Source organism: Oratosquilla oratoria, chromosome 11 (assembly GCF_046742065.1).
Source record: "Oratosquilla oratoria isolate Oo_2021 chromosome 11, ASM4674206v1, whole genome shotgun sequence".
Taxonomy (NCBI): Eukaryota; Metazoa; Arthropoda; class Malacostraca; order Stomatopoda; family Squillidae; genus Oratosquilla; species Oratosquilla oratoria.
Genome location: NC_134787.1, coordinates 50757334 through 50829422, shown reverse-complemented (window position 1 = coordinate 50829422; position 72089 = coordinate 50757334). Strand labels below are relative to the sequence as shown.

General features: G+C 40.5%; 3 protein-coding genes across 6 annotated transcripts in view; 2 read left to right on the top strand and 1 right to left on the bottom strand.

Annotated features, from left to right (window-relative positions):
• LOC143030054 (uncharacterized) overlaps positions 1-5595 on the top strand; it is a 79657-nt gene extending 74062 nt beyond the window's left edge. Inside the window, exons 23-27 of the mRNA XM_076193259.1 lie at positions 895-1070; positions 2446-2606; positions 3640-3704; positions 4262-4381; positions 4874-5595. Coding sequence (XP_076049374.1) covers positions 895-1070; positions 2446-2606; positions 3640-3704; positions 4262-4381; positions 4874-5179 — 828 coding nt within the window. The 3' untranslated portion in view covers positions 5180-5595. The remainder of the gene's footprint in view (positions 1-894; positions 1071-2445; positions 2607-3639; positions 3705-4261; positions 4382-4873) is intronic.
• Positions 5596-21838: 16243 nt separating this feature from the next.
• Positions 21839-45232, bottom strand: LOC143029819 (uncharacterized). Of its 3 annotated transcripts, none has more exons than XM_076192868.1 (9): positions 45030-45169; positions 37121-37321; positions 36307-36441; positions 36106-36197; positions 34219-34399; positions 33160-33307; positions 27068-27189; positions 25530-25982; positions 21839-22623 (listed from the first exon to the last, which is right to left on the bottom strand). In XM_076192868.1, exons 3-9 carry the CDS (start codon positions 36418-36420, stop codon positions 22534-22536), a joined length of 1200 nt encoding a protein of 399 aa, XP_076048983.1. In that variant the 5' UTR covers positions 36421-36441; positions 37121-37321; positions 45030-45169; the 3' UTR covers positions 21839-22533. The 3 variants fall into 3 exon arrangements, with proteins under 3 accessions (XP_076048983.1, XP_076048984.1, XP_076048982.1); XM_076192869.1 differs by having other exon boundaries at positions 37121-37230; positions 45030-45167; XM_076192867.1 differs by lacking the exon at positions 37121-37321 and having other exon boundaries at positions 45030-45232.
• On the top strand, positions 45133-56879 carry RpL37a (ribosomal protein L37a). 2 transcript variants are annotated; one of them, XM_076192870.1, is made up of 5 exons: positions 45133-45292; positions 45448-45497; positions 53680-53815; positions 56328-56412; positions 56801-56879. In XM_076192870.1, exons 1-5 carry the CDS (start codon positions 45148-45150, stop codon positions 56853-56855), a joined length of 471 nt encoding a protein of 156 aa, XP_076048985.1. In that variant the 5' UTR covers positions 45133-45147; the 3' UTR covers positions 56856-56879. The 2 variants fall into 2 exon arrangements, with proteins under 2 accessions (XP_076048985.1, XP_076048986.1); XM_076192871.1 differs by lacking the exons at positions 45133-45292; positions 45448-45497 and adding an exon at positions 45604-45625.
• Positions 56880-72089: the final 15210 nt, after the last annotated feature.

The following is a 72089-nucleotide window of genomic DNA, read 5'->3' as shown; positions in this document are numbered from 1 at the left end:
ACGTGTTACTACTTTTCGCTCTAATGAAGACAAATGCATATTCTACTTCATCAACTTGAGGGCGTGTCAACTGACACATATTCACACTCGCTTCGGATGCACGTGGACTAGCAGCGAAACCTGTGCTGAAGTCTACGGTTGATATGTGTACTGTCTTCCTTTGCAAGTTTCTTATTTTCAGTGACGAATTTTTTTAAGATTAGGTTCAGTTATATCATAAACATGAAAAATAGAATATTTAGATCGGCCCCTGGTAAAGATATTTGAGAACTGGTTGCTTCTTTGTACTAAGTCTGATAATATTTGTGATTTCTCAACCTGACACGTGCACACACAAACACACAGATACACACACACACTTTTATGCACAGCATATACATATATATATATATATATATATATATATATATATGTATACATATATATATATATATATGTGTGTGTGTGTGTGTGTGTGTGTGTGTGTGTGTGTGTGTGTGTGTGTGTGTGTGTGTGTGTGTGTGTAAAATTTCCAGCTGTTATCTATAGTACGAAGTGGATAGACATTCAATGTGTTTGTCGGATCCACGTTGACTCTCAGCGGGATTCGAACCACCATTCTCCCATCTAGCTTTCCGGTGCTCTATTTAGTATTGTTGGTAGGATGTTCCTAGTCTCGGGGACAAACTTGCTGATGTCGGGTTGCTTATGTTATCATTCAGTCGAATATTGAATAGTAATCTATCCGTCCAGGGATTTTTCTAAGCTAATTAAAGTAGGTTGGCGTTAGCCAGAATAAAGTAATGAAAAAGTGGAGAGAGAGAGAGAGAGAGAGAGAGAGAGAGAGATTTCGTAAGCTAACGTATCTTTACTCATGTAAAAAAAAATCATGGTCACCCTCCACTCTTCCCACAGGACGCCGAAGAAGCAAGGCGACGTGACCGGACAGCGGCGCAGGACCTGAAGGAGGTGGCCGAGCAGTTCCTCCTGACCCCGGCCATGAGGACCATCACACTCCTGATGCCCTGCGTCTGGTTCCTCCAGAACATGAGTTACCTCGGGATCTTGCTCAACGCTAATAACTTTAGCACGTAAGACCCCATTTGCCTCTTATGATCGCCTGAGTTAGTACAACTCCGTCAAGAAGATGCGTCTCTAGGTCATGTTCGTTTATTTTCAGTTAGCAACTAGTAAAAAGTGGAATATGTGGGAATGGAATGGGTGGGAGTTTTTTTATGTCTTTGTTATATATATATATATATATATATATATATATATATATATATATATATATATATATATATATATATATTTATATATATATTGTTACCTTGGATTTTTTTTCTTAAAGATTGAAATGCACCGGCCTGTTTGCGTTTTCCGAGTGTTTCTAGTTTGTTTTGATGCAAATCATCGGAATATTGGAACGTCTATAATAATTATCATTATCGATGAAATATGGATAATGTTTGTCATTTTTAACTTAAATAGCTATTTTGTAGGGAGGTCGTGGTGACCTTTCGTTAACCAAAACTGTGAAAGCACTTCTGGTGAACAAATGCTGACAAACATTTGTTAATGTCGTCCAGCACACCGAACTCAACGTATTTTTCAGTCTCTAGAAAAGCTTATGTTTCGCAGAAATTATTGGGGATGAGTTTACAAAAAATAGATTAATTAAATAGATAGATAAGTAAATATGTAAATAAAGTAAATTATAAATATATAAATAAATAAAAGAATAAACCAATCAATCAATAAAGAAATAAATTGGTAAATGAATATAAAAAAGTTAAGAAATAAAATATCAAAATCTGCATAAAGGTCGTATAAGTTAATCATCTTAGACAAGACTAGCAAAGACTCCCATATCTTGTTTTTGTATGTTTTTGAATGGATACTATAAGATATCACAGTGACATTCCAATATAAAAAACACCACACAAACATATACATGCAAAGAGAGAGAGAGAGAGAGAGAGAGAGATTTCTTGAGAATTCCTGCAGTTCGGAAATTTCCAAAGTTTCTGCATTTCTTTTTCGAATACTAGAAATTTCATGTTACACGATATTCCATGTAGGGAAACTGGTGTTAGTCAGCAAACGGTATTTCCTCCTGAGGTGATTGCATTTCGCCAAATTAATGTTTTGTGAAGCCCCTCTAGGTCTCGCCAAAATTCCATAAAGAAGGTCACATGACGTGAGATTATGTTAGGTTAGGCTAAATCAGGTTAGACTGGTCATATAAGAATTTGTCAAAACGCATATTGCCAAAACCATTTGGAGAAATGTAATTTAGCGGAATACAATTTCAAGAAACATGTTTTTGCGAAATGCAATTTGGCGAAATACAATTTGGCTAATTTTTTTTTGGCGAAACACAATTTGGCGAACACAATTTGGCAAAACACAATTTAGCTAAATGCAATTTGGCGAACCTTAAATTTCTTCTGCTTCCCGCTGCAGAGACAACCCGTTCCTGTACGTGGCCCTCAACTCGATAGCGGAGATCGCGGCCGTTCTCCTCTCGACCTCCCTGACGACCCATCTCGGTAGGAGACTTGTCATCTCCGTCGGGTTCTTCACTTCCGGACTGTGCTCCCTCTCGCTGCCCTACGTCTCGAACGGTGAGTCGATTGAAGGACGACCTCGGAGAGGCTCCCTCTCACCCAGGTGGAGGTTTTCCTCGTGGAAGTTCCTTTCAGATTCATTACCATTGTGGAGCCCCAGAGATGAATAAAATCGCCTGACGGCAGACAGAATAAAAAGGGAAAATTTCAGACACCCGGTATGCAAAGGGTTGATAGATTGGTATTTTATTTTCGTCAAAGATAACTCACAACTCCTTTGTCACAAAGGAGGTGACATGAGGGCTAATAAAATCGTCTGGCGACTTCCAGAGTGAAAGGAAAGGTATCACCAAGTACGGAAGTATTTACTTCTTTCACCTCATGAAAGGGATATCACACTGGGCTTCCACGGGTTTCACCGACGCCGACAGTTGAAAGTTCGGTTGAGTAAAAACAACTTCGGTTACGATATTTTATTCTTCAAATCTTCAAATATAAAATTATTTTTCCGTCATCATATAGCAAAATGAAATGATGGACTAAGATTAAACCTAGAAAATTCTAGATTTCTGTAAGCGAATTCATGTTCTAGTTATATGAAGGTTAAAGGTAGAATGTTGGATGAAAAATAGCTCAGTGTGATAACCTTTGGCACACTTTACATGTTCCATTGTGACCGACGCCAGACAATTTTATTCGTCTTAAGTGACGGACTCTGGGTTGAACGGAATCTTGAATGATCGTGACCCAGTCTTATTTATCTATTTTCATTTCATTTTAATTTAAATATTTCATTTGTTTGTGATCTCAAATACTTTTATTTTTTAGAATTGTATTTATTTTTTTCTACACATTTTGTTTTATCTTCAGATCGTCTTATTTATCGTTTCCATTTCTTTTGTTCATATATTTTTGTTGATTTAGTTATTTTTTCCTTAAAGATGTATTTTTTTTTTATTGTACACATTTTGCTTTATCTTCTGATAATTTTATTTATCGCTTCGATTTCTTTTGTTTATATATTCCTGTTGATTTAGTTATTTTTTCTTTTAGTTATGTTTGTTTATTTGTTTGATGTTTTTCGGTGTAGATATTTGGTGGTTGCAGTGGGTGTTGGTGATCGTGTCCTTCCTCTCAGTTGCTGGAGCCTATCAGGTGAGTCAAAGTCCTCTGTACACGCAAGTCTCTCTCTTTAATCGGAACCTCTCTCTAATCGGAATTTCCCACTATTTGGAATTTTCCAACTTTCATAAATACGCCTGAGCATGATAAAGCGCTTCCTAATAGGAGTTAACTGCATTTAGCGTTTACATAAATAAATAAATAATAAATAAATAAATAAAATAGAAAATAGATAAATAGATAAAGAATAGATAAATAAATAAATCGAGAGCATACTAGGATATTGGAAATTCAGTATTTTTTAATATTCATCCCTACATGTGGAAATTCCTGAAATGTAGACATTTATTCTGAAGAGAGAATAATTTTTTAATGCTATTTATTCCGAATATTTGATTTTTTTTTAGCCACATTCCAAATATTGGGAATTCCTTTATTTCAGGCTCTTCATTCAAAATACTGTTATTCCGAATATTTGAAATCCCTTAATCTAAGTTTCACGAGAGAGAAAATAATTTGGTACACGTTTTGAACGTTTGGGACATCCGGGCTCTGCGGGTGACATGACCTCGCTTGCTTTCGCCCCTTAGGTCAACTTCATCTACACTCCCGAGCTCTTCCCGACGACAGTACGTGCTCGTGGGAGTTCGCTCTGCTCCTTGGCAGGAGACATCGGCTACGTGGTGGCTCCCTTCATCACCAATCTCCTGGTAAGTCCTCCTCCTTGCTTTTGTGGTCGAAATGCGATTAGATCTTTTTACGGAGCAAATGTGTGTGTGTGTGTGTGTGTGTGTGTGTGTGTGTGTGTGTGTGTGTGTGTGTGTGTGTGTGTGTGTGTGTGTGTGTGTGTGTGTGTGTGTGTGTGTGTGTGTGTCTGTGTGTGCCTGTGTGTGTGATTCACCATGGTCTTGGATAACGTGTTGGACACGGGATCGACAGCTATTTCCCTCCCGGAGGAGAGCTCAGAGCTCATATACAACCGATCTATGGGTAATGCTGTGACCTTACACGCACATACACTCCGAACTCCCCGCCCACTAGAGTAGTGTGTATATAAAAATGTGTGTGTGTGTGTGTGTGTGTGTGTGTGTGTGTGTGTGTGTGTGTGTGTGTGTGTGTGTGTGTGTGTGTGTGTGTGTGTGTAAGTGTGTGTGTGTGTGTACGCCATTGGACGTGTAACCCTCCCGTCTTGCCTTCCCCAGACCGCCTCGTCCAGCATTCCCTCGTCGTCGATCTTCGGCGTTGGCGGGTTAATCGCCAGCCTGATGGTGCCCTTCCTGCCGGAGACGAACAACGAGACGCTCTGCGAAGTGGTCCAGGACGTCGAAGCCCGCAGCAGGAACCAGAGATCCTGCTGGGGTTCCCTCTTCACCTCGTCCTCGAGGCCTCGACCGTCGTCGTCCTCCAACCTCAAGCATAACGTCAGCCTTGTGTCCGAGAGTGAACAAGGAGGAGGGAAGGTCCCCGCTGTGAGACTCAAGAACCCGAAGGAGGACCTTCAAGTGTGAGACTTGGGAGGTTTCACGCAGGGATCAAGTGTGAGTGTGTGTTCACTCTTTAAGTCCACTGCAAGACCGCTTGTCTATCCCCCGGTGGACAATGCAGACTTTGGTCCTCGTCATGGTATCTTGATCCATTGTGGTTGTGATTGGAATTTGAAATCAATGCGTAGCAACCCGATCGTAGGGATTTGGTGCCAGCAATAGTTTGGTGCACTTCTGATGTCCGCTGTTGCAGAGAGAGAAGTTATGTATTATCCTGAACACAAGACGTATGTCGTTTCACGTCATGTCTAGACAATCAACGCAAAGGTGGTATGGTGATACGCGAGAAATAATAGTTGTACAATACTCTAAATTAAGAGGCCGTAAAAATGTTAGAAGTTTTGCGCAGAGCCTGGAAGCCCTGTATACAGTATTTTTCTGGAATCTATTATATATATATATATATATATATATATATATATATATATGTATATATGCATGTATATATATATGTATATATATATATATATACATATATATATATATGTATGTATATGTATATATATATATATGTACATACATATACATATATATATGTACACACACACACACACACACACACACACACACACACACACACACACACACACACACACACTTTCAACGAACGGACGGCTTGAAGAACGTTCTGAAGAAAAGTGCAGATTGTGGATCCCAACGCAAAGAGAAGTGCCTTTTTGTATTTACAGGGTGGGGGAAATTGCTCGTGGGGTAGTGGGAAAGTAAGGAAAGAGGAGAAGGGGAGGGATTGCTGGGGAAATGGAAGGTAATGAGGAAGTAGAGGACTTGGCCCTAACAGACCGCCGAAAAGTAAACAAGCGACCGCAAGACGAGCTGGAAGATGACGACATGTCTAATAAGAATGTAAAGATTAGAAGTATAGATAGGAGCAATACAGTAGAAAGTGATGAGAATATTTTCAAGGGATTTAAAGAGGGTGGGGGGGACACAAACCCCCCCCCCGACTGACAAGACTAGAAGAGAAGGTCGATAAGATGATCGAGGACTTGGAGCGTAGGTTCGGTAATGTTGACAGTATGATACGAAGAATTGAAAAATTGGAAGAACTAGAGAGGGCGAACAAAAACTTAACTAAGGAAATTGAAGAATTAAAACAACAGTTAAAAGAAGTAAAAGATGAGAATAAAGTCTTAAAGGAGAATAATATGAAGAACAAGGAGGGTTGGAAAAAAATTCATGAAAATAGCAAGGTTGCATTCACTGACATAATCAGACAGCAAATGAATGAACAAACTGAAAACTCAGTTATTAAAGTGATGAGACAGAAGGAGAATATAGTAAGAGACTTAGCAGACAAAAAGAAATGTATAATTATATTAGGAATGGAAGAGAAACATAACCCAGATAGAACCACAAGAATCAAAGAAGAAAATGAAAAAGTAAAAAATTTACTAGAATTAGTTCAGGAAGATGAACCAGAAATAATGAAACAAATCGAAGAGAAATTCAGGTTAGGGAAATATAGTACAGACAAGACCAGACCAATCAAGATTAAGTTCAGGTCACAAACTACGGCTGAGAATATCTTATCCAAAACAGGGAAACTAGCAACAAGTGAACAATATAAAAAGGTATGGATAAAAAGGGAAATGAATAAAGAGGAAAGAGAGGAAGAAAAACAGAAAAGACTTGAAGCAAAGGAAAAAAAACGAGATAAGAACGGAGTCAGAAAAAGAGAGATTCTATTGGAGAGTAGTGAATATGAAACTAAAGAAAGTCGACATACAAGAGAAAAACAAAAGGGAAACAGAGAACACAATGGAAGTGGCAGAAAACTAAGAGTGTCTTACACAAATATAGATGGATTAATAACAGGATTGAATGAACTGAATGATTACTTGAAAGAAAAAGAACCAGACATAATGGGAATTGTAGAAACAAAATTAAAAGGTCCACTACCACCCAACAGTGTAGGACATGATGCATATAATTATTGGATTAGAAACAGAGTGAAAAAGGAAGGGGGTGGAGTTATGTTCCTAACTAAGAAGGATATAAACGTGAAGGGTGTCACATATGGAAAGAATACAGTAGAAATGATAATGATGGAAGTAGAAGACAGAGATAAGAAGAACAGAAAGTTTGTGATAAATTATGTGCCCCCAAAAACAGCCTCATGGGAAGAGAGTGAACATAAAAGTATGTTAGAGGACACAAAGATAACATTAAACAAGATAATGGAAGAGGGAGGAAAAATAGTTATGATGGGCGACTTTAATTGCAAAGAAATCTGCTGGGAAGAAATGACAGTAAAGGGTGGAGACGGCTCATGGGGTAACGCTCTACTCGAGACGGTTACTGACCATACAATGACACAATGGATACAGGAGAACACTAGGTATAGAAATGAAGAAGAGCCATCGAAACTAGACCTAGTAATTACATCCGAACCTAGAATAGTGGACAAAATTGAATATAAAACACCAATAAGTAAAAGTGACCACATACTGATTGAACTGGAACTTAATGAAGAAAAATATATCAAAAGAAATGAACAATACAGAAAAGGAAGAATGATGTATGAAAAAACAAACTTTGATAAAATAAGAGAATTCTTTCAAAAGGAAAACTGGGAAGAAATATACAAAGAAGAAACAACAGTAGAAGAGAAATGGAATATTTTGACAAAAATTTACAAAAAAGGAGTGGAAAAGTATGTCCCAAGACAAAAACAAGAAAAAGAATATGTAAAATGCTGGTACAACAAAAGCTGTAGGGAGTTAAAAGACAATAGAGACAAAGCCTGGACCAGATGGAAAAAAGACAGAAGACCTGAAAAATGGAAAATATATACCTGCTATAGAAATGAATATGTACAAATGTGCAGAGAAGAAAAGAGAAAATATGAAAAAGATATCATAGAAAAGTGTAAAGATCAACCGAAACTATTCTACAGATTTGTAAACAATAAACTGAAAAACAAACAAGACTTGGAGAAATTAAGACAGGAGGGAGTTGAATACACTGAGGAAATGGAAATGGCAGAAATTATGAACAAACATTTTAAATCAGTGTTTACAAGGGAGAACGTACAACCTAAAGAGAAAGAATGGAAAGAGAAAGTCCCCCCTATGGAAGAAATAGAAATAACAAAGAATGAAATATTAACACACTTGAGTAATCTTGATGTCAGAAAATCGCATGGACCAGATGAAATAGCAAACTGGATACTAAAAGAATGCAGGAATGAACTGGCAGACAAAATACATAGCATACTAAATAGTTCCTTGAAAGAAGGAAAAGTTCCAGAAGATTGGAAAAAAGCAAACATAGTACCTATATACAAAGGAGGAAATAAAGAAGACCCTACCAACTATAGACCAGTCTCTCTAACAAGTACAATAGCAAAAATTTGTGAAAGAATTATCAAAAGCAGATGGGTAAAATATTTAGAAAAAAACAAAGTGTTAAATCCAAGGCAATTTGGATTCAGACAAGGACGATCATGCGTCACCAATTTAATATGTTTCTATTCAAGACTAATAGATATAATACAGGAAAGAGATGGATGGGCGGACTGTGCATTTTTAGATCTAAAGCAAGCTTTTGACAAAGTACCACATAAGAAGTTGCTTAAGAAATTAGAATATGAAGGAGGAATACAGGGCAAACTACTAAATTGGATGGAGGACTTTTTGCAAGAAAGAAAAATGAGAGTAGTGATAAGAAACCAGCACTCAAAATGGGATGAAGTAATAAGCGGTGTTCCGCAGGGAACAGTTCTGGCCCCAATAATGTTTGCTATATATATTAATGATATGGATGAAGGAATAGAAAGCTATATGAGCTTCTTTGCAGATGATGCAAAACTACTGAAAAGAGTGAAAACTGAAGAAGATTGTGAATCACTACAGAGAGATCTAGATAAAGTACAAGAATGGAGTAGGAAATGGGAGATGGAGTTCAATACAAAAAAGTGTAGTATAATGGAATTTGGAAAAAGCAAAAACAGAATAACAGGAGCATATAAATTGGGAGAAGAAGGAATAAAAAAAGTAGAAAACGAGAAGGACCTGGGAGTCATTGTTATGAATAATATGTCACCTGAGAAACATATAAATAAGATTTTTGGAGAGACTTATAATCTAATAAGAACAATCAAAGTTGCATTTACATACCTGGATGAAGAAATGGTGAAGAAAATCCTAATCACCCTGATAAGACCAAGATTGGAATATGCAGCAACGATATGGTCACCAAGTACAAAAAAATGTATAAAAAAACTTGAAAGAATACAAAGAGCAATTACAAAACTGGCACCAACACTCTCAAAACTATCATATGAAGAGAGACTAGAAAAACTTGAACTACAGACACTAGAACAAAGAAGAGAGAGAGGAGATTTGATAGCTATTTACAGAATCATGAAAGGCATAGAAATTACTGATAGAGAGAATCTGATAAAATGGGATGACAGAAATACTAGAGGACACGGAAAGAAAATAAAAAAAGACAGCTATAGAAGAGATTTGAAAAAGAACAGCTTTCCTCACAGAGTAATAGACAGTTGGAACAAGTTAGATGAGAAAGTGGTGTGTGCAAAAACAATACATGAATTTAAAAATAGTTTAGATAAAATGAGATATGAAGACGGGACCCCACGAGCATAGCTCCCCTTCCCGTAAAATACAACTAGGTAAATACAACTAGGTAAATACACACACACACACACACAAGAGAAAGAGGAGACCTGTTAACATCTACAGAATTATGAAAGGGATGAAAGTCCTTGATAGAGATGACTTACTAAAGTGGGATTAAAAAAAAAAAAAAAAAAGAGGACACGAAAAGAAACTTAAAAAGGATAGTTACAGAACAGATCTGAAAAAGAATAGCTTCCCACACAGAGTGATAGATATCTGGAACAAACTGAGGAAACAGTGAGTGCAAAAACTATGCAAGAATTTAATATCAAACTGGATGCTGAAAGATACAAAAGCGAGTCACTACGAGCATAGCTCTCTTCCCGTAAAATACAACTAGGTAAACACACACACACACACACACACACACACACACACACACACACACACACACACACACACAGACACCCACAGATATATATATATATATATATATATATATATATCTATATATATATATATATATATATATATATATATATATATATATATATATATATATATATACTGATAACCACAAAGAAAACCGGAAAAGAAACTAAAATCTCCAAGCGCTTTCGTGATATTTGACATTTTCAGGGGAATAACACGAAATATCACGAAAGCGCTTGGGAATTTTTGTTTCTTTTCCGGTTTCCTTTGTGGTTATTCAGCAATTTATTGGATCACGTGGTTTTGTGATCTTTTTGCATATATTAATATATATACATATATATGTATATATATATATATATATATATATATATATATATATGTGTGTGTGTGTGTGTGTGTCTGTGTGTGTGTGTGTGTGTGTGTGTGTGTAGATTGAACTGAAAAATGGTTCTCAATTACGAAATTTACCTCATATTTAAAAAGTGAAGGACATGCAATTGGAAGGTCTCTTATTTTCTTTTCCACATAAGGAAAGATCAAGAGCGACTTCACGATTCTCTGATATCTACAAGAGCCTCTCAATTGAACACTGACCAGAATAAGCATACGAGTTGAAATAAAATACTAAAGAGGTGTTCGGCAGATTGCGTCTGAATTTGATGTGCGACGCTGCCACGTTTCTATATGAATGATCTGTATATCCAGACTCAATACATCTCATACGAAACTTTGTGCAGTACCCTATGTTAGTATTTCATGACAAAGGGTAAATTACCCCTACGATACTCAATCGGCAATGTCAGTAAAAGCAGAGTATTTTTTCTCGTTTATTTGAATAACTGCTCCAATACTACAGCACTACTGTTCCCATCTATATACTTATCGTCCTTTCTTATAAATTAAACTAGTATTTATTTGCTTTTCTAGCAATTTCCTGTATTCATATTGGCTACATTTATCATTTTTAAGAGTAAGGCCAGATAAAAAAAAAATACTTTCGTTCTTTCCTAAACCCCGTTTGTTTTCATTTTTCAGGGTGAATATATATACAATAATGATAATGATAATAATAAACTTATCATAATGACCTATGTGTATTTATTTATGTACATATATGTTTCCCTTTCACGTTTCATCTAATGCTCTGGAGAGTTTAGGTCGAACTGACGACAACGTTGCTTTATCGGATAGAAATTGTGAAGTCTTTTAATTAAAAAGATAGAAATTAAAAGATCAAAACAAAGTCTTGGTACAAGGACTCTAATGCCAGCTCTGGAAAAATAAAATGTAACAATGTCTTGAGTATCATATCTGCTTTCTATAAATTTGTTGTCAATATCCTTTGCTAAGTTAAACTAATGTTACGGATCGAATGACATTTAACTCCGTTTTCCATTGCACATGGGCGTTATCATTTTTGTCACGAGTGATGAACAGAATCTCACGCCTACAATTGTCCGGGTCAGGGAAAGGCAGGAGTGTCACTTTCTTCACTTTATTCTAACTAACGAATATGAGGATTTTACATGTGTGATAAACACCGGTTCTAGGCTTACTCTGCTGCTATGCGAGGTATCGCGGGCGACGCCGGGACCCCCCTCCCCCCTTGGCGTCCCCCCACGCATACCCTCGCTACATACCCCCTTGCTTTCTCTCCGAATCACGCATCACTCACAGTTACAAATCACGTCACGTCCATACTTACCATCCAGGCACACTATGCAACATTCATTCATGCTCTTTCGCCACACTAATGTTATTAACCCGAAATTGCGTGCTTTCAAAACGTAGATGCGGTCCTCTTTAGTTCAATTTCAATTCATCAAAATTTCTCATGCATGGTGAAATAATCTTGATGTGTTTCGCATTATATGAAGCATACTAACAATGGCAATAAAACAAAATAAATACGATTAGATAAGATAGAGATAGAAAAATCAAATCTAAAATAGGCGAAGATTTAGTTTGAAAATGTTCTGTTCTTTAATACATTTTAGTAAAGTGTTTTAAAGAACAACATTTTCAAACTAAATCTTCACCTATTCTAATTTTGATTTCTTATTTCTTTACGTATCTTCCTATGATGACATTTGAATATTAATATACACCATGGAAGTGTTCATTCGAAGCACATATCCTTTTATAATGCTATAAAAAAAATCTAACCTACGCTGACAATTCAAAATGGCCAGGCACTGAACAAATATTTTCTAAGTGCAGAAAAATACGGAGAAAAAACATCCAGCAGTTGCCCGCGAAGCCACTTGTATTCGTGTACCCCTGTCGCAGGAGGGGTGGCAAGGTTAGAATTCTTTTCCAACGGATCCCTTCACAGACTGTTAAACATTGCAGTGGGAGTAGATCAACTGGCGAAAGAATTCTGTTCTTGTTTCAGAGGAGTCAGTCAGTCAGTCAGTCTGTCTGTCTGTCTGTCTGTCTTGAGGACGTTTCACAACGTCACACAGGGTTGGTAGACTTTGTTTCTTTTGCTTCTCCCAAACAGTACAAATATATTTCATGACATTTCATGGATATAATAACGGTATTTGATATATTTGTATTGTATCTAGTGCCAACATAATTACAGTATTTGGTAATTTGAGTTTTGTAGTAGGCTGCAATAGCGAAACATATCGACTGACCTTGCGATCCATCACAAGGTCGGATGCAATTGATAAATAAATAAAACGTACAATTAAATATATTAAAAACAAATGGATAAGTAAACTGATAAGTAAAATAAATAGAAAAAAATGTTAGCAATAACAACAGCATTTCTACTTTGGGAAAATATCACACTGAAGATAACCACACAAACAAAACAACCCCTTGACAGGAATTACATTATGATTATACAGTTCTCGTGATCCAGTTCAAACTTAAAACTGTAGGCTATATTTTGCCAGATTATAAACTCGTTGGAAGTAAGTGATTATGAAAAATAGAAATAAACTATAATTTGACAAAGAATAACATACATTTTGAAGTGTTCATAATTTTCATTCGTACCTGAACACAACATCTAAACGAAACATTTTTTCTGAACATTGAATTATGTGTGCTTTTGATGTGAATTTGTATTTTGAGTAGATCCTAGAGTTCTCACTGAATGATTAATCTGTTACAGAAATCAATACACCTCACATAAAAAACAGACACACAGATAACCACATATACAGAGGCAGACAGAAATAAAAGACAAAGGCAGAGTGAGGCAGAAAGGTCTTGTGTAAAGCGTAGAGGGACAGTTTATGCAACCAATGAATGCAGAGCAGATGAAGACAGAGACGATATTACTAGGCGAGAGAGAAAGAGAATGGACGACACGGCGAAAATGGAATCTGCAAACAAAATAATTGCGGACAACTGAATCATTTGTCTCGTGTCGGGTGATCTTATATAGTAGAGAGCAACCGTACAGCTTAGGAGAATTGACTATTGGCTGGGGTGTCGCAGAAATGAATAGAGTTCTTTGGTACCATCAAAGAAAAAAAAAGTTGTCAAAACTCATAGGTATAGGGCTTCTTTAAGCTTATTCGATATTCTGTATTCTACAGTCTTAGGGTGAATGGAATAACCTGGTTTTAACTAGAACAAAATCACTAAAGGTGCTTGGGCGATGCTGTTACGAATGGCCTGAAGGGGAGAAAGAGAAGGAAGGAGAGGATGAAAAGGAGGAAAGGCAGGGAAAAGAAAAGAGGAAGGAAGAGAAGGAAGGAGAAACAAGAACGACGAGAAACGGGCGGTAAAAGAGGAGGAGGAGTGCGACATTAATCATTTTCCCGCCTAGTGACGTCACTCTTGTCCCGGCGATTTCGCCTGGCGCCGAAGCTATTATGTCAGTCGGGCCCCAAGAGCCCAGACCCCTTGGGGAAAGGAAAGGGGTTACATAAGGGAGGGATGGTTGCCGGAGCCATCAGAACTTTGCTCCCAATTAACTCTCCCACCCTTCCAAGTCTCTAATGTTATAACCTGCCACTAAATTGTAGCATGTTTTGCAGTCTATTCTCCAACACCTCTATTCCTAGGGACAATATTCCTCAGTGAGAAGAAATCCTAGGTCAAAAATAGAAAACATGTTGCAGTTCCTGAAGTGTTCCTGATGTTTCTCTCCTAAAGAGGATATCGATCGTAACGAGGGAAGGTAGTAAGTTTAGGGTAAATATGGTTGTGTGGGATCTTTCACTTGCGGAATTGTTGAGGCGCTCAATGGTCTGTACGGAACGAGTTGTTGCTTGAAGGTTCATCTCTTTAGGGAAAATGTGGTTGGTAACAAAATAGAGGAGCCTATGCTAGGAGCTTTACTGTGGCCAAAGTTATCAGTTTTGTCCTGTAAGGTTGGACTGCTGAAGTTGTTAGAATAGGATGGGGAAGACTGGATCATAAGAAAAATCGTCACTCCAAACTTCTACAGGGTGACGATTCTTCATGTGGGCTACCATAGGGTGACAATTCTTCACGTCCATCTTGGGTTTACGAATCTTCGGTTGTATAATTTTATGATAATAAGCATAACCCTCATTCAATCTGACCTTATCTTTATTCCACTGTTGATATTCGGCGTACTGGGGTGAATTCTTCAGGTGGGACTCTCATGGGGTGACGATTCTTCATGTGGGCGTTCTGGGGTGACAGTTCCTCATGTGACCCGACTGAAGTGTTGTTGCGAGGGGTAGCACGTGGGAAGGCGGGGGGGGGGGTGTTGTATAAAAAAAAAAAAAGGAATGTCAGGAATGTCCTGTTAAACTTGTCAGTGCTGTCTCAATTTAGTTAGAAAAGACACAGTTTGACTGATATTCCACTCCCAGCATTTTTGTTGTCAGTTTTGTAGTGCAAACAAGAGAATGACATAATGCCACGTCCACACGGTCGATCACTGTCTGCCGGGCACGAGGGTTTTGCTCGACAACGGACAATTTCATCGGGCAAAGAATCAAACTGTCCGTTCCCGGCGCCATTTGCGGGCAGTGGATGGAGGGCTGACATCGCTGCCAAACGCACGAGGTGAGGTGCGAGCAAAATTAGCAAACCCGCTCAGTAGTGCTGGGCAAATACCGCTAATTTCAATACCGGAATTACCGGTAAACAATGCCGTTACCGGAATTACCGGTAATTTACCGGTAAAAGACTCGTGAGGTAGTGGTGACGTCCCAAGTTCGAGTCGCCTTTATGACTTAAATCTAAACAAATTTCATCCTACTATGGTGTGTAGTCACAAATTTTGTAACGTCGTCACTATAAAAATCCTGCGCTCCGAGTCGTTACTCCAACTCTCGTGGGCGGGGAGTAAGGTCACAGCATTCGGTCCTCTCCCTCAGTGCATATTAGGCCTACGCACCAATGCCCCCCTCCCCTCTCACACCCCACTTCCGTCTATGTAAGTGCAATTTCATACAAAGAATATATTTTTCACATAGAAACACAATTTCATAAAAGAAAAATAATTACATGCATCATTTTTACACATTACACATAAAAATTCATTTCCAAAATCACCCATTTTTCATTTAGTCAGGACAAAGTTTTTTTGTACAATTGAGGTTTTAAAGGTTTTGTGCGAGATGAATTGACATACGTAGGTCATTTTCATAATGTTTTTTTTACCAAGTTCCTCTTATATTAGGCTCAGGAACACAATCTCAACCCTTTGAATTTCTGTCAAAGTTTTTTTCAATTGTTCATAGTTGCCATTTTTTATATTGGAATAACGTTAATTTTGTATTAGCAGGACTCTATATTTATATTATAGTACCTTTAAATGGACAAAAAACACACGCATATGTTTTTTTATTTTAATTTTTTATTCTGTGCATCCATTTGGATACATGCCCACCGGAACATAGGCTGACTATTCGAATACGTACATTTTGCACTGAACCTCTGCGGGCCGAGATGCGAACAAAACGATCTAGCACGACTGTTAATTTTCATATTCGAATACGTACATTTCGTACTGTGCATCTGTGGGCCGAGAAGGGAGCAGGACGATCTAGCACGTTGAATACGTTCCTGTTAATTTTCATCCTACGTAGGGCCGTCAGTACTGTCACTCAGTACCACCAAGACGAAACGTGCTTACCGCTCTCTGAGTATTATGGGATAGCTTATCGGTTAACGGAGCCTAAACGGTAGCAGATTTTTTGCTGGTAAGCTACCGTCAAGGTTGTTACCGATAAAACCCGTAACTACCGGTAGCTGCCCACCACTACCGTCACTCAGTACCACCAAGCCGAGACGTGCTTACCGCTCCACGAGTGTTTGGTATAGCTTATCGGTTAACGGAACCTTAACGGTAGCAGAATTATTGCCGGTAAGCTACCGTCAAGGCTGTTACCGATAAAACCGGTAACTTTACCGGTAGCTGCCCACCACTACCGCTCAGTACAGTTCGAAGTTACCTTACCACCATGTCCGCACCTAGTACTAGTGTGTACTGGCCTCGACAAGACGTGGTATTGGTGCTTTGCTTTTCCTCATATTTGTCTCTTTCCTTTGTGTATATGGCTCCACTTTCGAAAGGAGAACAGAAAAGCTGCTTATGTTCATTCTCATGTAACTGCAAAACAATTGTTCATTTTCATCCTGCAATTCACGTAATGCCGCGTCTACACGGTCGAGCTGTGCCTGGCAGACTTTGCCCTTACCGGGCAAAGTCCGCAGACTCTGCCCACAAAGTGTCCACACGGCTGACGATGGTGGTTGGAGGTTAGTTGGCCGCAAGCAGAGGTTGGGAGGGAGTGATTCAGTGCGGTACGATAACCATGGTTCCCGCCATACTTGGAGAGAAGGTAGCACTTTACAGCATTATAATTGTTGCCTGCATTAAAAAGAAAAACAAGAAATCACGGAGACATGCCTGATGCCGGGAGTGGTTACAAAGACGTGATTTAATGGGAAGCCCAGTGACAATCCTACGTGAATTGGAGGATGAAAATGAACAATTGTTTTGCAGTTACATGAGAATGAACATAAGCAGCTTTTCTTTTCTCCTTTCGAAAGTGGAGCCATATATACAAAGGCAAGAGACAAATATGAGAAAAAGCATAGCACCAATAGCACGTCTTGTCGAGACCAGTACACACTAGTACTAGGTGCGGACATGGTAGTAAGGTAACTTCGGTCTGTACTGAGCGGGTTTGCTAACTTTGCTCGCACCTCACCTCATGTGTTTGGCAGCGATGTCACCCCTCCATCCACTGCCCGCAAATGGCGACGGGAACGGACAGTTTGATGGTTTGCCCGATGAAATTGCCCGCTCTCCGAGTATAGCTTATCGAGTTATCGGTTACGGAACCTTAACGGTACCAGAATTTTTACCGTTAAGGTTGTTACCGGTATCTGCCCACCACTATTATCGAGTTATAGGTTAACGGTACCAGATTTTTTACCGGTAAAGTACCGTTAAGGTTGTTACCGGTATCTGCCCAGCACTAACGTCCAGTGAGTAGGAAACATCAGAAGGAACGGGTACAGACTACAGAGGCCGAGAATCGCAGCGCTGTACCTCTTTTGTTTGACTTGGGTATGGAAAGAGAGAGGAGGTGGGGTAGGCATGAGGTGTGCACATGTGCCAAGTTGTTCCTTGTAAACAGATCTATTACGGTTTATATTGCTTGACAAATACACATTTCCTCAATTTGAGACGCGTCCTTGGAGCAAGTTATTTGGGTTGGCAGGATATAGTGGTCGGTTTGGGTTGTATATCAATGGAGCTGGTGTAGGTGTTATTGATTGCAGTCAGTTTTTCAGAGTACTTAGTTTATATAAATCTATTACGCTCATAGAGCCACTGCAATAGGTACTTTCTATGTATGCATGATGCGCAGGTCACGTTACTTCGTACAGTGAAGCTGTACGGAAATAATAAGAACAGGAAATACCGGGACATCACGAGACCACAATGCCCGCACTAGGCAGTTACATTACATCATACGAGAAGGAGTATATGGGTAATCAAGGTGAGGTAAGCTTTACATCAACCAAAGTGTGGGTGTCGAATTAGGACAGTGTCTTGATCAGTCATTCTCAACCAAGTTTAGGTCCTAAGGATTCCGCGAGAGCAAGTGAGATAAGCTAATGCACTTCTGATTTATTTAATTTTATTTACGTAATATAATTAAACACGCACGTCATATTCTTGGTTATTGTAATTATGTAATATAGACATTATCCTATCTACCCTATTATTATGATGAAAATAAAACGAGAAAGATATGGTATACTTTTTTATTTATTTATTTATTTGCGCTGGGGTTCCTCGAGATATGCAATTTATTTTAAAGGTTACTCAAAGGTAAAAAGGTTGAGAAACGTTGATCTAGATTATTGTTCGTTAAGTGAAATTGACATGTCTCTTATTGAGGGACATTCGAGGCAGTAATGGTGGAGACTGTTGGTGTTGGGGCGGTCGCATAGCTTGCAGGTGAAGTGTAACCCAGGCAAAGCCGTGCAATCACGATATTGTGTCTGCGAACATAGTCCGTGCTCACGATTCATCGGGAGACAAAAGAGTCGTAGTGTTGTATTGATATGTTTTGTGTGCGCCCTGCATTCATGTGGTGGAGAGTGGTTAGAAGAGCAGCAGCAGTGTATTATCATATAGCTGAGGGGGGAGGGTGTGGCACCGTCGAGCAATGGCAGTTTACAAGCATCAAGAGTACTTGGGTGTGGATTGGGGGAAGAAGAAGGGGTGGATAAGGGTGTTTAAACTTAACAGGTGTTCACCGATTCCAGTTGGATCTGCTAAGAGCATTGGGAGGTTCGAGTCATAAGTACAGTTACGTCTTGTTATGTGTGATTGGCTTAGGGGTATGGTAAATTTCTACTCGTACTGTTTCGAGACTGCATATAATGATGGATCTGGGGTGATTTACTTTGGCTGCTTGGGAAGAATTATTTGATGGCACTTTTAGTGTGGAGAGTTTACTGGTTTATCCTAGAACCTGCATCTTTTCTTGGGTCAGTAGGGTTGTAAATACTGGAATGACAGAGGGAAGGGGTTGAGTGGGTTTGTGGTTTTTTGGGGGGTAAGCATGGTGGGCTGGAGGAAGGAGGAGGTTGTGTGGAAGATTCTTTTAACTCGGGTGAGGAGAGGTTGAAGGGGCGAGTTACTGGTTCTAGTGGCACAAGTGAGGGGGTGTAGGTTTTGTGGATAGATCTTGGTATCTTGTGGGTTATTTCTCATAGTGTGGTCATTCAGGTTGAACTATTGGGGATGCACATCCATCTGATTTGCATATGACTGGGCATGATCATCCTGGATCATATTTTCATTTCCATTAAGCTGATATGTTCAAAATCTGACAAAAGTATTTCTTTTTTCAAATTTGTACATTGTGTAGTCTAATAAAGATGCAGGGTGATCTTGGCTGCAGTTTTGCACATTTGACTGGGCTCAAATATGAGGAACCACATGCAGGACCAGAGGACTGGAGGAGTGCCTGTATAGTTCCACTTTACAAGGGAAAAGGGGACAAGTGTGAATGTAGTAGTTTCAGAGGGATTAGCTTGTTAAGTGTAGTTGGGAAGGCTTATGGGAGGATCTTGATTGAGAGGATTAGGAGAGGAACAGAGGGAGTAATTGGTGAGGAACAGTGTGGATTTAGGACGGGTAGAGGTTGTGTAGATCAGATCTTTGTGGTAAGACATATGTGAGAAAGCTATAGGAAAGGGGAAGGATGTTTTTTGGGCTTTTATGGATCTGGAAAAGGCTTACAATAGGGTAGACAGAAAGGCACTGTGGGAGGTTATGCAGATATATGGGATAGGAGGAAAGCTTCTCAGAGCTGTCAAGAGTTTTTATGAGAGTAGTAGAGCTTGTGTCAGGATTAGAAATGGAGAGTGAGTGGTTCGAGGTAAAGCTGGGACTTCGTCAAGTATGCGTTATGTCGCCCTGGCTGTTCAACTTATACATGGATGGGGTAGTGCGAGAGGTAAAGGCAAGGGTAGTGGGTTAGGGATTGGAGATGGTTAAAGAAAATGGAGAAAAGTGGGAGGTGAGCCAGCTGTTGTTTGCGGACGACACTGCGCTTGTGGCAGGATTGGAGGAGGAATTGAGGAAGTTGGTGACAGAGTTTTGGAGAGTATGTGATAGAAGAAAGCTAAAGATAAATGTGGGTAAAAGTAAGGTGATGAGATGTACAAGGGGTGAAAGTGGCAGTAGACTGGAAGTGAGCATTAAGGGAGAGCGACTGGAGGAAGTGGATAGTTTTAGATACTTGGGTGCAAATGTGGCAGGAAAAGGTGGAGGTAGAATGTAGATTGAGAGAAGCAAGTAAATGCCTTGGTGGATTAAAGAGTGTAATGAGGAATAGACATTTGGGAATGGATGCGAAGAGGAGACTGTATGAAGGAGTGATTGTGCCAACAGCACTGTATGGGGCAGAAACATGGAACATAAGAGAGGAAGAGAGAAGGAGTTTGAATGTGTTTGAGATGAGGTGTCTGAGAAGTATGATGGGAGTTACTAGGCTGGATAGAGTGAGAAATGAGGAGGTGAGGAGGAGAACAGGGGTGGAAAGGGAGTTAGGAGATAGGGTTGATGAAAGAGTATTAAGATGATTTGGACACATGGAAAGAATGAGTGAAGAAATACTAGTAAAAGAGGTATGGAAGGCAGATGTGGGGGGAATGAACATGAGGGGACGTCCTAGGATGAGGTGGATGGATGGGGTGAAGGGGGCTTTGGGGAAGAGGGGAATGTCTGTTGAGGAAGGACGGGAGAGGACAGAAGACAGGGGTGAATGGAGAATGGTTGTATATGGATGAGTTTGTGATGCATGAGGTGGAATGGGCGGGGGGATGGGGGGATGAGGTAGTATGTGCGAGCACAATTTGACACAGCCCAAAGGGATTTCTCCCCATCTTCTCCTTTTATGCATGGGGGGACGGAGAGGGGGGGTCGCCGATTTAATGAAGCGGCCTTGCTGTGGATGTGCTGTGTCTTGCGACACTGCTTCTGACCCAGGGCAGTGGACAAGGTGCAGGGATGACCCGTCATCCGGGAGGTGCTAAGATAGGAGGGAGGGTGGAGGGATGTGGAGTGTATTCAGGGATGGAATGGGTGGGAATGATTTTATGCCTTTTCCTTTTTGGCTACCTCCCTTGTAAGGGGGAAAAAGCCTTGGTATATGTATGTACATGCAGGACCTGAGTTGTGTACAAACACACTCCCCCCTCTTGGTGAAGAGGATGTCTGACGTGTCTAAAGCACTGACAATTGAAGCCATGGCATAAGTGTGGGAAGTATTTCTTTATTTCATACATTCTATTTAACCTACGATTAGGAGAGTTGTGAGCCGGGATTAATCAAATATCACTATTAATGTTGGGGTATTCATTTCTGTACAATTTATGGTTTTCCTTTTTGCATTGTAGGCGCTACTATATAAAAATTGAGTTAACTGTAATCAGATGAACATGTCATTAGTAATTTTTACAATGGAAATTAGAATAAACCAAATGGTGCTTTACCCCTTATAAAGGGTGTGACCAACCTATCCCACATCCATCTAATATCCATTGGTTGTCCCTTTTACCTTAGCTCCTTATGAATAAATACAACAGTGGATAATAAAACCAAGTAACCATTGGATAATATATACTGAAACAATCAATTGATCAAGAAAATAAAATATAATTTCATATCGGTGATAGGGTAAAAAAGCATTTCATGTAGAAAGAGACACTAGACATTAGATATTATGAACTACATAGGTATGCAGACAATACGGTGAGAATCACACAGCATGACCTAAAATTTGGAAATCACAGTTGGAATCATGCAATTATATAAAACACGCTGGCAAACCCATTCCCTTTCCCCACCCTTCTTAAATCACAGCTATTTACAAAAGTTCACCAACATGACAAGTGCTTCTTCCATGACCTTATCCTGCATTCACTACCTTTTGCAATATCCTTTGGATTCCTATTTTCAAAGGTTGTAGCATCCACTTGGAATGCACTACATATAAGGAACTTGGCAGAAGTATCCCACAAAATGTAAAAATCTGGAGGGTAATATACAACTTTTATTAACCTTCACAAGGTATTGAGTCACTCGTTTTCAATAAATACTGATAAAACAATTCTTATGTTAATTGAACACTGATAAGGCTGCTCTTTTGAAGTCAAAGAACAACTGCAGTGCATTCAAGTTATGAAAAACATTTTTCAAATTCACTTCAAGCAGTATGTACGCATTTACACTTAATCATCTATTGGTGCTTAAGCTAGCAGGCAGCAATATTGTTGTGCCCACTTCTTTGTAAAACGTGACTAAGAATTAAGTGTCTTCAAGGTTCTTCTCAAGAGCCAATTTAGCCCTAGATTAATTCCTCTTAATGACGACACCTCAACACTACACACCTTTAGGAAGACAAAGAAAACATGTTACAATAAAGGATCAAATAGTCACTATTTATTTCAACTAGCTGTACTATGATGGACAAAACCTTCAAATGGAGATATGAACATTTAATTTCCTAATACTTTGCTACAAAGGAAAAGTCCTTTTGTGACAAAATGCAATCAAATTAAAAACTTGTTCCTCCATCTGAGTTTTCTTTGCAATCATAGTCCAAAGGATTAAGCATACTGGGTCTCTTCAATACAATGGCTTACTATACATATTCCCTTTTTGCTGGTAAACAAATACAGCTGTATGAAACTATCTAGACCACCTTCAAGACACGAATTACCATCACAGAGAATGAAATTAACGGACACCAGCCTGAACTAAGTAAACCATTATAGTGAAGAGATTACTTACAGAAATGATGATTTATATCTTAATGAGCAGAGAGAACCATTAATCATAGTATGAAAACAATTCATAAGAAGTGTGCTCCACTTAGCCTCTACATCATGGTTCCCCCCCCCCCCCAAAAAAAAGGACACCCTACCAACCAAAACAAATAATAATGGGATGCACTAAAACCATCCCAGTATAAGATCCAGAACTCTTTCAATCACCCTCTTGGATACCACTATATAAACCATTAAAGCTCCCTTGAATACCTTGCCACAAACCAACCTCGTCTATATATACTATGTGCATATTTTTTCCTAATTACATACATATGAATACCACAGGATTTTTTCCCCTTATAAGGGAGGTAGCCAAAAAACAAAGGCATAAAAAACACTCCCACCCATTCCATTCCCCATCAGACTCCACTCCCCTTCACCCTCTTCCCTCCCTCTTATCTTGGCACCTCCTGGATGACGGGTCATCCCTGCATCTCGCCCACTGCCCTGGGTCACAAGCAGTGTCACAAGACACAGCACATCCACAGCAAGGCTGCTTCATTAAATCGGCAACACCCCCTTTCCATTCCCTCATGCAGAAAAGAAGACAGGAAGAAACCCCTTCGAGCTGTGTCAAATTATTTCTCATACATACTCCCTCACCCGAGTTTCTTCTTAATGTATTATAAACAATTCTCTTTCAGTACACACCTAACATTTTCTCTCCACTTTGGTTAATTTTTTCTGGCACACCAAATTTCTCTATAACTCCAGCCACTGGCTCATCTCCTATCCTAACATCTAGATCCCTTGACACCATTGCACACACATTCCTTCCAAAACTTCCCACACACTCTCACTCCAAATCTCTTCTCTCTCCTCTTCATTTTTCTCACTGCCAGGGGTATATGCACTCACAAATACCCATACTGCTGAACCTATTCTAATTTTTGTCAACATCATCCTTAACCACTTCAGTATGACTCAAATTCTCTTGCACAGCATTGGCTGCAATATGTAATTTGCATCACATTAATCGCATTATAAAATATAAAGTCATTGGTGTATTACTTGTTCTCTTTTACTGTGAGTAGTATTAAACACAAAAAATGTGATCAAACCAGTTCACAGAATTGGGAAGTAACTCGTATACATAAAAAAAAAAAAATATATATATATATATATATATATATATATATATATATACACACATATATTAGAAAGACTGGTAAAAGAGGTATGGAAGGCAGATATGGAGGGAGTGAACATGAGGGGGTGACCTAGGATAAGATGGATGGATGGGGTGAAAGGGGCTTTGGGGAAGGGGGAAATGTCTGTTGAGGAAGGACAGGAGAGGACAGAAGACAGGGGTGAATGGAGAATGGTTGTATATGGATGATGTTGTGATACATGAGATGGAATGGGTGGGGGGATGGGGGGTACGGTAGTATGTGCAAGTAAAATGTGACGCAGCCCGAAGGGATTTCTCCCCGTCTTCTTCTTTTCTGCATGAGGGGACGGAGAGTGGGGGTCACCGATTTAATGAAGCAGCCTTGCTGTGGATGTGTTGTGTCTTGTGACACTGCCTCTGACCCAGGGCAGTGGACAAGATGCAGGGATGACCCGTCATCCAGGAGGTGCCAAGATAAGAGGGAAGGTGGGGAGTGGAGTGTATTTAGGGATGGAATGGGTAGGAATGTTTTTTATGCCTTTTTCTTTTTGGCTACCTCCCTTGTAAGGCGGAAGAAGCCTTTGGTATATGTATGTATCCCCCTTACGAGAGAGGTGGCCAAGTCAAAGCATACACCCTCTTTACACTTGTTTAAATCCCACATGTCACCCCTCCCATTCTTGTGGATGAAGGGTCACTCCTGTCCCTTGCCATATTGCTTGGGTTAAAGGCAATGCAATGAAACAAAGTGCTTTCACAGCAAGGCCCAACAGTCAGAGCTAATTTACTCTCATCACTTCATAATATGACCTTCACCCCCCCCCCCATTCACTAAAAAAATATATATATATTCCTTCAAGCTACATAATTTCTTTATCTGATTAATTTACCTAGTTGTATTTTGCGGGAAGGGGAGCTACGCTAGTGGTGTCCCGCCTTTGTATCACGCAGTGTCTAGTTTGTTTTTAAACTCATGAATGGTTTTTGTGCACACTATTTCCTTGTCCATTTGCTCCTATCTTTTGCATTCTCTCTTCTTTTATTGGCAGACATTCTTCTTGCATCCAATGCCCCTTTTGCCCCACCAAGACCTCATTCTTGGTCTTCCTCTCAAGTTAACTTCACCCACTTCTACTTTCCACACTCTTCCTACCAGTCTTTCTTCATTCTTCCCATAAGCCCACACTATCTAAGGTCTTTGATCTAACAACTCTCTACCCCCACTTTCTGCCTCACCTTCAGGTTTCTCAATATCAATCCACATAACACCAAACTATACTTCTTAAATACTGCATCTCAAAATAATAACATAATAAAATCAAAATTAGAAAGAAAAAAAAAATTCTATACTTACTGCCCATGGGAGATCAAGCGATGAAAGGTTATCTAGAAGAACTGAAGGTGGGTGTGGAAGGTGTGAAGCCTCTCTTCTGTTGTCACTACAGTCTCTACTTTCATTTCTAGATTTGAAGTCTGGGCTATTTACATTAGATGCAAACAAGGGACGGGCTTGAGATCGGTGCTCTCTGTGATTTCTGGGCATGGCGCATAACTCTAATGCGTCAGGAACATTGTCAGCACCTGGGTTTGGAGGGTATGCCGCTTCTTTCCTATTGCTATCTCTTCCCTCTTTTCTAGATTTGTGATCGGAGGTATGAAGGTGAGTGGCAAGGACAAGAAGAGGAGGAGCGTGGTACTCTGGAAGAGTTCTGAGCATGGCACACAGTTCTAGAGTGTCCGGAACACTGTCAGTTCCTGTTCTACTTGCATCCACATAACATATGAGACCGTCTACTCTCTCTGCTACCTGTATTGGAGTAATACATGTTATTAACTAAACGAGTATTACAATCTGATTCTCAATAAAGAGAGGAAATTACTTTCATTTATCATAATGGTAATAATAATTACCAACTCTCAAGTTTCTCTTACTGGAAACCTGCAGCCACATGGCAGCTGACAATGGTCCTCAGACCCTCCCAAAGATCTTTCTGGGAAGACATGTTGGACTGTTGTTTGTGTAAGGCTGTTTATATGTTACCAGCTTGTAATAGTTTGGGGGGGGATGGGATCAATTGCCAATTGTCAGCTCTGTGAAACATTGTAGGAAATATAGCTGAAGATGATCAAATACCAGCAAGGCCTTCAGATGGCAGTATGGACAATTATGGGTTTTGGAGATGGGCAGCTGAGAGATACAGTTACCCTGGTTACTATAATTTAAAACAAAATGAGGCCATTCAGCAAAAGTTGGTTCTCAATAGACCATACAATTACAAATTAATATGTATATGCATACATACATATACCAAAGCCTTTTTCCCTCTACACGGGGGGTAGCCAAAAAGAAAAAGGCCAATAAGACATTTTCCCCCTTATATGGTAGTGGCTGAGTCAAAGCAAACACACACCCTCCACCCATCCGAAATCCATTCATCATCCTCTCCACCTTAGCACCTAATGGATGAAGGATCCTCCACTTGGGACCATGAGAATGCAGTGAGGAATTGTGCTTCCACAGTGGGGCCTGACAGCTGGAGCTGGTTTATATGTAAAGAAAAACACACCCACACAATGACCTCCCAGTAATTTTTACTAACATCCAGGTTTTGAAGAAGACTGCAAAGCTGCAACTTACAGCATGCATGCATGCATGTGTATATATGTATATATGTGTGTATATATATATATATCTATATATATATATATATATATAATGTATAGTTCCTATGCCTTTTTCTTTTGGCTACCTCTCGTGTAAGGGGGAAAAGAGCCTTTGGTATATGCACATATATATGTACATGAACATGTTGGATTTACAGACATACTGGAACCATAAAAATGCTCAGAAAAACACCTGCCCAACCTTGTTTGAAATACAAGACTACTTACATGTGCCACATCTGGATGAAAAACTGTGCCTCTGGGTCCTTCAATTAGGAGTCTAGGTCGAACACGTCTCACTGGCAACAGGTTCAGGTGTTCCTGTGCATAACGAACTGTAACTCCACCCCCTGTAAGAAAGTAAAGAACACTGGTTGGTCAGATGAGTTTTTCAAATTTCCACCATCAACACAATGACACACTTTATACATGTACATACATATTACACACACACACACACACACAATCAAGCACGCACGCACACACACATCAAGGACTCCCCACCCCCTTTACCAGGGAGGTAGCCACAATCAAATGGCATAATCCCACTCCCATCCACCCCTCCCTCCCTCTCATCTTGGCTCCTCATGGATGACAGGTCATCAGTGCATCTCACCCATGAAGCAATGCAGCAAGACACAGCACATCCACAGCAAGGCCGCTTCATTTAATTGGCAACCACCCCATCTTCACCCCCTCATGCAGAAACAGTGAAGACGGGGAGAAATCCCTTCTGGCTGCGTCAAAATATCATTCACACATAACCACTCCCTGATCTCCGCCTATCCCCCATCCACTCCCTTCCATGCATTAAAGTACATCACACACTTTACAGATTTTTTTATATTCTATTTATTCAATTATTTACTTCCCTAAGAGAAGGACCAGCAACATGTACCTATAAGTGGGAATCACATGAGATAGAGCACCTCCTCATCACCCATCTTTGAAGCTTATCATTACTCTCACTTCCATTTGAAGAACAAGTAATTAGAGGTTAGCATTCATATCTCTAAACCTGGCCCTGAGATTTTCATAAAATTCTACTATCTTGATAATAATGATTTGGTTCAATGTCGCAAACTCCCTATCAGTAGGCAAAGACCGTCCCCCTTATAGAGGACTTTATAGCAGGGAATTTCATGAACCATGCCCTTGGTCCAACTTGCTGGAGGCAGGGTTCAAACTGCCATCATCTTGACCTCCATCGCAAGTAGTGTCACTAACCTGCTCCAACTTTTTCAAATAAACTGAGCTCACTGGTAAATATCTACCCACCCCCACTCCCTCCTTCTCCTGTTAGCCAGTGACATAGAAACAAACCCAAAATAATAAAACACTGTTACCAGGCCAATGTTTCTTCTCAAAAAGATCTATGAGAGAGAAAGTGGGGGGATGGGGAGGGAGGGAGGGAAGGATGGGGAGCCAGAGAGGAGGGAGCAAGGAAGGGAGAGTGATAAAGAGAGGAAAAGGAGGAAAGAGAAAGACAGAGATACTTGGAAAACATTATTCCTATATAAGAAAATAATACATGAAAAGTACAAATAAACATCTTACATTATCTTTCAGGCCAGGAAAAAAAAATAATACCAACTAACCAAAAAATTTCACCTTAATACCTTCTTAATAAATGCACTCTCTACCCTTACATTAAATTTAAGCCTTCTGTATATCCACTCACAACATGCCTACGTATGTCAGGGTGAAGATGGACCATGTCTTCATGGCAAGAGAGAACACACTATCAGACTTAAAGTTTCCACTATGGTTCCCCACCAAGAGAGAGAGGTGTGGTTGTTAGAGTGGGTGAGGCAATTAGCAATTCTCAGGTCTCCTTGAATGAAAAACTAGGGGACAGAATCAAAACTGACATAGAAAAGTCTTGGATCTGGTCAGGAGAACAAGTTCCAGTCCCTTATGGTTAGCACTTTTATGTGAAGGTGAAGGTGTTCATAGAATCTGAAGACAAACAGCAGGGAGATGGTATTCTCTTGACAATCTTGCAGGATCACCATTATCAGGTACTCATTTTTGGTCCCCCTAATAAAGAAAAAAATTATGAGCGATGAAAAGCAATGTTTTGCAAATAATAAGAGGATGTAACCAAACTATGCATACTGTCTACTTAAAATTCAAAGACTGAAATAATACCCATTGAAGTCACACAATTATACAATAAGCACATTCCTCCATTTACTCCTACATGTCATGGGACCCCCAAATACTTAAAGCACTCCACTTCCTCCAGCCTCTCACCAGTTTACACTCACCTTCAACTCCACACTATCTCTTCTTGTACCTCTCATCACTTTACTTGTGCCTAAATTAATTTTCAGCTTTCTCCTCTAACACATCCTCTCAAACTCTGCTGCCAACTTTATATCCATCTATATACAAGGAGCCTTTTCCCCTTATAAGGGAGATAGTCAACCAATGCATGCACCCACCTCCACCCATTCCACTCCCACCCATCACCCACTTGTTTCCTGCTCCTCTTTGCTCCTTATGGATGAAGAGCCATCCTTATCTCCTGCCCACAGCCATTGCCATCAACTACTACATTACATCTTCAGACTCTGCCACAAGTGCAGTCATCCTCAAACGATGACCTGCTCACCCACTTCCCTCCACTCTCATTTGCCAACTCAAAAGCCTTGCTTAGCACTCTTATATTCACCCCTGCCCTCAAACATCCCATTCAGGTACATGCTGAGGAGCCATGGCACGTGATGTTACAAATTTTACTGAATGGAGCACTGAGAACAATATCAAGATGCACCAAAACCATCACAATTGGACACCTGTATACAGAAACCAAAATACTCCCTACATAACACATGTAAAAATGACAGGAACACAAATCTACACCAGAACACTTAACATCACACACCCAGCACACCACATTTCAAAAGTCAACAGAACACAACAAGAAAAGTGCAACAGAAGCATATTACTTAAAACACTAGTAACAACCTACCACCTGTGGTACTCGCCCGGGTAACTGAAGCGGCTCCCAGGGATCAGTACCACCTGGGAGGGGTATACTGTGGCTGGTTGGTCCCCAGTTCTTGGGGTTGGGGGGGTGGTCCCACAACGAAGATGCTACCACACCAGGACCAGACAATACAAGTAACATCCACCTAAACCACATGGCATACGAGTACATGCACTAACCAACAATGCAAACTACAGCTATTCACATAACACTATACCCGAGATCTGGAAGCACAGGGGTAATCATTGCCATCTCCAAACCCAATAAAGACCTGACAGTTCCAACATCACACTTCTCTGCACCCCTTCCAAAGTCACAGAACACCTCATACTACAACTTGTCAGACCACATATCCCCCTTGCTGAATCACAACATGGTTTTAGACCACTACACTCCACAAACACTATACTGGTAAGTCATAGAGAGACTAAAAGTACTGGATCTGCCAACACTGAAAGACTAAAGAGAAAGAGGTGACTTGATTACAATATTCAGGTCACAAAATGGAATAGACTATAATGACACAGAAGATCTCTTGGTTACAGATGGGAGGGTTTTTAAGAGGTTTCAAGAATAAATTAAGAAAAACTAAACATGTAAAGGATAAGTGGAAATAAAGTTTTCCATACATACATACATACATATACCAAAGGCTTTTTCCCCCCTACATGGGGGGTAGCTACAAAGAAAAAGGCATGGAAACCACTCCCACCCATTCCACCTCCCATACACTCCACTCCCCTCCACCTTCCCTCTGATCTTGGCACCTCCCGGATGACGCGCCACCCCCGCATCCTGTCCACTGCCCTGGGTCAGAAGCAGTGTCGCAAGACACAGCGCATCCACAGCAAGGCCGCTTCATAAATTCGGCAACCCCCCCCCCCCTCTCCGTCCCCTCATGCAGAAAAGGAGAAGACAGGGAGAAATCCCTTGGGGCTGCGTCAATTTTCTTCTCACACATACCTCCCCACCCCCCACCACACTCCCCCTCATGCATCATAGCATCATCTATACACAACCCCTCTCCATTCACCCCTATCTTCTGTCCTCTCCCGTCCTTCCTCCACAGATATTCCTCTCTTTCGTAATGCCCCTTTCACCCCATCCATCCATCTCATCCTAGGCCACCCCCTCATATTCACTCTTTCCACCTCTGCCTTCCATACTTCTTTTACTAATCTTTCTTCACTCATTCTTTCCATGTGTCCAAACCATCCTAATACCCCTATCTCCCAGTTCCCTTTCCACCCCTGTTCTCCTCCTCACCTCCTCATTTCTTACTCTATCTAGCCTAGTATCCCCTACCATACTTCTCAGACATTTCATCTCAAACATATTCAAACTCCTTCTCTCTTCCTCTCTCATGTTCCATGTTTCTGCCCCGTACAATGCTGTTGGTACAATCACTCCTTCATATAACCTCCTCTTAGCATCCATTCCCAGATGTCCATTTCTCATTACACTTTTCAATCCACCAAGGCATTTACTCGCTTCTCTCAATCTACATTCTACCTCCATCCCCACCCCTCCCTTTCCTGCCACATTCGCACCCAAATAACTAAAACTATCCACTTCCTCCAGTCTTTCACCCTTAATGCTCACCTCCAGCCTACTGTCACTCTCTCCCCTTGTACATCTCATCACCTTACTTTTACCCACATTTATCTTCAGCTTCCTTCTTTCACACACTTCTCAAACTCTGTCACTAACTTCCTCAATCCCTCCTCTGATCCTGCTACAAGCGCAGTGTCGTCAGCAAACAACAACTGGCTCACCTCCCACTTTTCTCCATTTTATTTAATCATGTCCAATCCCTGACCCACTACCCTTGCATTCACCTCTCACACCACCCCATCCATGTAAAGATTGAACAGCCAGGGTGACATAACACATCCCTGATGAAGTCCCACCTTTACCTCAAACCATTCACTCTCTCCATTTCTAATCCTAACACAAGCTCTATTACTCTTGTAAAAACTCTTGACTGCTCTTAACAGCTTTCCTCCTATCCCATATATCTGCAGTACCTCCCACAGTGCCTTCCTATCTACCCTGCCATAAGCCTTTTCCAGATCCATAAAAGCCCAAAAAACATCCTTATCTTTTCCTATAGCTTTCTCACATGTCTGTCTTACCACCAAGATCTGATCTACACAAACCCTACCTGTCCTAAACCCGCACTGTTCCTCACCAATTACTCCCTCTGTTCATCTCCTAATCTTCTCAATCAAGACCCTCCCATACGCCTTACCAACTACACTCAACAAGCTGATCCCTCTGAAACTACTACACTCACACTTGTCCCCCTTTCCCTTGTAAAGCAGAACTATACAGGCACTCCTCCAGTCCTCCGGCACTCTACCCTCTCTCAAACAAACATTAAACAACCTCACCGGCCAGTCCACCATCACTGTACCTCCTTTCTTCAGACATTCTGCATGGCATCCATCCAGACCAGGTGCCTTACCTGCTCTCATCATCTTAACTCCTTCACTCCGGGGCACATCGCATGTCTTGCAGCATTAGTTGCCCGACGTGCGATGCTGCATCATAATAATCGCATTATAAAAAATAAAGTCAGTGCTCAATCGTTCGTTCTCTTTTACCCGTGAATTTTGATAACCTTAGAAAATATGATGAAGCCAGTTTAGAGAGAATGGAGGTTACGTAGGTACAACTACAATAAATATAATCAAGACGCCGACGTCGGCATCATCGCGTACCCACTTGCTCCTCATGACGCCTACGTAGGCGTCACCGTATGGAAATGGTTAACAGCTGGTTTCACTTCATCCTTCCCTATTTCTCCTCCATTTTCCTCCCTCATCACTCTCATTTTCTTAGCGCTTCCCACTGCAACTACCTTTCCCTCCCTATCCTCCTTCACATTTAGCAACTCCCTAAAATATTCTGCCCACCTTCCTCTCACTGCCTTCTCTTCCATTATCATCTCTCCATCTGCACCTTTTACCTTTTCCTCTCTACTTGATTCGCCTCCTTTTTCTTTTTTAATTTCCTTCCAAAACATCTCTTCTTAAACAAAAGAAAAGTTTTCCATACAGAGGCATAAATACTTGGACTAGCTGCAAGATGGAACAATGCACGAGTTTAAATCCAAGTATAACAATTAGAGTATAGGGAGATATGGCCCAAGTTTTAACAAAGATGAACATGAAACTAGATATGACAACTGGAAAGCAAGAGATAGGACCCCACGTGCATTGCTCCTTTCCTGTTAACCACAATTAGGAAAATACAATTATGTAAACATACACGAGTATACACACGCACACCTTCATGTTGCTACAAGTGTATATGATCTTACCCATCCCTCCTGGCTTGCCCTTAACAAGTCCTACAGTTTCTAAGGTAGAATCCTTTGATGTGATGAGTCGCAGTGCCAGCTTTTTAGTTATGCTTGTCTCTGGTCCAAAGAGAAGAAAGGTTGGAGCATTCCTTCCCAGTGCAAAGGGCTGTAACCAGAAATGCACTTTAAATTTCATCCTCCTGTCTGATCACTTTCCTTACTGTTCATGAAAGTATATTCATAGTAACAAATTGAATATATACTATGTATTACAAGTATCAAGTTAACAGGGGGTTTACTTCTAATACATATGCAAACTATGGCCTCACAACCAGATAATTAACAATGTGCCATAAATACGACGGTATATGCATTATAGCACACTGCTCTTTTGGCCAATTTTTTATTCTGATATTTTTTGTACTGTATAACATGCAACCAGAATGTATGACTGCTGTATTTTTTACTTCATGAATGGTCTTGTTGGTGACTTCTAATTTATTACAGCACATTAAAAAGTAAAGAAAAAAAATCATACAGCAGTGCAGCAACTTGCATCTGGTGTGCTGAGAAACAAGTTAAAAAAATACATTGACTGTTAATATACCATTTTTCTCAGTGAACTGGGAGCATACAAAATAAACTTCATATAAACTAAGCATTATCATACATGGGCCAACCAAGAAAAACAAAGTCAATCACGAAAGTTAAAATTTAAGATTTAAAACTTTTAAAGAAATTGAAAAGATATACAACTAGAAGGAGCTAACAAGTGTGTTACTTCTTGTTTACCAGTTGGGTGAATCAGTTGCAAAATGTTCTCATCCCTAGCCCATCTTGTGCATGTGAAAACAGCATGGACAAGAATGGGAGCATTATAATTATGCATAAACAAAAAGCATTCAAGGAGACTTGGATAGGATACACGTTTGAAAACAATCTGAAATATGTGTTCAACATGAGCTGTATTCATCATTGTAATTGCTTAACTATATTATTTGTAAATACAAAGGTGAGTAGGTTAACACAAGGAGAAAACTTCACAGTGCATACACATAAAAAAGAAAAACAACTTACATCTTCTTGAGTATATGGTGATACTGGTGCAGATGGACGAACTAGTCTGAACACATGTGTGAAAAAGGAAGTGGGTGATGAAGTTTCTGGAGAAACCATTTTCGACAACAGGTTGCCAATATCTGGTGCATCACCTCCTTCACTTTTTTGAGCTATAGAATCTGGATCCAGAATTTCATACCTAAGCACCAATAACAATAGAATCAATAAAATAGAAAATTCTCTGTATAGGATGTAGATATTGTTATAATTATCACACAATTAAATAAATATTAGCACCAAGTATTACGAATCCAAAGAGATTTGATTTTGCTTTTATCCCATAGCCATTAAAATCAAGAAATTTACGAATTATATTTGTAATTTTCCTTTCAGTTACACTGCCAATGAAAAACATAATAAATATAAACAAATAAAAATAAAACAACCAAATCTAGGACAAAAATACTACAATTGTACCCGTGCAATACTCTTATCAATGCTATTCATCCTTTTGATAAGAAACCTCCCAACCCCAGTAACTCACCGAAGAGCTCACATACGCAGAAGACCTAACAATAATACATACATATACCAAGGGCTTTTTTTCCTCTTACAAGTGAGGTAGCCAAAGTAAAAATGCATAATTCCACTCCCATCTATTTACCACCTGTCCCTACCCTCTCATCTTGGCTCCTCCTGGATGACGGGTTATCCCTGCATCCTGCCCATCGCCCTGGGTCAGGAGTAATACAGCAAAGCCATTTCATTTAATCAGTGACCCACTATAAAAACTATAATAGCAACTAAAACCACCCTAGCCCACTCAGACAAACTAGAGTTGGGGCTCAGAGATAAAAGAAAAGAAGCATGATCCCAAAAATAATTAGTAACATTACTCACTCCAGACAATCATAAATAAAAAACACACCCTACAGTGAAATTAAATGGTCAAACCCTTCCACTAGAAAAGGATCCTAAAATTCCGTGCCTTGCTTTTGATATTAGTATGACCTTCAGGCAACAGAAAGATGTGACAGTGAAAATCAACAAGAAAATACACCACCTAAAATCCATTGCAACCACTGGCTCAGGACATCTATCTATATAGCAAGAGAACTTCATCTTATAAGGGAGGTAGCCAGTCAGGGCATGCACCCACTTCCACCCACCACCTTTGTTTCTCTCTCATCATAGCTCCTCACGAATGGTCATTCCTGTCTCATGCCCGCTGTCAGGGTCAGAAGCAATGCAGCAGGACACAGTACATCCACTCAGGTCAAGAAAAACAATTTCATCTTCAAACAGTTCTTAAGAACCATCCTGGACTATGCTTCTAAATTATGGTTTCCAACAGTCAGCAAAACAAATACATTTCCAATTTTTACAAAAGTACGGAGAGTAATAACAGGTTGCATCAAAATCACCCCAATAGGACACTCACACACAAATACAAAAATGCATAAGAACACAATAGGTGAAAAGTTCTATGCAAGAGCACTTGATTCCACACATCCATCTCGTATCACAAAAGCACAACGCACTACAACCTTATTTTGAGTGGTTCCAACAACCCCTGGACATCAGTTCCACAGAAAAATGCTTATTGAGAGGCAAAAATTACACTGGCATGCTTGTGTTCAGGATACCATCCAGTATTAAAACAATAACAATACAGAATGGGCCTAGCCACTGAATCAAACTACCCTGGATGCAACCATCACACTGAAGACGTAGCACCTCATTGTATAATGCCCCATATTAATAATCCCTGGGCAACAAGCAACACAATATATCTTCTTTGAATGGCTTATAGGCATGCCTGAAGGCCATAGCTTGTTACCTGGGAGCAGTGGCGATGGATTGATTGATTGAGAAACCTATCCCCATTTCTGGATCTGAACTTACAGTTGTCTGTTGTCAGCAAGCAATGGATCACAAACAAGAAGAGCTGCAAGAGGATATATGCTCACGTCGTTGGCTAGCGCCAGATTCAACACCTGAAGATTGCAAAAACGAGAAATTAGACACTTCTTAAAATTTCAATTAATGCTTTCTGCATATCTACCACAGGTACCACTTTAAGCAGTTGACTATTCTGGTACTCACCCTGGCCCTCAGCCACAATTTTCGTTTCCACATAAATTGATCTCTGCCAAGACGACGCCCTTTACAGCAAGTAATAGCAAGGGCCTTTGTGTCCTTTACACAAAGTCTTGCCATAACCTCCACCAGCAACTCTTCCTGCACAAGAAAATGAATACTGTTAAGGAATTTGCTAGTTCAACTCTCACATATGCAAACCACCAGCAATTGCACAACATTGCATTTACAAGAGTAGCAAACAAAATATTTATTTTCCATAAAAGATTCTCAGTAACAATGCTCACCCCTAACAAGTGTAAAAAATATACATACATATACCAATGGGTTTTTTCCCTTACAAGGGAGGTAGCCAAAAACAAATACTGATACTGAAGTTTACTGAACCATCCCCATATACAAAGACCAAGAATGAACACCTGAAAGTGGTGGTCGTGCAAGACGGATGTCAAGAATCATTTCCCTGCCATCCATTTTCAAAATCCTTCAACATGTTCATCTCCTTCTGGAGATGCAGCCCTATAAGGACAATCTGGACCATACCCAAGATCTATCAATTTTGTATTTCATTTACCTTTTCATATAAGAAGAGCCAACAACCACTGACTTTTCCTCTCCTAATATTATAAATAGATGACAAAGAAATATCCCTACACTAAAATAACAGACAACAGTCCAACATTTCTTCCTAGAGAGATCTGTGGGAGAGCCCAGGTACTACGGTCAGCTGTTGTGGGGCTATAGGTCTCATGTAGTGAAACTCGAGGCAACAGCATTATCATTATCGCTAAATCCACCCTTGATGGTTACCATAACCTACCTCAATAAAGTCTGTAATGGCCACATATCAGGAATAGGTGACAAATGTCAGTTGAACAGATGATCTTGATAAGAAGGGGAGTTAGGCACAAAGGCAAGCTGGCTGGTAACCTGGCAGAAGCAGGCAGGTTGTTATACATGCAATCAAGCAATAAGCAAGGTGATGAGCAAAACAAGGAGCCAAGCATGCATCAGGCTAGGTCTGGAAAACAATTAAAAAAAAAAAAAAAAAAAAATATATATATATATATATATATATATATATACAGTATATATATATATATATATATATATATATATATATATATATATATATATATATATATACAGTATATATATAAATCAATAATGATGATGATGATATGGTTGAACATAACAACCTCCCCCTATCGGGAGGCTAGGGTGGTGCTTTTCACAGAGGACTTTGTAATGTGGAATTTAATGAACCATGCCCTTGGTTCAACTTCACCAGTGGCAGGGTTCAACCCGCCATCCCCTCAACCTTCACTGCAAGTAATAATGCCGTAACCCTCTAGACCAACAAGCCTCCATTATTCAATAATACATTAAAACTTCAAAGATTTGGACACCAATAATCTGGATGACATATTTGCTAGTTTTAAACTTCAAAGATTCTCTATTTTATCCCATAACATCAGCATTTCCATGGCTACGTTTTAATTTCTAATTCTTAATCAAAATAAAATTTATTACAATCAGATTACTCGCATTAATGAAAAATTTTCAATCTATCTAGATCATTCAATGTTACCCCTGCACCCTTCAGGTAACTGGTAACTGTACAATAATCATAACAATCATGACAAGAACAATGCCTCATAAATAACAGAATGAAAGGCTCAACTCAGAAATTGTTAGTATCATTATAAAACTCCTAATAACCATGAATGAAAAAAATACCCTTCAGTGAAATTAAATGGCCAAACCACTTGAAAAGAACCCTAAAATTCTAGGCCTCACATCTGATACTCGTACATCCAGATTTCTCAAGATCTAGACAGGGCTACATGCCAATCACTTTATATATTCAATGTTTTACTGTAGTGAATTCCATAGGACCCACAATGGGTAACTATAGTAGGTGGTTCTAAAGGACACTGTTCCCTTGGTGTACCGCGATTCCTGTGTCTTGGGAGTACAGTAATTTCTTTCCTACAGTACTCGTCAAAGGTGTGCAGCGACTTATTTGAGACACTGCATATGTACGATGAAAAATAATGATGGTTTTGTAGGTGAAAGATCTTAGTAGTATGCCACAAGTCCACAACATGTCACAGCATCCATTAGCTGCCTGAGTCAGCATTTATCTGTTGCATCTTGCTCTGTAACTATACCTTGTTTTCCACACTTATTAGAGGTATTTGTGGTATTACAGTGTTACTATGGTACATATGAAAGTTAGCAAAGAATCCATTGCTCAGATAATTGTTTCGAAGGAAGCAGGCCACCAAGCAAAGGAAGTGCTGCAAATGTATTGATGTGCATAGCTAAGTTGAGTGAGGAAGTATGTTATGAGCATGTTATGAGGAAAACAGTGGTGAGACACCATTACAGAAACCTAACTGTCCTGGGAATACTTTTATCAATTAATCCAATGTTCCAAATCTCTCTAGCAGCAGATTTACAGCTTCCACTGGCAACAGCCACTGGATTGTCCTCAAGTTACTCAAGGAAGAAATATTGTGTTGAGGTCTGGGTATGATTAATGTGGGGCAGTGTAGGTTGTGTTTAGTGTCTTCTGTGTAATGGTTACATCTGGAGCAGCTTGTTTCTATCGCCAAGCTTATTCAGTGCTGGTTTTGTTTTAATACTGGATGGTGACCTAAACATAAATGTACTAAGGTGGTCATTCTCTTTGGAGGAATTTTTCTGTGGAGCTAATTTCTGGAGAGGTATAATGGAATAGGGTGTTTGTTGGTTAGTGTTGAAATGCCTGTTTTAGACATGAGTGTGAATGAATCTTTTTATGAACATGTTGTGTGGTGTAGGTGGGAGGTTGCTGTGGATATTTGAGCATTATATTGCCAAAATATTTTTGTTTTAATAAGCTGATAGTGTTTATATATCATAACAAGATGGGTGAGTAGTGGGTAGGATTAAGGGAACTTTCATAGAATTATATACCAATAATTTTCATTTGATGTTCTATGGGGAGGAGTTTGCTTTCTGTAAGCAGATATGCTATTGGGGTTATTTTGGTGCATCCTATTACCATTTTTAATTATTTATTTTGTACAGTTTGTACTGTGTCTATGTTTTCTTGATTGTTAGGAATTACAATTGAGTAATATTCTTAAGAATTGCTTACAGACTGTGATAAGTGTTTGCTTTTACTGACCACAGCCTGTACTTGGTTTTAATATGTTAATTTTCACAGCCTTCTTCAAGGTCTGTGAATGTTTTTGAACATTCATTGGAGAATAATCCGAGCACTACAGCAAGGATAATGCAGTAATATAACCAAGAAGTGTTTGATGGAACATCCATTTGTACTGTATTTTGCCAAATGCATGAGGTGGGTTACCCTAGGCATAAACCATTCAAGAAACCACTTTTTTTCATGTACTCAGGATCAGAACTGATGACACTAGCTGTCAATGTTGTGGTCAAACGAGGCAACATCTATTGTGATGCGACACTGAAGAAGAGACCAATGATAGGCACCTGTATCTGATGGTACTGTAAGATGTACAGCAAAACTGCCCATTTTCAAAACCCATGAACCCTCATCTCCATCATGAAGGTTCAAGGTCAGCTCATGCAAGCACGCTTGATTCAAATCCATCAGGTTTTTTGGAAAGAAAGAGAAAAAAAAAAAAAAAAAAAAAAAAAAAAATCGGATTTTTTTTTTTTTTTTTAACAGACCTCGTATACTGGAAGGGTGCTAAACTCATGGAATCTTGTCTCTTTCTCTCAAATTATTTTTATCATACCTAGCAGCAGCAGCAGCATCATAACTGGGAGAAAGAGTATGAACAGGAGGAAAAGGCGCCATTGAACAGTAACAGCAGCAGGATTTGTATTTTGTTACCAATAATCAGTCCTTCTATCCCAGGGAACAATATTGTGCCAAAGAGGTGGGTTTATTAAAGTGGTAAAGGAGATTTAAGGAAGGCAGCAGACGCTAAAAGAGATCTGAATTCTTTAAATGAAAAAAAAGTTTCCAATTTAGGAGGGCAAGGAGAACAAAGAAGAAGAGATGAAGGAGGTGGTTGTGGGAGGAGGAGGAGGAAAGGAGATGAGGAGGAGTGTGAGAGGAAGGTGGAGGTACCAATATTTTTTATTAAAGGTGGAATAAATAGTGGAAGCTGTGTGTAATAAAGAGCTTGGGGCTGGTTTAGAAAAGAGGATTCTGCATCTGCACCGTTACTGGTTGGTAGGAGGGGAGGGAGAGTAGTCACTTATTATTAGCCCTCCTTATGTAAAATAATAATAATAATAATAATAATAATAATAATAATAATAATAATAATAATAATAATAATAAAAAAAAAAATTGAGGTAAGATTGGCAAAGCTAATAAACATGACTGACGAGTTAAACACCATATGAGGACGGAGCCTTTATTTGTACGACGTTTCGCTTATTACAGCTTTTTCAAGGCACTAATAAACATATTTTGGGCCTGGCCTTAGGACCCAGTGCCACCCCTAAGCACCTACATACAGAGGCGAAGGTATACATTTGCATGCAGGATTAGCCAAGTAGGATTGAAGGATCATGATGAACAATATATATGACAATTGATGTCAGGCAATCACAAAGATCATATCAGCAAAACTTGGTTTAGCAAACTGAGGAGAGGTAGTGAAAACCCAATATCATATGTGTGAAAATTTGTGTAGTAAACAATTGTAAATGACCAGTCTTTATTGAGCATAAAAAAACAGACACACATGGATCTATTTATATACATTTAAAAGTAATGCTTTATTATATCAATGAACAGGAAATTAGTGAGAAGGTACCTTGGCATTCAGCTTAATAATGAACTAACCTTTGAAGAACATATAGACACACTTTCAGAGCCTGAACACCTGACTCTGGAAATTTTTTGCGCTCTTGAAATTTGAATATTTCTGTCAACTATGGTCATCAAATAAAATCTGCAACAATGAACATATTTAAAGGGTGTTAACTCGTAAGCTGAATACCTGCAGCAGAGCAATACCTGAGGGTGTTTCTCAATGACTTGGATCCTTCCATGCAAACAGTTTCACACACGAGGGACCCAAACTATTTAAGTCCCTACCAAGAAGAATAAGAGATTTGACTAGATGTAGTACTGAGGTCTTCAAGAGAGCTTTGGACAAGTAAGGGTTCCAGATGAGCCATCTATTCTGCATGCACCTGCACCTTAGGCAGCTGATAGCAACAGTATGTAGGTATACCAGCCCAGCTGATTTACCTCAAGTACATGCATACATACATATACCAAAGGCCTTTTTCCCCTTATAAGGGAGGTAGCTAAAAAACAAAGGCATAAAAACCACTCCCACATATTCCATCCCTATCACACTCCACTCCCCTCAACCCTCCCTCTTATCTTTGCACCTCCTGGATGACAGGTCATCCCTGCATCTTGTCCACTGCCCTGGGTCAGAAGCAGTGTCACATGACACAGCGCATCCACAGCAAGGCCACTTCATTAAATCTGTGACCCCCCCCCCCCTCTCCGTCCCCTCATGCAGAAAAGGAGAAGACAGGGAGAAATCCCTTTGGGCTGTGTCAAATTTTTCTCACACACTCCCTCACCCACCCATCCATTTCATCTTATGGATCACATCATCACCCATATACAACCATCCTCCATTCACCCCTATCTTCTGTCCTCTCCCATCCTTCCTCAACAGACATTCCCCTCTTCCCCAAAGCCCCTTTTACCCCATCCATCCATCTCATCCTAGGTTGCCCCCTCATGTTCACTCCTTCCACACCTCTTTTACTTGTCTTTCTTCACTCATTCTTTCCATGTTTCCAAAACATACTAATATTCTTTCATCCACCCTATCTCCCAACTCCCTTTCCACCCCCATTCTCCTCATCACCTCTTCATTTCTCACTCTATCCAGCCTAACCCCTATCATACTTCTCAGACACCTCATCTCAAACACATTCAAACTTCTCTCTTCCTCTCTTATGTTCTATGTTTCTGCCCCATACAGTGCTGTCGGCACAATCACTCCTTCATATAATCTCCTCTTAGCATCCATTCCCAGATGTCTATTTCTCATTACACCTTTTAATCCACCGATGCATTTACTTTCTTCTCTCAATCTATATTCTACTTCCACCTCCATTCCTCCCTTTCCTGCCACATTCGCACCCAAGTATCTAAAACTATCCGTTTCTTCCAGTCTCTCTCTCTTAATACTCACTTGCAGTCTGCTGCCACTTTCACCCCTTGTACATCTCATCACCTCACTTTTACCCACATTTATCTTCAAATTCCTTCTTTCACACACTTTCCCAAACTCTGTCACTAACTTCCTCAATCCCTCCTCTGATCCTGCTACAAGCTCAGTGTCGTCCACAAACAACAGCTGGCTTATCTCCCACTTTTCTCTATTTTCTTTAACCATCTCCAATCCCTGACCCACCACCCTTGCATTTACCTCTTGCACCACCTCATCCATATATAAATTGAACAGCCAGGGTGACATAACACATACCTGATGAAGTCCCACCTTTACCTCAAATCACTCACTCTCTCCATTTCTATTCCTGACACATGCTCTACTACTCTCGTAAAAACTCTTGACAGCTCCTAAAAGCTTTCCTCCTATCCTGTATATCTGTAAAACCTCCCATAGTGCCTTCCTGTCTACCCTGTCATAAGCCTTTTCCAGATCCATAAAAGCCCCAAAAAACATCCTTACCTTTTCCTATGGCTTTCTCACATATCTGTCTTACCAAAGAATTCTGATATACACAACCTCTATCTGTCCTAAACCCACACTGTTCCTCACCACTCACTCTCTCTGTTCCTCTCCTAATCCTCTAAATCAAGACCCTCCTATAAGCCCTCCCAACTACACTTAACAAGTTAATCCCTCTGAAACTACTACATTCACACTTGTCCCCTTTTCCCTTGTAAAGTGGAACTATATAGGCACTCCTCCAACACTCTACCCTCTCTTGAACAATCATTAAATAACCTCACCAGCCAGTCCATCATCACTGTACCTCCTTTTTTCAGACATTCTACATGATATCCATCCAGACCAGGTGCCCTACCTACTCTCATCATCTTAACTGCTTTCACCTCATCCTTCCTTATTTCTCCTCCATTTTCCTCACTCATCATGGTCATTTTCTTAGCACTTCCCATTGCAACTACCTTTCCCTATCCTCCTTCACATTTAGCAACTCCCTAAAATATTTTGACCATCTTCCTCATACTGCCTTCTCTTCCATTATTACCTTTCCATCTGCACCTTTTACCTTTTCTTTCAAAAACATCTTTATATTTAAAAAATTTGTCATACTTTTACCCCATTTCACATCTGCTCTCCTCTTTGCCTCAACAAGTAAGCATCATAAAAAAGAAAACAGGCAGACTTCCAAGTTGGACTTGACAGTGGGTGTCAAAAATAAAGACAAGACAGGACACTACTTGCATCACTGACATTTCACAACCTTCAGGTAATTGATAGCCACTGGATTAACTTACAAGTCATTCAAGAAGAAGATTTTGTGTTGCTATCTAGGAAAGACAAGAGTGAGGCAGTGTAGCTACAGGTATCTTGCAAGAGACCTGGGGCAATAGACTGATTAATATATATTTATAACCCTATAATTCTGGGAGCCTATTAACAAACAAGATGTCTATTGAAACAAGAAAAAAAATCAAGATTAAATAATTTTTTCCGAATGCCTGGTTAACAATACATAATTCACAAATGTCTCAAAATGAAGAGATAGTGTGATCTACAATGTTACTGTCCTACACTCACTCTAAACTTCTCCACAAAATCTCTTCACCGAGTGACTTGTGTGGTGAACCAATGGTTACGGCTGGATTCCCAAGACAACAGATCTTCTGCAACAGATAGCCAGGTCAACAGACAGATTGAAAATGAAGGGCAAACAGTGTCTGAAAACATGTAGCACAACATTTTCTCTGCAAGATAAATGACAGTTTGAGCAGCAGCCCCGAGTAGTTTTGAATCGGTTTCATATTAACATTCATCAGCTAGGACCACCTTGAACTGTTGCTTTTGTATACCAACATACCAGAGTATTATGATACCTCAGAAGTCTATTCATTATAAATAGCCTAACCCTAACAACATCAAGAATCAAGATGCAAATGTAGCAATACTTTTCTAGTCACTATTTGCTATAAATGATACTGAAAGTAAAAGCCCACAAGGGGTACTGACTGCATAAGAATTATGCAGTTAATATATTAGGAACTTTTGTAACATCCCTACAGAAAAGTCATCCAAGACTTTCATGACAGGAAACTTATCTCCCTTCTTCTTCTAAGAATACTTATCATGTCAATATCTTTTTATTCTTTATATGTCCTTCCTGTCACCCTTCCATCTCCCCTTCACTACCTCTGTAACTCAGTCTCTTCAGCGAGATATTGTCCCCAAGGGTATTAACTGGTTACCAGTAACGTTAGACAGACACTAGTTTATTAATAGCTCTGGTATTTCTAATTGTTTATACTTATGGATAAAAATTTGGGATGACAGTCATAATATAATTTGTTTCTTTTTCAGTGTTCGCTTGAAATCTCTCATTTCATATGACAGTTAGACTCTCATGGAAATGGGTAAACTATAAGGAAATACCACAGTTCTTCATCATCTAAAAAAAAATGTACCGATAATAGGTTTGGTTGGCATAAACAGACCCACTTGTGTTTTCGTACTTACAGGAAGATCGAAGAGGCAGGGGGTTTCTTTGGCAGAGTGTTGTCTTTTTGCATGATAATGTTCCTCTTCAGAGATTATATCAATTTGTGACTCGCGTTTATATACAACAACGGACGACATGTTGTCTACACAGATAAAGTTTTATGTATCAGCTGGCTTCCGTGATATTGCACCAGAATGGCTCAACAACACGTCAACCTCCGTCATTTGGGAAAACATATCGTACCTAGAAATAGTGAATTTTTATCCTAGATTCAGTCGAGGTAACACCTTATTGTTAAGTATGATTAATAACCTCGTTAACGGTATATTTCATTTTATATTTAATTCTGCGTGTTCATTTTATTTACACTTTTCTAGTTCTGGTTTGATTTATTTATTCAAATTGACCGCCGACACTATCATGACGTCACGCAAGATATCGCAAAGCATTCTGGTTCTAGCCCTTCGCAAGCTGGATACATCATGGTGAGTACATACACCGGAGTTTGAAATTTCTTTGATCAAAATAACGTGGATATAGTTTTCATGAAGTTGTGTATGGTATAAATATCGAACCATGTAAGATAACCCATGTCAAATCCAGAATAAAAATGGTAAGAAACTCACCATTTGTACAAAATTGAGGGCATTTTACTTTCAAAGGCTGGTATCACATGGCCGCTGCAATGTTTACGTACACAATGATTTCTGTTGCTTTGATTTACCATCTTGTGTTCAGTCGTATCATATGAGGTATAATTATGTTTGAGATCATCAGTTCATAAATGTGGTATAATTTTTGTCTTGTGTATTTTTAGTGAATTTCTCTTTAGTCACTAGTGTAGAAGCTGAAGACGAGCAGTTGATAATTTTATTTCCATATAAATGATTTCAATATCGGAGTAATAGCATTTGTTTAGAGTACGGGGATATTACACAGGACGAGTATAGAAAATAATGATGCATTTGTCTGGCTGCAGGTTGGTTTCGGGTGTATAGGTCTTGGGGTTAGTCTGTTTTTAATAGCTCTTACAGTATCGGTATGCTATACAATACATGGAACTTTAGTACCAAAGTACTTGCCCAGGTTCATTGTATAGAAGGCCTTTTAATTGCTAGTGATTCCCCCATGTTAATGTTTGCTATCATTTGCAACATGTACATAGTGGCAGCTATGGAAGGAAAAGATAATTGTGTAAAATTTCAGAATTACATAAACACGTACATTTAACAAAGTTTACATTGTCCAATTTCTAATGTAAAAATTTAATGCAGTGTTTCTCAACCATTTTACTCTTGTGTAACCTTTAAAATAAATTGCATGTCGCAAGGGACCTGTGCGCCGAAAAAAAGTGTACTATATATAATTTTATTTTCATCGTAATAGGTTAAATAGGATGTACAATTTATAGTTTCACCCAACCATAGAATTTGATATGTGGCTTATGTGTTTCTGGTGAGAAATGTTATGATATGAACGATGGTGACGTAATTAAGTATTGAAGTTTTGCACGTATGCATACATCTCCCCAACGCATAAGTGTGGGAAATCGGGGTTTTTGGGTGGGGAACACTAATAAATGGATTAATGCGCATTGCAAAACGGGTATAAAATTAACAAAAACACTTAAAAAGAAAAAAAAATCGTATTTTAGGGCCGGAGTCCCCCCTAACAAGAGCGACCATGTTCGTTTTTCCCAACAATTCGAAAAATGTCTCGCTAGATCAGCTACATTTAGCGAAGTCCACTCCAGCCGCACAAGACTTCCTAACCGTAAACTATTGTTACCTCCGTTTGGTTAGGTTAGGTTAGTTTACTGTTACCAACTCTTATGCGAGCAGCTTCCCTAAATCTAGCGGTTATAGTCACAAATACTTACAATCGTCAGTAAACAAACATGGCGCTGTGCACGGTACCCACCGAAATGGGATATTTTTGTTTTTTTGTGTTTCTTTAGTCTTCATTTTATACCTGTTTGCAACGAGCATTACTCCATTTATTAGTCTTCCCCACCCAAAAACCCCGATTTCCCACACGTGCCCTCACATCGTTCGGGAGATGTATGCATAAGTGCACAACTTAATTACTTCAAAAGTACGCATTTGCGTTGGAAATGATGTACATCATTCATATTACAACATTTCTCACCAGACACACATAAGCCACATATCAAATTCTATGTTTGGGTGAAACTATAAAATATTACATTATTACAACCAAGAATATGTCGTGCGTGTTTAATTTTATTATGTACATGAAATTAGATATAAAATCAAAAGTGTATTAGCTTATCCCACTTGTTCTTGTACCCTGGTTGAGAAATGCTGATCTAGTGTAACATCACCATTCCATGGATAAAATAGGAAGCCAGTAAACACGTCCCCATTCTGTAACATACTTGTCTTCACAATGAAAATAATTGATAAACCATACCTAATCTGTAATTAAGGAGACTTCAACTCCCCAAAACGTGAAAAGAAGAAATATTCGTGGCCCATTGGAAGCCAAAGACCAGTGAGGATTGGGTAGGAAGGATCGCAATATGATGGCTGCAATCGATGGCAACACAGGACATGTGACACTGGGATCAGTCATCCAGTTTATAGAAAAGCCGTGGTAGAGGGAACCGACATAGTGGACGTGCCTCTCATGCAAGCTAGTAGTCACTGCACCTGTAGCTGAGAGTACTTGACTCAGCACAGAATCCATGGACATATCCCAGCCTAACAAAGAGGAACAGCAAGCCATGGACGAATCTTTTGCCCAGCAGAGAAGAAATAGCAATGCATCCAGAAACCCAACCCTCCCCAGTTTTGATGTACCTGCATTTGTCAAAGAATCATCCATTGAAGATGAAGTCTAACGACTATGATGACTTACAGACAGTAACGTCATATGAGATCATCTCAGATGGATCAAACAAAAGAAAGACAAGTTAGCGGATACCAACGGGTATATGTACACAATGAAGACACTGCGAGCCAATGGCAACAAAACGTGGACATGCAGTGTCAGGAGCAGTGTCATACCATCTGGTGCAAAGTGTCAGTTCTGCAGAAAGGCAACATGTTCACAAGAGGTTCCCAGCCCCACATCCACCCAGGAGAACTTGGCACAGGGATAGCAACAAAGATTCAGAGCAAAGTGAAATCCAAGGCCACAGAAACAATATTCACATCCACAGCTGAAATTGTGAATGAGGTACTGTTGCAGGAAGTCAGAGATGTTCCTATGCCTGCCCTGTCGAAACCAGAGAATCTTGCCAGAGCTGCAAACCGATACTGCCAGATACTTCGACTGGATGAACCGACTACCCACAACTTTGAAATTGCCAGCAGTTTCATAAAGGACAGTTTCTTGCAAAAGGATGTTAAAGTTGGGGATAAAAGACACTTGATATTTGCATCGGACATGATGGTTAAGTTGCTGTCAAACGCAAGACATGGTACTTGGATGGCACAGTTAAACTCGTGAAGAAGCCATTTGTGCAGATATTTACAGTTCATGCTTTTGTCTGCAGTGATGTTAACATCAAGCAAGTTCCCCTTGCATTAGTGTTGATGTCTGGAAAGAGGTAGGAGGACTACAAAAAAAGGGTAGATTATTAGTTTCGACCATGGGCGCAATATAGCAATAGATAATTAATTATTAATTTTGTAAATTATAATGTATCAACGTAATATGCAATTTTGTTAGCGGAAATAAAAAACAAAAGGTGCTACAACGTATTTCGTAAATAACGAAGTCGTGTCGGACGAATGGTACGCCATGTTTGTTATGACAGATGTTGACGTCGAAGAAATGAAAGGATGATGAATTCGTCTAAACTAAACTAACCTGACCTGACCTGATCTGTGTTTATTAAATCATTACCTGCAAATTAAATGTTGTCCAGCTCGTCCTCGTCGTTGTCGTGAGAGACGTTGGCGGGCTTTTCAACCACTCTTTCAGCTTGCGGGGTATACAAAGTTCTTGCAGCTTGAAGGAATGCATATATCTCAGCTCCATAACATTCCTTCAAGAAAATGTGCCTGGCGAGGTACTGTCGGAAGTACCGAGGCCGTCAATTGATAGATGACAAGATGGTGTCCCGATCCTATGCTACCGACTTCATTCATTAGTATATTTGCTTGTAGCAAGGTATTTTTTATTTTCATATCCACCCACAAAATTGCATATTATGTTGAAACATTTTAATTTACAAAATTAATAATTAATTTTCTATTGCTATATTGCGCCCTTGGTCTAAACTATAAAAAAAAAAAAAAAAAAAACTTAAGCGAATGTACGGAACTGTACAAGTGGAGAATGTCGTGCTTGACTTCAAGTGCACTGTGTGGGAGGCTATCCCTCTTGTCCTGGATAATGTACATGTTATGGGATATGCCTTTCATTGGACCCAGTGCCTGTAGAGGAAAGTACAGGAACTTGGACTTTCGCCTGCATATCGCAATGACGACCGCACTCACACTGTTGCGACAATTCCTTACCCTTCCCTGCCTGCCTGCGGATCACATTCCCGCAATTTTCGACAGTCTCATGGAAGGCAACCACACCCAACTTGGCTGAATTTGCAGAGTACATTCGGAACATGTGGAACGAAGGCTCATTTTGAACACTGAGAACTTGGTAAGGACCGACAACGATGTCGAAGGATTGCACGGGATGTTGAATTGCCATGCCAATGGGGACAAATCTGTTGTTCTACAAGCTCATTCATCTTCAAGAACAGGCAGATTTGATCGAACTCCAAGTCAGTCTTCTTTCAGAAATCAAACTGAAATGCCGACAACATATGCAGTACAGACAGGCCCAGGGACAGCTTTTTGAACTGTGGGACGACTACATTGCTGGGAACAAGACCGTCAAGGAATTGATCAAAAGATGTTCACACATTATGAACTGACAAAGCACGACATCAAAGAATGGCTGGTTGCGCTCCGCCAAGTTTGGCGTGCTTTAATGTAAAGACACATTAATTTTAAACTTGCATATTTGTTTAGTAATACAGGTAAACGTCGACTTACGATTGTTCGACTTTACGATGACGACGACGACGACGATATGATAATTTAACCCCTTCCATACGGTGCCGCACACGTAGGCGTCATGAGGAGCAAGTGGATTCGCGACGCTGCCATATCGGCGTCTTGATTATATTTATTGTAGTCGCCCCTGTGTTTTTACATTCTCTCAAATGTGCCCTTAATCCCATTCTCTGTGGTTTTCAAAATTCGCGGGTGAAAGAGAGAACGATCGATATAAGCGGTGACTATATTTTATGATGCGAGTATTATTACGTCACGTCGTACGGCTGGCATTGGCTGCTGCCCGCGAGATTTAAGTTCCGTACTGAAAATAAATATTATAGTGTTTGAATATGGTAAAAAGGATAAAAATAATTAAATAAACTACTGTACATGTTTAATAGGCTATATTCAGTATCTCTGGTGGTTAATATACAGGTAGGCTAGGTACAGTGACCACGGAACAGAGTGGGGATCGACTTACGATGAGATCGTCTTACGATGGCTCTATCGAAACCTAATGCCATCGTAAGTCGACGTTTACCTGTATGTGTGAAAGTATTTGTAAAAATTAAAAATCAAAGCGTATGGCTGATAACTTGTATATAATCAACGTTTGTACATTTCCAAATGACTTTGCATCACGTCACCACATTAGTTTTTTAGACACAATCATCTGTTTAAGTTGTAATCTTTCTTATTAATTTTGTGTGGCATATCGATTTCGTATTGACGGGCATTTTGACCTGAGGAAGTTTTGACCGGTAAGCATAAAATAGGACTGAAATGCAAAAACAAAAGTGATAAATATGTTTGCATGATACTGGAATAATATCCAAATTGGTGTTACTAAAAATTATTCTTAATTAAAGTACAGTATAATGTAAATTGGTGCAACAAAAGGGGACACAGAATTTTGGAATTGTGACCAGACCTCAAGTCATCTGCCCATATTGCCAGGGTTGTAAGTCTGATAGCCAACTTTGCAGAATGATAATCAAGAGAAACATAGGGGAGAGATATTGATAACTCAGAATTGTTGCAGGTATGGAGAGGTGTCCTACAGGGCAGTGTATTGGGCTTGAAGTTGTTCTTAGTCTTCATAAATGACAAGCTAGATATTAATTCAAATGAAAAATTTGCTGATGATGCAAAAATGTAAGCACAACAAGATTAATATATTGAAGGAAATGAGCTAAAAGTGGCTACTCTAGTACAATGAAAGGAAATGTATGGTTATGCATAGTGGAAGAAACAACCTAGGCTGCAAGTACTATTTGGGACTGAGTACAGGAGGCAATACAAGGAAGATCTCCAAGTCAGTGTTGCTAGTCTAGTAGTGACCACCAGCCCAAGAAATTATCTTAACCCTTGTCAAAAAACTATCAAAGTTGTCGAACATGTGCAAGATCTAGGTATAACTCTGTAAGCCAGTTGTGATATCAATGAGCATATCACAAATCTAGTGAAAAAATGTTACCAGCTTTCTGGCTGGATACGAACATTCAAAACTCGAAATAAGTTCTTAATGTTAACTCTGTCAAGGTCACTTGTGTTACCAAGACTGGACTGTTCACAGTTGTGGAGCCCATACACAGCAAAAGGAATTGATCCACTGGAGAAAATCCAAAGACGGTTTACCAAAAATATAGGTTTAAAGGGTTATAGTTATCCGGAGAGATTGAAGGTGTTGAATCTCTACTCATTAAGAAAGAAGGCGGGATAGATATACCATAATATATTTCTGGAAAATATTGGAGAATAAAGTCCCAAATCTCTCAAATCCAATAGAGGTAACAGTCTGAACGTAGAGGTCGGTGCTGTGTTGTAGATCCTGCGCCACATGGAAAAGCTGGAACTATACAGTATAATGGTTTCAGGTAGTCTGTTAGGCCGTTTAACTACACGCCTAGAGATATACAAGATAAAACAGATTGCTCAGTGGACTCTTTCAAACATCAACTTGATATGTTTGTGACTAAATTAGGTGTCCAAGGTTGCCCAAATGGACAAAATTCCCTTGTGAAGGCTGCAGAAGCTTGGAGGCGGACACTACATTTTGGCCTGGTGGAGTAAGGCTATATACCAAACACCATCAAAACCACAGGCCTTCGGGACATGCAGCAAAGGCAAAATCAATGCTGGGGCAAGTGTGTGGGGGGGGGAGACATGTTTTGATGCAGATATGCTGATGTACCTATAGAAGTCAATGGCTGTCTTGAGTATTGTGTTCAAGCATGGTCTCCATATATGAGAGGTGACATGAAGAAGCTGGAACAGCTACAGAGAAGGGCCAGCAAACTTGCCATGGAGTTGAAATATTGTCCATATTAGGAACGACTAGTTAGACAAGGACTTGCCACACTTGAAGAATGAAGGATCCAAGGAGAAATTATCAAAACGTTTAAAATCCCGAAAGGAAGAGGGGTGAAGAATACCCATAGCTGGCTTCCAGAGACTGCCACCTATAAACAAAAAGACCATGGCCTCAAATTAACCTCTTCCATGTGATACTTACGTAAGCATCATGAGGTGTGAGTGGGTAGACAAGGATGACTGTGTTGCCATCCTGATTATATTTATTTTGTAGTTGTAGCTGAGTGACCCCTGAGTTCTGTGAACTGGCTTGATCACATATACTGTGTTTATCATAACTCAGAAAGGGAATGAGTAAGTCAGCAGTGACTACATTTTGTGAATTTGTTGCATCATCCAATCATCATACATCAGGCATCTGATGCTGTGCACGAGAATTTGACTTGTATTGAAGAGGTTAATGAAACCATGTCACATGACAGAGAAACCATTTCTATAGTTCAAGGGTGGATAGTGAATATGGAACAATCAACTAGTTTGCATCTGCAGATCTTTGTTGATATCACACTAGTTTGATATTCTTGACATTTTCTGTATAGTTGATCCATAGCTTGAGGAAAGCTGTCAGATGTCTCAACAAAACAATTTTATACTCTGTGAATGAAAGACAAGCTGCAATATATTTAGCAGTATGTCATCTCCCAAACATATCCTTTCTGCGAGACCTTAACTGACATCAAACACCCTACCTCATTAATTTGCACAGAAATTGCTATTGGCAGTTGTCAATGCTTTGTTTGAGCATATAAGAATTTTATATTCTTTAGACATTGTGAATTATCCATAATTCAAAGCCACCCATGGTAAAGCCAAAATTTGTCTTTTCCTTGTGTTAGCTTCCCTTGTCAAACATTATGTAATCCATACTGTTCTTGTGTTTGTGGTCATATCAATTGTCAAAATGTACGCATCAACATATGAGTGCTGCAAGGCCCTGCTTTCAATCTGTGATTACTTCCTTAGATTTAGGAAGGAAATAGGCAAGAATTGGTTTACTAATAGGGTGGTCAATAAATGGAATAGGCTTGGTAACCATGTAGTGAGTGCTGAAACTAAAGGTTGTTTTAAGAAAACATTAGACAACTTTATGGATGGGGATGACAGGTGGTAATGGACATGGAACTACCTAGTGTATGCCTTATGGTCTCTTGCAGTCTCCTTTATTCTTATGTTCTTGTGTTGTCCTGAAATAATTACCATTGGTGCAATGTCCAGTTATCTATTTTGTGAACACACAATTGAATGTGGCTTATCTTTATTTCAGACCAAGGGTACTAGCAGCTTTGGAAAGCGCCACAATAAGACGCACACATTGTGCCGTCGATGTGGGCGCAGTGCATACCACATTCAGAAGAAAAAATGCGCGCAGTGTGGCTACCCAAGCAAAAAGATGCGTCATTGTGAGTATTGTACACGAGTGTTAAGATTTATTTCTCTCTGTGTTTATCCCCACTGTATTGACTATAAGTACAGTTTATACATGTCATTTGTTGCATTGGGAGCTGTGTTTGCACAAATGGGTTTTTGCATGAGTGAAGAAAGATTAGTAAAAGTGATGTGGGAGGCAGAGGTGGGTGGTGTGCATTTGAGGGGATGACCAAGGATGAGATTGGATTGGGTGAAAGGAGCTGTTGGGAAAGGGAAGGGTGTGGGCAGGGGTTCATGGAGAATGGGTGTGTGTGGATAATATTTTGATGCAGCCTAAAAGGATTGTCTCCGTCTTCACACATTTCTATGTCCGTTGAGCAAGGAAGGAGAGGGTAGGGAATGGGGGAAAGAGTGGTTGTGTAAGAATATTTTGATGCAGCCCATTAGAGACTTCTCCCAGTCTTTAATTTCCATGTGAGGGATGGAGATGGGGGGGGGGTCTTGTCATTAGATTAACCCTTTTGGTATGATGATGCCTATGTAGGCCTCGTAAGGAGTGAGTGGGTATATGAGGATGCCAGTGTCAGTATCTTGATCATATTTATTTTGTAGTTGCAACTTGGTGACCCCCATATTCTGAACTGGCCTGATCATATTATCATTGATTAACATTCAAAGTGAAAAAGAAGTAATACAACTGTAACTTTATATTTCCTAATGTAAATAATGTGATGCATTCTCATACATCAGGCAGAATGCTGCCTGCAAGAATTTGACTAATAATTGAAAAAGTTAAAGCCTTGCTATGGATGTGCTGTTTCTTGCTGCATTTCTTCTGACCCAGGCTGTGGGCAGAAGACGGGGGTGACCCTGCATCTGCAAGGAGTTAAGATGAGAGAAATAAAGGTGGAATGGGTGGGAGTGAGTACATGACTGACATGGCTACCTCCATTGTAAGGGGGGTGATGCCATTCCCCAGGCATTCTGGCGGAGCAGCCCGGTCTCCCTGATGAATTCCATGGCTGGAATAGGGTTTTCCCATAATAAAGTGTATGTGGTGTTGTTGACGTGCATAATTGTGAACAATGCAGTCTTAACGTGTTGAATAGTATGGGGTGAAGTGTTACATTTTTGACATGTGCATGATGGCATTTATCCATCTGTCTCTGGTACTTAAGAAGGGCTGGATGGTGGCAGCACTGTAGCCTGGCTAGACTGACTGCCCACTTTGGGAGGTGGGGGGGATTCTGAGGGATGGATGTCGGGATGTTGGAGTAGTGAGATGAGTATGGATATGCTTTTCGAGGAACAAAAGGGAGTTTGTGTGTGTGTGTGTGTATATATATATATATATATATATATATATATATATCAACACACACACACACACACACACACACCCAGCATTAGATGTAGCCACCACAAATGCAACCCACTCACTACACAAGGCAGAACATCTGCACATGCCAAGAAATGTCAAAATGCCTTAACCCCTTCACTACGGGCCAAAATCTCACAGGCAGCATTAGCTGCCAGACGTGCAATGTTGCGTCATAATACTCGCATTATAAAAAAAAATAAAGTTACCGCTGTATTGCTTGTTCTCTTTCACACGTTAATTTTGATAACTATAGAAAATATGATGAAGCCAGTTTACAGAGTATGGGGGTCACGCAGGTACAACTACAATATATGTAATCAAGACGCCGACATCGGCATCCTTGCGTCCCCGCTTGCTCCTCATGATGCCTACGTAGGCATCATCGTATTGAAGGGGTTAATACCTATATCACTAAAACTCTTCTTCCTCCACAATCACCAGACACCAGCCCCCAAAAGCATATCCATAATCGTATCACTCACTGCTCTATCAACAGACTGAAAGACGACACACTAATTCATGCTAGACCCTGGCATCCATCCTTCTGACCCCCCAAGAGGGGTCAGCCTGGCCAGGCTGAAGTACAACCACCATCCAACCCTTCTAAGGTTTCAGGGGGGGGTGCCTCAGTTTAATCACAACATAGGTACCACTCATCCTCTAAGGATTGTTTCCAGGCTCTATTGAGGGTGGGGACATGCATGACAAATGTATGGGGCAATAACCCAGAACAGGTTTGGATAGCCAGTGAGCTTGTCTGTCCTTTGGACCAAGGGAGGCACAATTTGTGTAAACTTAGTACTACTATGTTCTGTCTGTAATCAAACCCTACCCTACCAGTTTCCTCCCAGCAAAGATGGTGTGTTACAGCAACCTAGAGAAGAGCTGATGATCCACTGTATGGTAATTAGTAATTGAGAAAACAAAGTACAAACTTAAAATTGTGGGAGAATGAGAAGTTACAGTTGAAAGTATATAGGGAATGGACTTTGAACTGGGTTAGATATAATAGCTCCAGATGGTGGGGTGTTGATTGGTTTTAGATGGATAGCAGGGAAATGATTCTGTAACATCTGTTTTCCTTAAACATCACATTTAAGCACTCTTCATTAGGTCCAAGATAACCTAAATTTTATGGTCTGATATTTTTTCATTAATTACAGATAACTGGTCTATCAAGGGCATCCGCAGGAAGACCACTGGCACTGGACGTATGCGCCACCTTAAAGTTGTTCGCAGAAGGTTCAGGTAAGGGATGCTTCATTTTCTAAAACCATAACCTACCTACCCCCCCCCCCTCTCTCTCTCTCTCTCTCTCTCTCTCTCTCTCTCTCTCTCTCTCTCTCTCTCTCTCTCTCTCTCTCATTTCTCTCTCTCATTTCTCTCTCATTTCTCTCTCATTTCTCTCTCATTTGTCCCCAGTAGCTGGTCTCCAATTAATTTGTCACACTTCTACCCTACTCTACCTCTCCCTCCCCTTAATTGCATGGCCAAATGCCCTAACTGTGGTGCAAACTTATTGCTGCATATTCATTAGTTCACCTTTGTAGGAACTGGTTAAATCTGATTGGTCGTGAGTATGGTGTATATATCCCTGGTTGCTGAATGTGCAGTAATGGGTGAATTTCTTTTTCAGGAATGGTTTCCGTGAGGGCACCACTGCTAAGCCCAAGAAGACTACCACGCAGTAGATTCATAATAAACAATGATGTGTATCAGTTAGTTTTATTTTTCATTTAAATGTGATCTGTTTTTGCATGTCAGTATATGCTATTTAGGAAGAATTTTGGGGCAATATTTGGACTAATACTGTACAGTATTAACTTAGAACACATCAAGGCACTTTTGTACAGTTGACTCGATACCCCAACTACAAGGGTACTGCTAAGATCAAATGTACATACATACATATATATACCAAGGCTTTTTCCCCCTTCCAAGGGAGGTAGCCAAAAAGGGAAAGGCATAAAAACACTCCCACCCATTTCATCCCTACATACACTCCACACCCCTCCCACCCTCCCTCTCATCTGAGCACCTCCTGGATGACGGGTCATCCCTGCACCCTGCCCACCGCCCTGGGTCAGAAGCAGTGTCGCAAGACACAGCACATCCACAGCAAGGCCGCTTCATCCAATCGGCGACCCCCCCTCTCCGTCCCCCCTTGCATATAAGGAGAGGATGGGGAGCAATCCCTTCGGGCTGCGTCAAAATTTACTCGCACATACTACCCCACCCCCCTGCCCATTCCTCCTCATGCAATCACATCATCCATATACAACCATTCTCCACTCACCTCTGTCTTCCGTCCTCTCCCTTCCTCAACAGACATTCCCCTCTTCCCCAAAGCCCCCTTCACCCCATCCATCCACCTCATCCTAGGACGTCCCCTCATGTTCACTCCCTCCACATCTGCCTTCCATACCTCTTTTACTAGTCTTTCTTCACTCATTCTTTCCATGTGTCCAAACCATCCTAATATTCTTTCATCAACCCTATCTCCCAAATCCTTTTTCACCCCTGTTCTCCTCCTCACCTCCTCATTTCTCACTCTATCTAGCCTAGTAACCCCCACCATACTTCTCAGACACCTCATCTCAAACTCATTCAAACTCCTTCTCTCTTCTTCTCTTATGTTCCACGTTTCTGCCCCATACAGTGCTGTTGGCACAATCACTCCTTCATACAGTCTCCTCTTCGCATCCATTCCCAAATGTCTATTCCTCATTACACTCTTTAATCCACCAAGGCATTTACTCGCTTCTCTCAATCTACATTCTACCTCCACCTTCACTCCACCTTTTCCTGCTACACTTGCACCCAAGTATCTAAAACTATCCACTTCCTCCAGTCGCTCTCCCTTAATGTTCACTTCCAGTCTACTACCACTTTCACCCCTTGTACATCTCATCACCTTACTTTTACCTACATTTATCTTTAGCTTTCTTCTATCACATACTCTCCCAAACTCTGCCACCAGCTTCCTCAATCCCTCCTCTGACCCTGCCACAAGCGCAGTGTCGTCCGCAAACAACAGCTGGCTCACCTCCCACTTTTCTCCATTTTCTTTAACCATCTCCAATCCCTGACCCACTACCCTAGCATTCACCTCTCGCACCACCCCATCCATGTATAAGTTGAACAGCCAGGGCGACATAACGCATCCTTGACGAAGTCCCACCTTTACTTCAAACCACTCGCTCTCTCCATTTCTAATCCTGACACAAGCTCTACTACTCTCATAAAAACTCTTGACAGCTCCCAGAAGCTTTCCTCCTATCCCATAAATCTGCATAACCTCAAACAGTGTCTGTCTACCCAATCATAAGCCTTTTCCAGATCCATAAAAGCCCATAAAACATCCTTCCCCTTTCCTATAGCTTTCTCACATAACTGTCTTACCACAAAGATCTGATCTACACAATCTGTACCTGTCCTAAATCCACACTGTTCCTCTCCTAATCCTCTCAATTAAGATCCTCCCATAAGCCTTCCCTACTACACTCAACAGGCTAATCCCTCTGAAACTACTACATTCACACTTGTCCCCTTTTCCCATGTAAAGAGGAACTATACAGGCACTTCTCCAGTCCTCCGGTACTCTACCCTCTCTCCAGCAAACATTAAATAACCTCACCAACCAGTCCACCATCACTGAACCTCCCTTTTTCCGACATTCTGCATGGCATCCATCCAGACCAGGTGCCTTGCCTGCTTTCATCATCTTTACAACTGCCTTCACATCATCCTTCCTTATTTCTCCTCCATTCTCCTCACTCATCACTCTCATTTTCTTCGCATTTCCCACTGCAGCTATCTTTCCTTCCCTATCCTCCTTCACATTTAGCAACTCCCTAAAATATTCTGCCCATCTTCCCCTTACTGCCATCTCTTCCATTATCATCTCTCCATCTGTACCTTTTACCTTTTCTTCTCTACTTGATTCGCCTCCTCTTCCTCTCTTAATTTCTTTCCAAAACATCTTTTTATTACTTTCAAAATTTTGTCATACTCTTACCCCATTTCACATCTGCTCTCCTCTTTGCCTCCTTTACCTTTTGCTTTACTTCTCTTTTCTTTTCTTTGTATCACCATTTAAAAGTGCTTAAGACAGAACATGTCTTTGTATCACCATTTAAAAGTGCTTAAGACAGAACATGTCTGTATCTCCTCCAAATACCCTCATTACAATGAATACTTCAGGCAACTAAACTTCATGATTTATGCAACCATCTTGGTCAGAACCTACCCTTGGAAATAAATTAAAAACATACTGAATAAGTCAAAGTAATACAATATTCACCCTGTATGTGAAACTTCAAAGGGGAAGAAAAGTATGTTCATGTAATAATTGCACATGCAAGACTGAGAGGAGTATCATTCGTAGTCATTCTCCATTTATCCCTATCTCTTGCCTTCTCCCTTCCCCAGTGCCCCCTTCACCCCATCCATCCATCTCATCCTTAGTTGTCCCAAGTTCCCTCCCTCCACTTGTGCCCTTAGTTGTCCCAAGTTCCCTCCCTCCACTTGTGCCCTTAGTTGTCCCAAGTTCCCTCCCTCCACTTGTGCCCTTAGTTGTCCCAAGTTCCCTCCCTCCACTTGTGCCCTTAGTTGTCCCAAGTTCCCTCCCTCCACTTGTGCCCTTATTTGTCCCAAGTTCCCTCCCTCCACTTGTGCCCTTAGTTGTCCCAAGTTCCCTCCCTCCACTTGTGCCTTCCACACCTCTTTTACCGACCTTTTATCACTCCTGTGTCCAAACCACCCCAATAATCTTTCATTAGCTCTACTTGCCATCACCTTTTCCACTCCTGACCTCCCCATCTCCTTTTATCTTGCTGGATTGGATTTGACCCAGGGCAGTTGGCTGAGATGGGAGGGTGGGAATAGGTATGTGCCTAACTTTGCTACCTCCCTTGTAAGGGGGGAAAAAGCTCTATATAGATAGAGAAGCGAGGTAATAACTAAACAATTTGTAGAAGCCTATTGAAATTGGTGTCCAAACCCTGAATCCTGCAATTAAAAGATATATCAACAGGTAATGCTTTAGCAACAGGATTCATTTGAGCAAATGAGCCATGTGGCTGTTGCTGGCAAGATCTTGGGGCAATAGATGGTTGACTGGATTGATTTAGTAATCTTGAACTACCCCTGTCAGTGAAGGCAGGGGCAGTGCCAACTCAGAGGACTACAGTCTGGGATTTTTAGCATATGACCTTACTACAAACCAGTTCAGCCAGGCATCCATGAATTCCTTGTGTGTTGCTGTCAACAATGGCTTTGCAGTAGCAGCCACTAATAGAAGACAAATGTGTGGATTTAAATACTGGGGAGGGCACTATGGTTATAGTCACCACCCTGCATGATCGTAGCCCAGAACAAGGTCAATTGTGACGACTGACAAAAGTCCTGCCCTGAGATCAACAGATCAATGACAGACACCTACTTGTAGTGATCAGAACGGTTCCCTGCTGCCCAGTTTCAAAACTTGTCAACCCCTTCATTTCCATCTAGAGGTGCAAGACCAAGGGCTTGATACTTTGTCTAGAAGAAAATCCTTTTTCAGTAAACTTTGGGGGCATTTCTTCTATTCACATAACCAACAACTGCTCCCCTCCTCCCATATTTAAAAAATAAGTAATTGTCATTGAGTAATATGACCAATGAAAGGTAATGTATGTATGTACCAAAAGGCAGCTTCTCACTTATAGGGAGAGTGCCAGTTAAGGTATGTACCCATCCCACTCATTTGTCTCCCTTTTAGGTTGCCTTTTCATGGATGAACAACTATCCCCGTCTCCCATCCACAGCCCAGGTCGGAAGCAATGCATCAACGCATGTCGAGATGTTGAGAATAGTAGGTTAGATGTATGGCATTACCGTGCATCCATATCTTCCTTTTCACATCTCTCAAAGTTTCATCTTTAATCCTTTTTTCATCTATCCAGATCAGTTTTACCACTTAATTTTTTTCTTTACCAGCAATACAAGTTTTGTCAGTTTGCATATAAAATAGCCTAGCAGTAAATAATTGTTACACAATTTTTGGTCTTTCAACTAAAACATCACTAAACTTGACCAAAGGGAACATTTCCAAATTTAAGGGGTATGCCTTTTAAATGATACCTTAACTTGATACAAGGAATTTTGCTAAGTAAGGTATTTTGGTGCACTTCACATACAAACACCTACCACATGCTCTAGTGAACTAGGTGCTGTCATAGTTATGTGACAATATGACAAAATACTGTATGTGACCTGTGATATTAAGCCCCAATGCCTGGAAAAGTCAGTCTGTTGCCCCTGTTCTCTTGCAGGAAACTGGTGACCCCCAGGTACCTGGCACTGCCTCTGAGTAGGTCTCTAACTCACTCAGGGAGGTTGTGTTGTTTTATTGTCTTCTTGAGATTGATAGTGGATGCTCACTGGCCAAGTAGGCTAGAGCATTGCTACTTGTGATAGAGGTTAAGGTGACGGCCATTTGAACCCTTCCAAGGGCGAATTGGACCTAAGGCACGGTTCATTAAATTCCTTGCTATAAAATCCTCTTAAGTGGCACTGTCCTAGCTCCCTGATGTTAAATCAAATCAGAGATCGTTAGTGTGGGACACTAGTAGAAGGTGCTCTGTGTCTTCTAGGGCTGAATTTGTGGCCAAGCTTATTCTGTTTTGGTATCGTTTCATTGTAAGATGGGATCATAAATGCAAACTAATGAAGAGGTAGGGGTAACATGCTCTGGCTGTAATGACCTGCTGTGAGAAAGCTGTGTTTTGATGCATTGCCTTGTGATTAACAGCGTGATGCGACAGGGATGACCCTTCATCTATGAAGTGCTAAGATGGTAGAATGTGGGGTGTCTGCTGTGACATGGCAACCCCCTTTATAAGCAAAAAAGGCTCTGTCCCTTTCAGCCAGTAACATGGAAATGATCCCACTTTAATACATACCAAAAAGGCTTTTCCTCTTTACAAGGGGAATGTATGCATGAAAACATACACTTGCCCAACACCCATCCAAGATGCATTTAACACACTCTCATCTTAGCACCTCGTGGATGTAGGATCACACCTGTTCCCCACCACACTGCCTAGGTCAAAGGCAATCCAACAAGACACAACATATCCACAGCAGAAGTTGACAACCAGAACTGATTTACCCCCACACTGAAAATTTGTGGAAGAGATGAGAACATCTTTGGGGTACATTTCTTCATTCATTCATAACTATTTTCCATTTACTCATCCATTACATTCTCTCATCCTTGCTCAACAGACATTTCTCTTGCATTCAGTGCACCCATAATGACATCCATCTACCTCAGTGTTGGTCTCAAGTTTGCCCCCATCCACTTGAGCTTTCCACATTTTGCTAATCTTTACCTGCACATTCTTTCCAAATGCTCAAATCATCCCTGCACTCAGATTTACTGTGACAGGTCTTTTCACCTCCACTCTCTATTTCCACATTTAACTCTAGACACTTTTTTAACATCATAAACATTTCATCTCCAACACATTTAGGCATTTTTGTTTCTGCCTCTATTATAAATCTCTTGCTCCATACAGTGCTGTGGGCACAATCACTCCCTCATACATCATCCCCACATACATATACCAACAGCTTTTTCCCCTTACAAGAGAGGTAGCCTAAGGCAAAGGCATATTTCATTCCCACCCATTTCATCCCTACATACTCCACTCCCATTCACCACCCCTTGCTCCCTCTTTTCTTGGTTCCTCCTAGAAGACTGATTATCCCTGTATCTTGCCCACTGCCTTGGGTCAGAAGCAATGCAGCAAGACACAGCACATCCAAAGCAAGGACACTTCATTTAATCAGCAACTCCCCATCTCCTCATGCAGAAAAAAGAGAAGACGGAGAGAAATCTCTTTGGGCTGCGTCAAAGTATCATTCACACATACTTCCTCATCCCCCATCCAGTTCCTTCCATGCATCCCATCATCATCCATACACAACCATTGTCCACTCACCCCTATCCTCTGTTTTCTCATCCTCAACAGACATTCCCCATTTACCCAATCCATCTATCTCATCCTTGGTCACCCCCTCATTCTTCCCCCTCTGCCTTCCCCACATACCTATTTTTCATAACACTTTTTATTATACCCAGACATTTACTTGTTCAGGACCAAAGATAGGAGTCTGAATGTGGTGGTCCTGCAAGATGGACAGCTGCCCATTTCCAAAATTGTCAACCCCCTTACCTGCATCAGGAGGTGGAGCTCTGAGGGGCTGACATTTGGTTTTCAGACTGGGCATAAGATTTCTCTTCAACTGTATTTCTTGTACTTTTTCACACATGGAAAACTGACAACCAGTGACAGGGCCTTTCCTACCATTTTCAGCTGGTATCATAGAAACAGTCCCGCACCATTACTATACGTGGTCTGATGTTTTTTCCAAGAGATATCTGTGGGAGAGCCCAAGGACTGTTCATTGTTTTAAGTGGAAATAAAACAAGTCCTATACACAAAGATATTTATTCATTCAATGACATAATTGCCTTCCAATACATTTTGTCATCTTATGGGCAAATCCAGTATTCCCTGCTCAAAGAAGTTCCTGTCTGTATTGCCCAAAACCTACATAATCTTTTTATATCCTCTTGAGAAATCAAGATTAGACCGTTCCATGAATGCTGAAGGGACCAAAACAGGTGCAAAGTTGGGTGAATGTGTGGTGTATGGCAAAATTTCTGAGCCAAACCTCAGCAACTTCTGCATCTGTAAAGAAGTGTGTAGTTTGGCATTGTCAGGATGAATGCTAATGGCCTGACAATTAGAAAGTTCTGGACTGTTGTTGGATTCCTGTGTATTTGTCCAACTATACATATATGTATTGATGGTCTTGTTTGTTGGAAAAAGTCCGTAAAAGAAAACGCCCAGTCCCATCATATTGAAAGTGTAACCTTTGGGTGAAGCCCTGCTTTGAAAGCTCTTTGTCATGATTTTCCAGACTTCCCCCATGATTATTAGCACATGACATTGTTATAGATCCATTTTTTGTCTCCAGTCACCATTGTCTTAAAAAAAATTATTAATTATTTTTTTGTGCTGGATTGCAAATGGAAATCTGTTGGGTGATTTGAATCTCATTCAGTGGATGTGGGACCCAAATATCAAATCTGCTGACATAACCAAGTTGATGCAAATAGTTTTCAATGTTCAGTATGCTGGAGGCCATGGGTCTTCTGCAAGAGAGACCAGGGCCAATGGATTGGTTGATTCAATACTCAGTTTGGATATTTGAAGGCACATTTGAAATAATCCAGCTTATAGTGAAGGTTCGTATTGATTCCTTCCCTTTAGTATTGACAAAAACAGAACAGACATTTTGGCCAGCCCAATACTTGATCTACAGTACATACCTTCCTCTCCAAAACTCACACTGTTCTTTCCCAGTCACTCCTGATTTCTTTCTAATCCTTTCAATTAACACCCACACATTTTACCAACAGCAGTAAATAGACTGATCTCTTTAAAACTACTACATTCATACTTCTCCACTTTTCCTTTGTATAGTGAAACAAAATCAACATTCACTCCTCCAATCCACCAGTACACTTCCTTCCCTCAGATCAGCATTTTCTAACCTTTTTACTCTCATGGAAACCTTCAAATAACAGTGATGTTCCAAGGAACCTCTACATAAAATATTTCATAACCTTAATTTTTCTTTTTCTTTCATGAAGCAAACTTGAATTATTTTCTGAAAATCAGTTTAGGTAAAAACAATCCTTAATTTTATTGACAATTTTAGAAGAAAAAAAATCAGCATATTTTTCTGATCAGTGAGATGTATGCAGACTCCCAACAATCATAGCCTCTATATCACTACCTCTTTAGGAACCACAGGTTTTTGGGGAATCCTGGTTGGGAAACATTGCCTTCAAGTTGCATTAAATGATCTTACCATCCATTTTACTATAACTACTCTACTCCTTGTCATGCATTCCACATGTCAATCATGCACACCAGGTACTTTACCAGCTTTCATTTCTTTTAATGCTCTTTGCTATAGCTTTATTATTCTCCTAAACAACACACCCTTCACACTACCATGGGCAATGGATTGGTTGATTATTCTCCTTTCCCATTGTGGTCATTCTCATGGAACTTTCCATTTACACCCTCACTATCCTCCACATTCAGTGACTCCTTGAAATGCTCTCCAAGTCTCCCGTTCATTGCATTCACTTTCGTTAGCATCTGTTCATCTACACCTTTTACCCTTTCTTCTCTACCTGACTGGTGCACTAGTGGTGTCTTCAGAAGTGTGCTGGTCTCACATTTGCTTAGTCATAAGATCGAATCTTGCACTTCTCTCTGATTCCCAGCAGTATCTGTTACCTGCCTCATCAATCCAAGTGTAAAGGGCAAAGGTAACGGCTTTGGCCACAGTTACACGCCTCCTGGTGTAGGTTCTTCACCACCTACCTGACTCTCCTCTCCTCATTCTTTTCACTTTCTTCCAAAATATCTTTTTATTCCATATTTCTTCTTTACAACCATATCTCATATCCTTGTCTCTTTTCTATCACCACCAGCCTTATCTCAATCCATCATTCATTATCTGTCCCTCACTCCTCTCCCGTCCTCCACATCCCACACACCAGTCCTTATCCTCCTTCCAATCTGGCTTCCATGCAGATCTTGACATCATACATTTTAGTTCCTTCCTGATCTCCTTTGGGCACCGCCACTCCTCATGGTGACATCAAGTGCACATCACCTCCTATTTCATGTATGAACTGTTCTGGACTACTGCAAGATTGAGATCTGGGTTAGTGACACACCTGCAAGCCTTAAAAGAATAAATAAATACATATATATACCAAAGGCTTTTTCCCCCCTTACAAGGGAGGTAGCCAAAAAACAGAGGCATAAAAACCATTCTCACCCATTCCATCCCTAATACACTCCACTCCCCTCCACCCTCTACCCTCCCTCTTATCTTGGCACCTCCTGGATGACGGGTCATCCCTGCATCTTGTCCACTGCCCTGGGTCAGAAGCAGTGTCGCAAGACACAGCACATCCACAGCAAGGCCGCTTCATAAAATCGGCGATCCCCCCCTCTCCATCCTCTCGTGCAGGAAAGGAGAAGACGGGGAGACAGCCCTTCAGGCTGCGTCAAATTTTTCTCACACATACTCCCTCACCCTCCATCCCCCTACCCATTCCACCTTATGCATCACAACATCATCCATATACAACCATTTTCCATTTACCCCTGTCTTCTGTCCTCTCCTGTCCTTCCTCAACAGGCATTCCCCTCTTCCCCAAAGCCCCTTTCACCCCATCAATCCATCTCATCCTAGGTTGCCCCCTTATGTTCACTCCCTCCACATCTGCCTTCCATACCTCTTTTACTAGTCTTTCTTCACTCATTCTTTCTGTGTGTCCAAACCATCCTAATACTCTTTCATCCACCCTATCTCCCAACTTCCTTACCACCCCCGTTCTCCTCCTCACCTCATTTCTCACTATATCCAGCCTAGTAACCCCTATCATACTTCTCAAACACCTCATCTCAAATACATTCTCCTCTCTTCCTCTCTTATGTTCCATGGTTCTGCCCCATACGGTGCTGTTGGTTCAATCACTCCTTCATACAATCTCCTCTTAGCATCCATTCCCAAATGTCTATTTTTCATTACACTTTCTTTAGTCCATCAAACATTTACTCGCTTCTCTCAATGTACATTCTACCTTCACCTCCACTCCTCCCTTTCCTGCCACATTCGCACCCAAGTATCTAAAACTATCACTTCCTCCAGTCGCTCTCCCTTAATGCTCACTTACAGTCTACTGCCACTTTCACCCCTTGTACATCTCATCACCTTTTACCCACATTTATCTTCAACTTTCTTCTTTCACACACTCTCCCAAACTCTGCCACCAACTTCCTCAATCCCTCTGATCCTGCTACAAATGCAGTGTCGTCTACAAACAACAGCTGGCTCACCTCCCACTTTTCTCCATTTTCTTTAACCATCTCCAATCCCTGACCCACCACCCTTACATTTACCTCTCGCACTACCCCATCCATGTATAAGTTGAACAGCCAGGGCAACATAACACATTCCTGATGAAGTCCCACCTTTACCTCAAACTACTCATTCTCTCCATTTCTAATCCTGACACAAGCTCTACTACTCTCATAAAAACTCTTGACAGCTCCTAGAAGCTTTCCTCCTATCCCGTATATCTGTAAAGCCTCCCACAGTGCCTTCCTGTCTACCTTGTCATAAGTCTTTTCCAGATCCATAAAAGCCCAAAAAACATCCTTCCCCTTTCCTATAGCTTTCTCACATATCTGTCTTACCACAAAAATCTGATGTACGCAACCTCTACCTGTCCTAAAACCACACTGTTCCTCACCAATTACTCCCTCTGTTCCTCTCCTAATCCTCTCAATCAAGATCCACAAGCCTTCCCAACTACACTTAACAAGCTAATCCCTCTGAAACTACTACACTCACACTTGTCCCCTTTTCCCTTGTAAAGTGGAACTATACAGGCACTCCTACAGTCCTCCGGCATTCTACCCTCTCTCCAACAAACATTAAATAACCTCACCAGCCAGTCCACCATCACTGAACCTCCCTTTTTCAGACATTCTGCATGGCATCCATCCAGACCAGGTGCCTTACCTGCTCTCATCATCTTAACAACTGCCTTCACTTCATCCTTCCTTATTTCTCCTCAATTTCCCCCACTCATCATGGTCATTTTCTTAGCACTTCCCACTGCAACTATCCCTCCCTATCCTCCTTCACATTTAGCAACTCCCTAAAATATTCTGACCATCTTCCTCTTACTGCCTTCTCTTCCATTATCATATCTCCATCTGCACCCTTTACCTCTACTTGATTCGCCTCCTTTTCCTCTTTTAATTTCTTTCCAAAACATCTTTTTATTACTTTCAAGATTTTCTGTCATACTCTTACCCCATTTCACATCTGCTCTCCTCTTTGCCTCCTTTACCTTGTGCTTTACTTCTCTTCTCCTTTCTTTGTACCTCTCATATGACTCCCTCGTCCTATTTTGTAACCAATCTATGAAAACTCACTTCTTCTCTTCTACAACATTCTTTGTTTCTTCATCCCACCACTCACTATCCTTCCTTCTATTTCCTCCTATCCTTCTTGTTCCACACACAATTTTTGCACACTTCGTGATTCCCTCCTTGAACCATCGCCATTTCTCCTCCACTCCTAGTACCACTCTATCCTTCACTCCCACTCCTCTCATAGCTTCTTCTTATACTCCTCCTTTTCCTTCTCATTTAAAGAGTTCACTCTAAGCACCTCCCTACCTTTTGTCCCTTTCCTCTTTCTCCATCTATCCTCCACTCTGAACATACCTTCCACCAAAAATGATCTGATATTCCTCCACTCTCTCCCCTTAGCACATGTACATCCTTAACTCTTCCTATTATACTCCTATCTACCACTACATAGTCCATTAATATTCTATCTACTACCCTTCCATCCACCACCCTCTCCCATGTGTACTTATGCTTGACTTTCTTCCGAAACACTGTATTTGCTCTCATCAATTCTCTTTCTAGACACATCTCCACCATCAACTCTCCATTACGATTCTTTCCTGGAACTCCACATTTCCCAACCACTCCGTCAATTGGTTCATTTTCTACCCTAGCATTAAGGTCTCCCAGTACTACTACAATGACGTTCCTCCCTAATACCTCTATGCACTCATTTAAATCTATCCAAAAAGCCTCCCTTTCCTTTACACTTCTCACTACCAGGCCCATATGCACTTACAAAAACCCACATCTCCTTTCCCAGTTTCACCTTCATCCACATTAACCTTGAAGAAACCTCCTTCCACTCCACTACACATTAAACTATCTCTTCACTTACTAGTATAGCCACCCCTTCTCTCCCTCGCCCTCTCTTCACTCCTGAGAACCTCACAACTACACTCCCAAACTCGCAATCGTCCTTCCCTCTCAACTTAGTTTCACTCAAAGCCAACACATCCACCTTTCTCCTCACAAACATACTAACTATCTCTTCCCTTTTACTCGTATCTGTACCACATCCACGCACATTAAAATACCCAAACCTTAGGGTGCTGGTTGGAAAACTCCTAGACCCTCTTATGCCTTTACTTTTTTTTAGGAATGTCCCCTGTGGGGCTACCGGGAGAAGGATGCCTGGTCCCAATCCCCGTCCCGTTTTTCTCGCCTCTTACGATCCAAGTGGGAATATTGGTAGCAGCATTCTTTTCCCCCACCACAGGGTATGCAAAACAAGGAAATGAAATTCAGAGAAATGGTACAGGACAGCAACAAAGGGTTGGGGGACAGTAGAGGTATAATAAAAGTTTCACCATTTCTCTGTGAGCAGTCCTCCTCTATCACAGACAAAATGATGTGTGGCTCTGGTCCGTAGGAGCGCTCCATTTAGACCCTAAAGTATCAACTGCATGCTACTTTGCCATAACAATCACATTTGCTAACATCCACCCGGTCTTCATTTATATGTGTGTGAGTATATATATATATAACTAATGACCCACTTTCGGAGAAGAATAGGCGAAAGTAAAAAGGTCCGTATATTTCGATCACTAACTGTGATCCTCTTCAGCAGATGCGATTACAGAGTGGAGAAAAGCGTGTATGTACACACAAGTAGTGCGGTAAGGGACGGGGGCTGAGGTCACGTGTCCGGCGCTACGTGGACATTGGTGGATTTTATCCACTGTTATTGTAGAGGGTAGCAGTCTATCTTCAATTATCCCAATATTTTGTTCAGTAAAGTTGTCAATGTACATCACAGATCAAAGAGTAATACAACTCCTGGAGTTTATAAGTTATCTTGTTTAGATTGCAATGATGTATATTGGGGACAAACGGGTAGAGACCTCACCACTAGGATAAAAAAACCCACAAGAACTGTTAAATATGAGCAAGAAAATTCCCCCGTATTTCAGCATGTCGCCAATAAAAACCATCGAATAAATTGGGACGACGCTGAAATAATTTACAAATCTAAATGCAGTTTTAGAAGGAAAATAATAGAATCCTCTATAATTAATAATTTTCCTAATTATAATATTAACCATGGCCAATGGTCACCAGATTGTATAACTTCCTTAGCTATAAATAGACTGCTACCCTCTACATTAACAGTGGACAAAATCCACCAATGTCCACGTAGCGCCGGACACGTGACCTGAGCCCCCGTCCCTACCTGCTTACCTCACTACTTTTGTATAAATACATGCTTTTCTCCACTCTGTAATCACATCTGCTGAAGAGGATCACAGTTAGTGATCGAAATATACGGATCTTTTTACTTTCGCCTATTCTTCTCCGAAAGTGGGTCATTAGTATTATTTTACCAATGTGCTACGACATTACTTTGTTGTGATATATATATATATATATATATATATATATATATATATATATTGTGTGTGTGTGTGTGTGTGTATGTATGTATGTATGTATATATTTCTGTTGATTGCTTAAGCACAATTCGTGTCAATGACTTTAAGAGAACATTTCTCTACTTCTCTGTATCTTCTTTTTCTTCAAAGTTCAAACTTTGGAGGATAGTATAAAAGGCTTTAGCATGTAGACCCATTCACGCCAACAGCTGTTTCAACAGAAATTACCTACAAAAATACTTTATCAAAAAGGTGTGTGTGTGTGTGTGTATACATATATATATATATATATATATATACATATATATATGGGGGAGGTGAGGAGGAGAGTGGGGATGGAGGGCGAGTTAGGGGATGGGGTTGATAAATGGGTATTGGGATGGTTTGGGCACATGGAAGGAATAAGTGAGGAAAGATTGATGAAAGGTGTGGAAAGCAGAGGTGGAGAAGGTGAACATGAGGGGATGACCAGGGATGAGATGGATGGATGGGATAAAGGGGGCATTGGGAAAGAAGGGAATGTCTGTTGAGGAAGGAAGGGAGAGGACAGGAGATGGGGATGAGTGGAGAGTGGTTGTATGTGGATGATGCTGTGATGCATGGAAGAGAGTGGATTGGGGATGGGGTGTCAGGGAGTATGTGTGAATGATATTTTGACTCAGCTCGAGTGGATTTTTCCCCGTCTTCTCTCTTTCCGCATGAGGGGCCGCCGATTAAGTGAAGCGGCCTTGCTGTGGATATACTGTGTCTTATTGCATTGCTTCTGACCCAGGGCAGTGGGCGAGTTGCAGGGACGACCCGTTATCCAAGAGGAGCCAAGATAAGAGGGAGTGAGGGGTGTTGAATGGAAGTGGATTGGGCCTCCTCGTGAGGGTGATTAGGGCCTCATTATTTAGTCTTTAAATTTTGCGCGCGACAGAAAGTGACAATTCATAATTGGACTCGTCACCTATCGTACAATTACCAGCAATCGCCAGATGTTTTTACACGGTGCGTGGTCAACAAGCTCCGTCATATAATATTGAAATAAGATCAAAATAAATAATGGTATTTATTTGTGAAACATGGGTCCCGTTTATATTGGTCTCCTGATGGCAGATATGTTTTCTGCTACTGGGATTTACTTAAATACGCTTTGGAAATAAATACTAGAGGCTGTAAACACTTTTGGTCAACTAACGATCACATTTTCACAATTATCTTGAAGCGAATTTCCCCCCCGAATGAATTAGTGTTTCACAGAAAACGGTGGACGTGGGTTTACACTTTACCTATAAAAAAAAAATAGAAAATAAGTGGGCCACAATCACGCAGCCGAGCCTACCTAGGCAACAAAAGGTACAAGATTATGTTATCTGGCGTTAATAGGCATCTTTTGTGAGGTGAGCGACAACTCCCATAGCTCGCGATTGTCCTGGGTTAATTGAGAGGCATAGCGATGTTTGGCATCTCTTCCCCAACCGCGCGTGTTCTCTTCCGCCTT

Excerpts from the sequence above, each read along its gene's own strand:
- RpL37a (XM_076192870.1), top strand. The coding sequence starts at position 45,148 with ATGTTGTCTACACAGATAAAGTTTTATGTATCAGCTGGCTTCCGTGAT. Across the intron at positions 45,293-45,447 it reads TTATCCTAGATTCAGTCGAG|ATATCGCAAAGCATTCTGGT; the intron begins GTAACACCTTAT and ends ACGTCACGCAAG. Across the intron at positions 45,498-53,679 it reads CGCAAGCTGGATACATCATG|ACCAAGGGTACTAGCAGCTT; the intron begins GTGAGTACATAC and ends TCTTTATTTCAG.
- LOC143029819 (XM_076192867.1), bottom strand. The coding sequence starts at position 45,149 with ATGTCGTCCGTTGTTGTATATAAACGCGAGTCACAAATTGATATAATC. Across the intron at positions 27,190-33,159 it reads GGGCAAGCCAGGAGGGATGG|GGGGTGGAGTTACAGTTCGT; the intron begins GTAAGATCATAT and ends ACTTTCTTACAG. Across the intron at positions 25,983-27,067 it reads TTCATCCAGATGTGGCACAT|GTAGCAGAGAGAGTAGACGG; the intron begins GTAAGTAGTCTT and ends ACTCCAATACAG.